General features: G+C 45.1%; 1 protein-coding gene and 2 pseudogenes across 8 annotated transcripts; 1 reads left to right on the forward strand and 2 right to left on the reverse strand.

Annotated features, from left to right (window-relative positions):
- Positions 1-4,369: 4,369 nt before the first annotated feature.
- LOC127300790 (uncharacterized) lies at positions 4,370-25,059 on the reverse strand. 8 transcript variants are annotated; one of them, XM_071820192.1, is made up of 14 exons: positions 24,684-25,059; positions 24,453-24,594; positions 24,062-24,108; positions 23,662-23,934; positions 23,512-23,580; positions 23,312-23,405; positions 22,749-22,838; positions 22,578-22,654; positions 22,173-22,293; positions 21,703-21,859; positions 21,461-21,583; positions 20,594-20,946; positions 5,743-5,822; positions 4,370-4,716 (listed from the first exon to the last, which is right to left on the reverse strand). In XM_071820192.1, the coding sequence occupies exons 7-10, from the start codon at positions 22,805-22,807 to the stop codon at positions 21,814-21,816; spliced, it is 303 nt and encodes a 100-aa protein (XP_071676293.1). In that variant the 5' UTR covers positions 22,808-22,838; positions 23,312-23,405; positions 23,512-23,580; positions 23,662-23,934; positions 24,062-24,108; positions 24,453-24,594; positions 24,684-25,059; the 3' UTR covers positions 4,370-4,716; positions 5,743-5,822; positions 20,594-20,946; positions 21,461-21,583; positions 21,703-21,813. The 8 variants fall into 8 exon arrangements, 6 of the variants coding, with proteins under 6 accessions (XP_071676293.1, XP_071676291.1, XP_071676294.1 ...); XR_007851547.2 differs by lacking the exon at positions 24,062-24,108 and having other exon boundaries at positions 22,173-22,289; positions 24,684-25,021; XM_071820190.1 differs by lacking the exon at positions 24,062-24,108 and having other exon boundaries at positions 23,316-23,405; positions 24,684-25,034.
- Positions 25,060-26,906: 1,847 nt separating this feature from the next.
- On the forward strand, positions 26,907-29,270 carry LOC127298035 (subtilisin-like protease SBT1.7; annotated as a pseudogene).
- Positions 29,271-61,973: 32,703 nt separating this feature from the next.
- Positions 61,974-67,687, reverse strand: LOC127303801 (uncharacterized; annotated as a pseudogene).
- Between the last annotated feature and the right edge of the window lie 4,402 nt (positions 67,688-72,089).

The following is a 72,089-nucleotide window of genomic DNA, read 5'->3' on the forward strand; positions in this document are numbered from 1 at the left end:
GCCGCCGGGCAAAGCCCGCGCGGTGCCGGCGGCGGCGGCCATGCCCTTACCCGCGCACGTGGTGGGGAGGCGTGGGGGCTCCCTCGTCCAGCGGCGGTGCGCTTTGGTGGTCAAGGTTCCGGCTGCGGCGCTCCTCAGGTGGCTCAGCTCCGGGTGGGTCGACGGCGGCGACGCGGCCACTTGGCAGCGGGGCGGCGCCTCCTGGCCCAGATCTGGGCCCTTTGGGCTCCATCTAGGCTTGGACGGGCCAGATCTGGTGCGTCTGCTCCCGGCGGCCGATGGAGATGCTCCGACTGAGGACGGTTAGGACGGCGACGCGTAGACTGCAGCGCGGCCACGGGAGCTTCACGAGCCCGCCGGGCTCGGCCGGGCCTGAGGGGCCTGGTATGCTCTTGTAGCTGCGTCCGGTCTGTCGCCGCAACTGGCGGTGGAGGTTGTGCTCTCCCGCGTGGCTGCTGTCCAGACCCTCCTAGGCTCGGGATGTCTCCTCCCGGTTTCGTCGGTCGTCGTCTTTGGGCCACGGTGAGACGGCAATGGTGATTGCAAGATCGTGGTGGCGCGAGTTGGTGGGCGGCAAGATTGGCGGAGCGCGATGGAGTGTCCGGGTCGTGGTTCTTTGGGGGATGGGAGAAATCCTTGTCGGATGGACGACACCATCGCGGTGATGCTTGCGGGCGCCGCCTTCCTTCTTGAGGGGTGTCGGGGCTCCCCCTACCCACAACCCTCCCGCATATCGGGGGAAACCCTAGGATTTGTCCGGGCAACAGCGTCGTCATCGTCACATCCCTTCTTGAAGGTGCTGCTTTGGTATGCGGCGCTTCGGAGGGCCAAGATCGTGGTGGAATTCTCCGGAGGGCGCAGCGGTTGCGGATCATCACTGTTTTCGTCGATCCAGCTTTATCGACATTGTTTTCCTTTTTTCTTCTTCTTTTATTTTCTTTTGGGCTTTGATGTGCTGTTTGCCCAGCGGTGGTCTCTATCTTGTATCGGTGTTTGCTATATTAATATAGCGGGGTGAAAGCCTATTTCGAGGATAGAACAGTTAACCGCCAACTTCAGTATACATAAAAGAGAAAGTCAATTTTCCCGACAACCTTTGAACTCCAAGTTTTATTAGTCCTTCTTGAGAGTATATAAAATTTCCACAAGCTGAGACAATCCAACTTTTGATAGGAGGTCCTGGAACTATAATTAACAAATGAATGTGTCAAGAGTTCGTTCCTTGCTCATTATATTTCAAGTTTAGGCACTCAAATATATAAATAGTGTTTTGAGACAAACGAAGTGCATTCAGGAGGTACTCTTGTGGCCTGCCATGTGTCGTGGCAGGCGACAAGGTGCCTTAGAGCGCTTCCAACGCTTGTATCTAATTTCTTGTATCTAATGTTTCCACGTCATCTAGATACACTCTTTCGTAAAAGGCCCTCAGTGCATCGTATCTACTAGCAGGCTCAACAATTCAATGACGAAAGGATTTTCTGTGACTCGCATGTCATGCCAGAGGCTTATCTCTTTCAGGAAACACGAACTCGGGAAAGGGTCAAGGAGGTTTAGGGCGCGTATCTAATTTCTTGTATCTAATGTTTCCACGTCATCTAGATACACTCTTTCGTAAAAGGCCCTCAGTAAATGTTAGGGCCTTTTTTCCGGAGGAGACTGCTGAACTTATCTTACATACTCATATAAGTCGCCATGCTTCAGAGGATTTTGTGTACTGGCCTCACAATCGTTATGGCATGTACACTGTCCGGTCAGCATACAATCTAGCTCGATCTTCAGAATTCTTCACAATGCACAGTATGGCTGGCCATGGCCTGCCATCAAATTTGGAAAGTGAGGTCAAACATTGGAAGGCAATCTGGGCAATCAAGGCCCCGAACAAGATGAATATAGTGCTCTGGAGGTTTGCTCATGATTGCCTCCCATCTGGTCTTCAATTAAGCCGACGGAAAATTCCCGCAAATCCGGCATGTGTGCATTGTGGTAGAGAGGAGAGTGTTGAGCATTGTCTATTGTTCTGTCAGTTCGCTTCCGAGGTATGGAGCCAGGTCAAAAAGCGGTTCGACATACACCTGCGTCGTAGAAACTTTCGCTCCCCGAAGCAATGGTTATTTGATTTCATTGATGGAGCATCACCACAACAGTCCACTGTCTTGGCAATCACGCTTTGGCATATTTGGGAAGCTAGGAATGCAGTCAGAAATGGTGAAGGTAATATCCATCTACACTGTATTGCCTCAAAGATTTATGCTTACGTTGATTTGGTTCTGCTGCATCTTTTTAAGACTGTTGCATTGGTTAGATGGTCTCCGCCGCCGCTCGGTACAGTCCTAGTTAATGTTGACGCAGCTATATTTTCAAATTTACACAAAGTGGGAGTTGGCATCCTGATTCGGAACCACAATGGGGATTGCTTGGTTGCTTGCAGCGAGCCACTCAACGGGGTTGTATCGCCAGAGCTTGCTGAAAGCTGGGCGCTCCGTTGTGCTGTATGTCTCGCCCGCAATGAAGGATTTGCCTATGTGATTTTCGCTTCAGACTGTCTCTCGCTGGTTCAGCGAATCAATTCATCTACCAATGACAGGTCTGAAATGGGTGTAGTGGTGTCTGATATCAAGATGTTGGCGGCTAGCTTTTCGTCAGTTTCTTTTTGTCATGTCAGGCGTTCGTTGAATGTTGATGCACACATACTAGCTAGGTCGTGTGAGTTTGCTGTTTCTCGTGTGATTTCCTACTCTGCTCCAGAATGTATTAAGCAAACTCTGTGTATGGATGCTTTGGAATGAATAAAGGGCAACATTCTCTCAAAAAAAAAACAATTCAATGACGAAAGGATTTTCTGTGGCTCGCATGTCATGCTAGAGGCTTATCTCTTCCAGGAAACACGAACTCGGGAAAGGGTCAAGGAGGTTTAGAGACGAAGGAACGGGAACAGGTTGAAAAACTGTAGTTACTCGTTTCGGTTTCTGCGCCAAGAGCCGTATCCTATTTAGGATACTACTACGTATAAGACTACTTATAGTGGGAGTAACTTCACTAGTAACTAAGTGTCCAACTCAGCAAATTTGCTTATGTGACAGTGAGTTAATGAGGAGAGAGGAGGATGGAGTAACATAGTTGTAACATCACACTTTTCAAGATACAATGAGTCTATAAGCTAATTAATGAAGACATATATGATACTACTTTGATGTTACTAACCACTATGAAGGTAGTAACATAGAGTAGTAACATGTGCATGTTACTACTCTATGTTACTTCCCACTATAACTAGTCTAACCTTCTCTGGCTTCTTTAATGCTTCTTCCACGTCATATTTTGTCCTAGTTGGCAAAATTAGATACGGTCCAGCTAGGAGCGTTGTGACCGCCCTTAGAGATGAAGGAACGGAAACAGGTTGAAAAACTGTAGTTACTCGTTTCGGTTTCTGCACCAAGAACCGTATCCTATTTAGAGCAAGTACAATAAGGCTGACTCAGCAGGCTATAAGAATTAAAATAGTGTTGTTTTGCTTAGGTGGATGAGAGTGAAGTGGAGAGAAGAGAGATGGGCTCTAATGCAAGAGCCAGCTCTTGCACGTGCTCCTAGGCACTTTGTGAGTATGTGTGGTGGGCCTTTTACATATAAAGTTATCAATCCTTAAAGCTAACTATTATACAAGTTAGCTATAAGCTGACTATAGCTGGCCTTATAGCCAGCATCCGACTGCACTATTGGAATTGCTCTTAGGATACTATAACCTTCTATGTCTTCTTTAATGCTTCTTCCACGTCATATTTTGTTCTAGTTGGCAAAATTAGATACGGTCCAGCTAGGACATTGTGACCGCTCTTAGAGCAAGTTTAATAGTATAGCCAGCTGCTGGCTATAAGCCCGGTGCCATGTCATCTATAGCCAATTTAGAGCCAACATATACAATAATGGGCTATAAAAATATAGTACTTTATCATTGTATGACCCACCTTTCACTCTCACAAAGTACCTAGGAGCACGTGCTAGAGCTGGCTCTTGCATAAGAGCCCACTCATCTTCTCTCTCCTCCTCTTTCTCCTCCAACTAAGCAATAATATACTACTTTAATTCTTATAGCCAGCTGACTAAGACTTATTGTACTTGCTCTTATGCAGTAGTGATGGCCTAGAACTGCGTAAACCAATTTTTAACAGCAGACACACTCGAGGTTACTCAGCATGGCGTTCATACACAACTGTGTAAATTGTAAACTAGATTTAGATGTGCGCCTTGGCGCACGACCCCGTGGAGATCACACCAATCTAAACGTAAATGGAGATACATTTTATTGGATTTGAAAAGCAAAGCCAATAGGACCAAAGCTATACTTCAACACATGTAACCAGAACGGGGAAAATAACAGAATGTGGCAGAATAACTAATACTCCCTCTGATCCATAATAAGTATCGGGGAATTATTGCACATAGCACTGATAATAAGAGTGAAACAAACCAGTAGTAAATCAGAAATATATACACAAATCTTTTTTTCCGAAGAAGCACACCACATGACGAAAGAAACTACAGAACTAAGCAGCTGATAGTAGCTTGAAGCAAAAGCACTCGAATACAACCATTGCACCACATGCTTGATAGTATATGTCCAATACCACAACAAAAGGGCACAATCCTCAGATCCCACAGTAGGTAGATAAGAGGAAGCAAACAACTATCAGTGGTTTGTGTCACCTGGAAGCAGCGCTCCTGAAAAGCAAATCCGGCAGCAATCAGCGCTCAGTCGCAACTTACAGCAATCATATGGTACACAATACAGACTCTACAACATTTTCACACATAGGACACAAAGGTAGACCGAGATGCAACATATCCATCAATAGAAGGGCACTGTTCTACCGGGGAGGCCAAATAAATCATAGTCAACACCATTTTTTCATCTGTTAATATCATGGGTCATATTTAAATGGTATTTTGATTATTTAGGTTGCCTAGCTAAGTCACAGGTGCAGGAGTTTTCTGTATTTTTTGTATGACATTTTTCAACATGCTCGTATGGTCGTTTGTATTTAAAGAACAGTCCATGGCGCGGTATTATAAATAGAATTGTTCATCTTAATCTATAGTTATTGGTACCACAATATTTACGATTAAGACATTTTTGGATGTTGAGGATGTCCTCAACTGAAATGATCACTATGTAGGAAAACACTATTTGGATAGCAAATGGCTTTAATTGTTAAGATGCACAAGAAAGCTCAACAATCTTCTTTCCAGATGTACATAAGCAAACACTATTTTGCTGGTATTTGATCGTTGTCGTTAAGGACTAGAAAGGAACATCCGACTGAATTTACATATCATACAAATAACGTAGTAGAAATGTACTACTGTACTGAGTCTTGTCCCCCACTTTCAGATGCTATCAAAGAAATTCATAACATGAGAATGGTTGAGAAAGAAGTATAGATACCCCCACAACTTTCTGAAAAGGAACAGAAAACCCCCTCAAGTTAAAACTGGGGTACATAACCCCCACAACTTTGTAAAACCGGACAGAGAACCCCTTATGTACCCCAGTTTTAACTTTAGGGGGTTATCTGCCCCTTTTCTGAAAGTTACGGGGGTTACGTATACTTCTTTCGAATGGTTGATGGTTATGACTGTTGATATGTTTGTGTACAGAGTTCTTGCAAAATATAACAGACATTATATGATCGATGTGAGAAGCACCATTTAATACGAACTCGAGATTAAAAAAATATAAGAACTTACAAAGTAGAAAATTTGAATGGCACCACGATCAATCCTCCCGAGAGGATCCTTGGTAGGGGATAGCGGGTTTGCGAGAGCACCTGAATAAGACCACAAATTTCCTGGAAATCTTAATTTTCATAGGATAACAATTATGAGAAAAGCTAGGCGCGATGGAAAATGGGCACGCAACAAGGAACCATAATAATTGAATTTGGAAGAATCTATATAGATCAAATATTTGATGGAAACTTCCTTGTAAAATTAATTTGTTCCCAATATATATTTTAGTACCGAGAACAATATTTATATCATCACGTTTGGTGAAGCTAGGAATTCGATTGTTCGGATCCCTGTACCAACAACTGGATGCATAGAAATAGCTTGTCGTATTTAGCATACAGTTTAGCAGCACGAATTGCTAGCTCTTTACCTTTTAACCGAGCCCAACCCCACCGTTCTAAGTTACCGTAGCCAATCTAACCACTAAGTAGAGAAAGTAAACCAAAGTGCATAATCGTAACCTTCTAGAGTCCATATAATTTGGAGTGTACTGTTAAAACGATGTGTTAAACACACCAATAATGAGTAGTCAAATCAGCAGTAGCATGGCAGATATTTATGATCCAAATCAGATCAATCATCTTTGTTTTCAAGGCTGAATCGGTGGGCTTCTCCTTTTGTGGACAGCTATGTCTTTTCTGGAATTCTTATATGAGTAATAGAGTAAGTATAATTATAATAAAACCTCAATTTATTGATCTCTCAGTACTAACAATACAAACACGAGCAAATATCATGCTTTCACATTTAGGGAAGCCATTTCCCACCAACATCAAGTACCACCCTATGCAGCTTGTGAAAAACACACAAAAATAAGAAAGTATACTTTTTCTGTGGAATGATTTAAGAAATATAGCAAGGAAAATATTTGGAAGAGGCCTCTTAGCTAGCATATAATTAAGTACATGATATGCCATTTTCTGTTGCAGCACATCCCTGCAATCTATTTTCCTTTGCACGCAAAAAATCCCTTTTGGTTGTGTAAACATAGTCTAATTTCAAATGATGGGACACATGACACCAACAAATGGAAGTAAAAAAAAATAGCAAGTGCAAGATGACAAGGTATCAACTTGTCAATGCCTATGGATTGTAGGCTAGGGTTTTAGTTGAAAGTAGAGGGCAAGTAGATCTCGAAGGTTTCAGCCGAAAAGTACTCGACGATTATGAAAACTAGGGTTTGCAGACAATGATTCGATTATCTTTTCGTCCCTCGCCTCCCCCTTTATATAGGAGGTGGAGCCGAGGGATTCGTGCTATACAAGTTACAGAGTCCGGGACGGTTTCTAACTCATCCCGCCAGATTACAAATAACACTTCCTATTACAACTCTTGACTTTCCTTGATATATCTTGGGCTCCCGAATCTTCTTATTCTTCGGGTAGTGGGCCTTCAGTAAACCCCGGGTACTATCTTCGGTAGGCCCATTTGGGATGCCTATGTCAGTAGCCCCCGAGATTTTGCTTGAATCGTAGAATCAGGGAAAATCTCCACTGTTTATTTTTATTCGAAAGCTTTAACTTTTTTATATTTCTTCACATAAGATTCTATATTGTACAGGGATAATGGTAGTTGGGGCTAGTTCATCTGACGGATCAGGTACTAGTTAACTGCTCTAGTGGCAATCCGCAAAAACCTACTTCAAAATCACGTCCCTGGACATGATCTCGGGATACTGGTGTAAACTTCGACAGGTGCCGCTTAAGGTCTTACCATTCTGTCGAGTCCCAGTCAAATTTATCGGGTACCTAACGCGTCCGTTAGGATTTTTCTTCGTATCTGTTGATACGGATAAAGGTAGCAGAGCGCAGTCTTTGGCGATGCCACGCCCAGCAGAACGGATCTGGGGTCTTACCTTCGCAAATTTGCGGCATTCAGAAATTGATCGCAACTTCGGCGTTCTGAGAATATATTGTCGAGTGCTTTTCCGGCTGTTGGAATGGCACATTTTATCGAGTCAAATATGACTTATATTGCTCTCCCGATGGGAGTATATGTAGAGTTAATTATAACTCGAAATATACTCTCTTGCTTTTCTATTTTTCCTTTGTTAATTCCATCGGGCACGCGAACAGCGTTCCCGATGGGAGTAGCCCCCGAGGCTACAACCAAGAACTTGTGCTTGGTTGTAGGCTCAACATTTTAGTCCACCTTGTCGCTATATTGTCATTATTTTCCCAATATGATCTCTTTCTTCTTTTTTTTTTTTTTTTTTATCTCTCGGGTGCGCGAACAGCGCTCCCGATGGGAGTAGCCCCCGAGGCTACAGCCAAGGACTTGTGCTTGGTTGTAGGCTCCCGCAATTTCTATATTGCCATACTCGAAATTTTATTTTTTGTCGAAGTAGCCCCCGAGCATTTGGGCAAAAACTTGTATTTGATCAAAGGCTCCCGAAGTATTTAATAATTCCTCCTGTCGCCAATCTTCTTTTATTTTTCTTGTCGACATGCTTCCCTTAATCAAATTTTCTTCATCCCTGGTGAATAGTCGTGATTTTTCTGCCCTGTGGGTCCATTGCTTCCACCACGTTGACACGTCGTGCAAGTGGGGGACACACGTCCTCCGCTTTTTCTGGCGCACGTACGGTAACGCCTATCTTAGTAAAAATACCTTTTTACCCTTGTATCTAGAAGATCTTTTCTCACCACACGATTTCTTCATCCAACGGCACACTGCTTCACCCGATTCTTATATAAACCTTTCTTCAACCTCCGTTCATCCCCTCGCTTGCGCCGCTCATCTGTTCCTCTTCGCAAAAGCTTCCCCTGCGCCCAACTCTCTCTGATCTTCCGCACTTACGAGCATTGCTCTGCCCATTGCCGTTGATGCCACCGCGCACGCGACTCACTCGCCACAGTACTCCGGAATCCAAGATGGCCGCCGAGGATCTTGAGTGGGAGAGATCTAAAATCTCCAACCAGGACATCAACATGCTGAAGAGGCTTGGCCTCATGAAGAAGGAAGACGCCATCCGCTTTCCCAGCGAAGAAAGCTACCCCAAGCCTCCAATGGAGTACCGGGTTAGTTTTGTTGATCACCTCATCCGCGGCCTTTCGGCCCCAATTCACGATTTCCTCCGCGGCCTTCTTTTCGTTTATGGGATTCAACTGCACCAATTGACCCCCAATTCCATCCTTCACATTTCTATTTTTATTACACTTTGCGAATGCTTCCTCGGAATCCCTCCAATTGGGCTCTGTGGAAACGCATTTTCTGCCTCCGCCGCAATGGCTCCCACAACGTCACTTATAACATAGGTGGCGTTGTTATCTGTGTTCGTACTGATGTCGATTATTTCGACGTCAAATTTCCTGATTCTGTCCAAGGATGGCGTAAAAAGTGGCTCTACATTCACGAAGAAAGCGCCAACTCCATTGAACACAACATAATTCCTTTCGACGGAAGTGCCAGAATCCAGCGCCGCCGCTCCTGGGATGCCGAAGCTTCCGAAGAAGAGAAAAAGGCGACAGAGGCACTCATGTCTCGTATTCATCAGCTGCAAAACACTCGAGGCAAAGAGCTGTCTGGTGTTCAAATCACTGCCTACTTCCTTAGGATTAGGGTGCAGCCTCTTCAGGCTCGCAAAAATCCCCTTTGGACGTATTCTGGTGAAAACGACGCCAACAGAATCTCCAGCGATCTTTCCTCAAAGGACTTGGAGAAGTTGATTCGAAGACTTTCTCGCCTGGGCAAGGACCCTATTCCTTCCTCTTGTCGCGTGGAACCATACAGCTCCGCCAATCCACTCCCCGAGGTATTTTGTCTTCCCGAGTTTTTATCTTGTTCCGCACTTTCTCTGCATCTCATTGTATTGTTATCTCTTTAATTTTCCTTTTGTCACTATTTTTTACAGAACCATCCTACTATGACTTCCCTTCCTCCTCTTCCTGAGGGTGGAGAAGTCGAAGAACAGGCCATCGTTGCCGAAGATACTCAAGGTTCTGCTATTCCCGAAAGTGAAGTCGCGGGTTCTCACAAATCTGCGGCTTCCCGTGAAAAAGAAATTGAGTCTGAAGCCAGTGAGTCGACACAATCCCTTCCTCCTGCTGTTTCCCCAAGGAACAAAAGGAAAAGGAATGATGCCGAGGATTCTGGCACCTCTAAGGCTGAAGAAGTTGTTCCTTCCCATCCGAAGGCAGCTTATGATCCGTATATTGAATCCCTCGTCAGCTCGTAAGTCGTCTTTACTTCTCCCTCTTTTTGTACTCGAAATATTTATCTTGTCTTGTTTTTTATGCTGTCGATTTTTTGATCAACAGTGATGACGAGGAAGAAGTACCAACTGTTGACGTAGCTCCTCGAACGAGCACGTCACGCACTGTACTTGCCTCAGACACACTAGTTGAAGGAGAAGAATCTTCGCCTCCTCAACAAAATGTCGTCACCACTACTCCACCATCAAGCCCCCTTGCTCCTTCACCAAAAAGGTCAAGGGTTGAAAAGATTGTTGAACCTGCCCCTCAGTTGGGCAGTTCGTCGACTCTGCTCTTAGATGATGTAAGTTTGTCGATATCTATATTTTTTATTTTGCTTTTTTCACGCCTTCTCGCTCTTTTTCATGCCGATGTTTCTCTTGCTGTGTTCGTCTTGAACAGCCCATGATCAAAGAGCTTCTCCGCATCGGATCCCAATTTATTGGGTACCGTGAATATGCAAACAGAACCGAAGGTAACGACTTCTATGCTTGCCGTTTTTCCTTGGCTTTTTGCTCTAGTTGTTTGTCGCGATTTTTGATCTTTCTTCTCTCTCTTTTTCATATCTCGACAGAGAAACTTGCAGAGGCCAACGAACGTGCCGACGCACTTGCTCAAAAACTTGAGCAAAGTGAGGCGGCTCGCAAGAAAGCCGAACTCGCTGCTAGCGAAGCCAAGGCCGAAGCTGATGAAGCCAAGGCAAAAGCTGCTGGTGTCGAGGAACTGCAGAAAAAACTTGAGGATGCTACATCTGCCTTAAACGAGCACAAAGCTGCGCAAGCTTCTCGTGAACAAGGAATCCTCAAGCGCCTGAAAACTCAAAGTCGCCGCACTTTCAGTAATTTTGCTGATCCCTTCTATTTTTATGAGAATCGTTGTTTCTTGTCTTTTGACTAATGCTTTGTTTTCTTGACAGCCCAAACAAACCAGGATTTTGATCTGACGAATCCTGTCGATGACCCGCTCCTTGACGCACTTTCCTATCTGGAGCTTCATGGGTCCGAGATTCGTGAAGGTGTGTCGAATGCTAACACAGTATTGTCGGCATTGTTCCCCTACTTCTTCCCGAAGAAAGAGGAGCCTACGACTTTCCTTAACCTTGCCAAGATGTTCAATTCACCGGAAGACCTTGGACTGAAGATGCGCCAAGAAAATATGAAGGTTGCCGTTGAGAACACTATCGCGTTAGTTCTTTGACAGTCCAACAGAGACTATTGACTGGATGAAAGTTGGCGACACCGAGCAGATAGAACAATCAAGGTGGAAGTCGCTGATTAAGGCAGCCAAGCCTAACACAAAGAAGATCTTGGCCTATCTCGGGATTAAACCAGCGTCGACTCCTAGCTCGTCAAGGCCGGAGGTCTAGTTGCATGTCTCTGTTTTTCTTTCTGTTTCTTTTGCTCTTGTCGCCAAAGTAGTCATTTGGCGACACGTACTTCCTTAGCTCCACTGTAATGCCCTTGTAATTATTCCAAGAGATTAATGAAACCTCTATCTTTGCTTGTTGTTTGATGTTGTCTTGTTTAAATTTCAGTTGATATTTGATAACAGTACTCCATCTTCCGCTCCTTCCAATGTTTCGCCTTCTTCTTCTCGCGCGAGGAGAGCTTTTGCTGATCTTTTTGTCGACGATACCTTGTCGCAAGAAGCTGGATGAACTTCGACAACAACTTCGGTATGCGAAGAAGCAAACACTTGTGATGATGGAGCAATCTCGTAAGTCATCTGAAGCCGAAAAAGTTGCTCTTCAGCAAGCTCGCGAGGCCGTGGCTGCTAAGGAAATTGCTGCTTCCGAGGCTGAAAAGGCGACTACTCGAGAAAATTTCATGCTCGAATTGATGAATGAAGCCAGCGCAGATATGTCGGGTATGCTTGTTTCATCCTCCGATATCTTTCATCTTCATGCTATGTCTCTTAAAGGTTTCTACTTCGTTGTTTTGATAGGTTCCTTTGCGATGCTTTGCCGAGGAAGAGAGGGTAAATGCTAGGACGAACCTCCTTGTTAACCTTTCCCTGGACCATGGTTCTTTGTTTTGGGCTACCCCAGAGAGGACCCGCCAAATTGTCAGATTTCAGGATCGCACCTCTCAAACTCGTGATTTCCTTGACTTCTGTACCAAGACCTTGTCCATGGTTTATAACTCCATGTTTCCTCGGAACATTCAACCAAAAACTCTTCCTGAATTGATGGAAAGATTCAAGGATGCTCGCAGTATCCATGATTTTGTCAAAGCTCAATTGGTAGCTGGCGCCAGATTTGCTCTTATCATGCTCCAGATCTGCCACTCAAATCTTGACCTTACCCAAGTTGTCGCGAAGGTTCATCAGAAGGTAAAACGTCGAAGAGTTGGTATTGACCGAATTAACACGAAGGTTTCGCCTATAGCCGAAGAAATGATTGAAGACCTTCTTCGGATGGATGCCGACTTTTTCTTTGATGGTCACTATGCCGATTTTCTTGGCGCTGCTCCCGAAGAAAACAGAGTTACCCTTGATGACATACTGAATCGAGACTAGTTATTTTCCTCCTGTAGATAATTCTTCTTTGTGACCCATGACTGTGATTATATTGTGAAGCAATCATTATATTTGTATGTTTGTCTAGCCCCCGAGTATTTCGGTGACTCTTTACTGTATTTGCATATTGCGAGGTTTTGAACCAAGGCATTTATGTATTTATGTCGGATATGAGCCCCGAGCTTCTTTATTGAGTACTATTTTGTATTTTCTTTTGACTCACGAGGCATTTTAATACCAAGGCAAGGTTTTTCTTTTTTGATGAACTATATTGAAATTTGTCGGAGCGAAGACTTTGAACATGTCGATAAAGAGAAAGGTATATTGACACTATCTTTATTATATTGCAGCACGCGAGCCCGCCTCATTAAAAACCTTCTCCGGCCCCACTCGGTGCCCCGAAAAAGGAAAAGAGTGCGTCTGAAAACTCGCGGGCGTTTCGGTACATTGAAGTTTTATAAGGACTATATTTCGACTCTAGGCGTAGAACCGCTTTGAGTTGCGCCACGTTCCGGGGGTTTGGCTCCTCCACCCTGTCTTCTTGTCCTTTATCTGTATGCTCCTCCTCCGATTACTTCCGTGACAATGTAAGGGCCAAGCCATGGTGACTCGAGTTTTCATGACTTTTTGCGTGAGCCGAAGAACTAGGTCTCCCACCTGAAAAGATCTTGGCCGTAAACGTCGATCGTGGTAATTCTTCAAGTCTTTGTTGATATTTGGTTACCCGAGACAGTACTTCATCTCGAGCTTCATCAAGAGCGTCGACGTCATCTTCTAGCGCTTTTCTCGACGTCTCTTCGTCATATTCCACGACGCGTGGAGAGTTGTGCTCTATCTCGATTGGTATCTTGCTTCTGCTCCATGAACCGGGAAAAACGGAGTTTCTGTGTTCTTGTGTTTGGTGTTGTTCGGATGCTCCACAACACGCATGGGAGTACCTCCGGCCAGGTATGTCGAGCTTTTTCCAGTGGTCCTAACAAGCGTTTCTTGATGCCATTGCAGATGATGCCATTGGCTTTCTCGACTTGCCCATTGGTTTGAGGATGTGCAACTGACGCAAAGTGCAACTTGATACCCACCTCTTCGCAATAATCCTTGAATTCGTGGGCTGTGAAGTTATCGCCGTTGTGCTGTGACGATCTTTGTGGGGCACTCCAAATCTGAAAACGAGGCCTTTTATGAATTTTCTGCGGATGCTCCGTGCTGGTGAATTTATCGGCTTCGCTTCTATCCACTTTGTAAATTTGTCGACAGCTACTAGCATATACTCCTTTCCTCCTGGCCAGGATTTGTGTAACTTGCCCACCATATCAAGTCCCCATTGAGCAAAGGGCCATGACAATGGTATTGGTGCTAGCTCTGCTGCTGGAGAATGAGGTTTTGCGGCGAACCTTTGACACGCGTCGCAAGTTCTTACTATGTCCTTGGCGTCCTCGATTGCTGTCAACCAGTAGAATCCTGCCCGAAAAACCTTGGCTGCAATAGCTCGACTACTTGCGTGGTGGCCACATTCCTTCGTGTACATCCTTCAGAATTATTCTTCCTTCTTCGGGTGTGACACACCTTTGCAAGACGCCTGAAATACTTCGCTTATACAATTCTCCTTTGACCATCGTGAAAGCTTTGGAGCGTCGAATTACTCACCTTGCCTCAACTGGATCGTCGGGTATTTCTTTCCTGAGGATGTATGATATGTACGTCTGCATCCACGGTGTCTGTATCATCATGACCAGGTCCTGATCTTCTTCTTCTTCTTCTTGCTTTTCCTTGGTAGCCCCCGAGGGTTTCTTCTCCTTCTTTTTTTGATTTTGTTGATTTGGTGGACCTCTCTGTTATTTCTTCCCAGAATACACCTGGCGGGACTGCAAGGCATTGCGACCCGATGTTTGCAAGAACGTCGGCTTCGTCGTTGCTCAATCTGCTAATATGATTTACTTCGCATCCATCGAACAACTTCTCGAGCTCGTTGTACACCTCCTTGTATGCCATCATGCTATCATTGACTGCGTCACATTGGTTCATAACTTACTGAGCCACCAACTGTGAGTCGCCAAAGATTTTTAGTCGAGTTGCACCGCAGGCTTTCGCCATCTTCATCCCGTGTATGAGAGCCTCATATTCTGCTTCATTGTTAGATGCGTTAGGAAACGTCATCCGAAGGATGTACTTCAACTTGTCGCCTTCAGGTGATATGAGTACTACTCCTGCGCCAGCTCCTTCTAGTCTTTTGGACCCGTCAAAGTTCATGGTCCAGGTTCTCGACACAAATGCGGAGGTCCTGTATTTTGCAACTCCATCCACTCTGCGATGAAGTCCGGCAGTATTTGCGACTTTATTGCTTTTCTTTTTTCATACGTGATGTCCCGCGGGGAAAGTTCTATTCCCCAAAGGGAGACACGACCCGTAGCTTCTGGGTTGTTCAGTATATTTGACAAGGGAGCTTCATTGACCACTATGATCGGATGTGATGAAAAATAATGGCGCAATTTTCGTGCTGTCGTGAACACTCCATATGCTATCTTTTGGTACTGAGGATACCTTTGTTTTGAGGGCGATAAAACTTCGCTAACGAAGTATACTGGCCTCTGCACGCCGTGGAGTTTTCCTTCTTCTTCCCTTTCGACAACTAGCACCGTGCTCACCACTTGGGGCATGGCTGCGATATACAGCAGGAGAGGTTCCCTTTCTTTTGGCGCCACCAAAATTGGTGGTGTCGAGATTGTGCGCTTCAAATCCTCGAAAGCTCTGTCGGCTTCTTCGTTCCACTGGAATTTATCTCCTTGCTTTATCAAAGCGTAAAATGGTAACGCTTTTTCACCCAGCCTAGCGACGAATCTGCTCAAAGCTGCGACTCGCTTGATTAGCTGTTGTATTTCTTTCAACTTTGTTGGCTTCCTCATTGTTACGATAGCTTGTATTTTATCGGGATTTGCTTCGATCCCTCTTGCTGAAACTAGAAACCCCAGAAGTTCTCCTGCTGGGACGCCGAAAGAACACTTCGTCGGGTTCAGTTTGAGGCAGAACTTATCAAGGTTGTCGAAGGTTTCCTTGAGATCCTCGATCAGCGTTGCCCCCTTTTTTGATGTTATGACGACATCATCGATGTATACTTGCACGTTCTTCCCAATCTGTGTCGCCAAACACTTCTGCATCATCCTCTGATATGTTGCTCCCGCATTTGTTAGACCAAAGGGCATTGTTCTGTAGCAAAACACGCCGTAAGGTGTAATAAACGCGGTCTTTACTTCATCTTCTTCTTTCAATCTGATCTGGTTATAACCAGAATATGCATCCAGGAAGGAAAGATGTTCACATCCAGCCGTGGAGTCGATAATTTGATCGATCCTCGGGAGGGGAAAGTGATCCTTTGGACAATGTTTATTGAGACACGTAAAGTCGACGCACATGCGAAGGACCTTAGTGTTTTTCTTCGGCACCGACAGGATTTGCTACCCATGTGGCTTCTGTGAATATCTCTTTGATAAAACCAGCTTCTTGCAGTCGATTGATTTCTGACAGCATGGCTTTACGGTTTGGTTCCGAAAAACGCCGCAAAGGTTGTTTGATTGGTCTCGCTAATGGATCCAAGTTTAGGTGGTGCTCGGCAAGTTCCCTGGGTACTCCTGGCATGTCAGCTGGACACCATGCGAAGATTTTCCAGTGCTCACGGAGGAACTCGACGAGCGCGCTTTCCTATGCGATATCCATGTCGTTTGCGATAGATGTCGTCTTTTTCGGGTCTGTCGGGTGAATCTGCACCTCTTTTGAATTTTTCTCGGTACTGAAAGTTGATTCTTTGTTTGGCCTTCCGACGTCTGGCAGTACGTCGTAATCAGTCATGCTTTTTGACGCCAAGTACTCAGCTTGCATCCCGAAGGTTTCTGACAACCGGTGAAAATCCTTGTCGCACTTATCGGCTAAGGCAAAGCTTCCTTTGACTGTGATTGGTCCCTTTGGTCCAGGCATCCTCCACAACAGGTATGTATAGTGTGGCACCGCCATAAATCTAGCATATGTTGGTCGTCCCAACAGAGCGTGGTATTGCGACGGAAAATCCACGACTTCAAATTCGAGCTTCTCGATTCTATAATTTTCTCGGGTCCCAAACTGAACGTCGAGATTGATCTTTCCCAATGGATAACTTGGTTTCTCCGGTGTGATGCCGTGGAACCTTGTGTCTGTTGGTTTCAAGTTTGCTAAGGATATGTTCATCTTCCTCAATGTATCTGCATACATAAGGTTTAAGCTGCTACCGCCGTCTATGAACACTCGAGAGACATCAAATCCCACGATAACTGTGTGAGAATAAGTGCTTGACTGCCACAGTCGAGGAACTTGCTGCGGATGATCTGCTATTGTGAAGCCGATATCTTGTCTGACCAATTAAGGTACTCAACTGTTGGTGGAGGCATTTTCTCTGCCATAAACACATGTCGTGAGATTACTTTACGAGCTCTATTTGACGGCCTTCCCTTCGAATCATCGACCTTTGCTCCATTGGAGTTAGGATCAACGTAAGGTGGTGGTGCGAGTGCTGCCGCTATTCGAGCCGATGCCGATTGTCGTCTGTAATCGCGGGAGGAGGCGGCAAGTGAATCTCGCTTCTGGGTTCTCGAGGATTTCTCTGTGCTGCCCGCGCATTAGCGTTCTCTGCATACCGCAACATTGCTTGAAAATTTCGACAGTCTTTCTGCAAGTGCCCTGACTGTCTTTTACCGTTGCTGTCGAGGAAAAAGTGCATCTGGCACGGTCCATTCATCATCTCTTCAGGGGACACGAAAGGCCTTGGGAACCTAGGCCCGCTATTTTACTGTTGCGTGAATCATCCCTGTTATCACCTCGCTGTTCATTGCTTCTCACGGTAATCATCTCTATTGCTTCCTCCTGTATTTGTCCGAAATCCTACCGAAATTTGTCCTGGAGCGTCGTAGTTACGGTATTGCCGAGGAAATCTTCGCCTCGGTTGATAGTTTCGACCACGGTCCTCCTCTGCGCGACTGTGCCGTTTGTTGTGGACAGCGTCTTCTCCATCTGCCCATTTATTTGCTATCTCCATTAACACGGATCTTGTCTTTGGATTGGTCCTTCCCAAGTCCTCGACAAAATCTCCACGCGACTCTGCGACAAACGCATCTATGGCTCACTCGTCAGATATATATTCTGCTGAGTTTTGGATGATATTCCACCTTTGGATGTACTTTCTCATTGGCTCATCTGGCTTTTGTCGACATGCTCTCAACTCCTCTAACGACGCGGGTTTTTTGCACGTGGATCTGAAGTTCTTGACAAACACATCCTCGAAACTTTCCTAGCTGTCGATGGATCCTGGAGCGAGTTTCTTTATCCAAGATCGTGCGGCTCCACTTAAATGTACCTGGATGCTTTGCATAGCTATTGCCCTGGTTCCTCCTGTCAGCTTCACCGTCTCCAGATAGTCAACTAGCCAATCCTCTGGATCTTGGAGGCCGTCGAACTTTTTGAAATTATCGGGTAACTTGAATCCTGAGGGGACTCGAGTTTTTCGGACTCTCCTCGTGAAGCATGGTAAGCCGCACATATCCTCGTCATTAAGTTCTGGAGATTGCCGATGATCCCTTACGCTTTGCCGCGCTACGTCGACCCTTGCTTGTGCTCTTGTGTCTCTTGCTCCACTTGGTCCTTCGAGTGCCGCCGTTGTCGCCGCAGGTCGTGGACTATTTTGCCTTGCCGCTCCTTCGGGAGGCGTTGATACAAACGCTGTCCCCATAGCTCCAACTCCTGCTACCGCCATATTGTACAGTGTTTCCCTTGGATCACCTGGAGGTGGTTTAGATGCAAGGATAAAAGCATGTGTTGCCATATACCCAGCCTCTGGTGTGTTAGGGATGATGTTTCCTCTTGTATCTATCGACATAAAGGACATGTCGAGGTTTTGGACCAAGTGCTCTCTTTCTGCTTCGGGTATGTGTTGCAGCCTTGATCTTGCTCTGTTCCGCGCCTCCCGGTGGCTATCACCCGTAGTTCTAGATTGTCGACTTAGATCTGCCCTTCTCCTGCTGGATGCAGAAGCTGCCTCCTTTCTCCTGTTCAACTCAGCTGTCTGTTTTTCCAATTCCCTGGCAGCTCGTGCGAGCCTATATTGATATGCTTGTAATTCCTCTGGTGTGGCCGTGGTAGCCATTGGTTCTGTACCGTTCATAGCTCTCGCGGCTCTGTCCCACGCTGCTTGCGGAAGTTGAACTCTATCTCGCGGCTCTGGCCCGACGTATTTGTTGCCCAGGCCTTGGCGCAGATTGGAGGGATCGACGTATGGATTTCCCAAACTGTCGAAAGCCTCAGATGTTTCCTCTTGATCTTCAATGGCATAAATCTGATGATACTTTGTATTCAGATCTATGTTGGGTTTGGTGACATCATCGTTGAGATTGATGAAGACCTTGCCCACTGTGAGAGATTTGTCGATGAAGTCGTAACTGTCGACATCGCTTGAGCCATCGCTTATATATGAGTCCGCAGATGACTCAAACGACATATCGTTGAAGATCTTGGCGAGTTTCTCTCTTGCTCTGGTGCTGACGTAGCGTGTCGCCGAAGTTTCTTCTTCTCCTGACTCGGTTGACGATGCATAGCTTGAAAAATCAGAATCGACCGCCGACGATCCCGACGAAACCGGAATCTCGACACGATACGATCCTTCCTTCTCGACGCGAAAGTGAAACCTTCCGAACGTCATCTCCATGGGCTCCGCCAGATACGCATATGCATCCAAACGGGAGGGTGGGTGAGGAACAAAATCGACAAGACCAGCAGCGATCTGTTTACCTCGATCCATTGTGTTGCATGCGGTTGACGATGTCGAAGATCTTGAGCGTGCCATCGAGATCAGATCCTTACGCCTCTAGTCCCCACAGACGGCGCCAATTGACAAGGTATCAACTTGTCAATGCCTATGGATTGTAGGCTAGGGTTTTAGTTGAAAGTAGAGGGCAAGTAGATCTCGAAGGTTTCAGCCGAAAAGTACTCGACGATTATGAAAACTAGGGTTTGCAGACAATGATTCGATTATCTTTTCGTCCCTCGCCTCCCCCTTTATATAGGAGGTGGAGCCGAGGGATTCGTGCTATACAAGTTACAGAGTCCGGGACGGTTTCTAACTCATCCCGCTTGGATTACAAATAACACTTCCTATTACAACTCTTGACTTTCCTTGATATATCTTGGGCTCCCGAATCTTCTTATTCTTCGGGTAGTGGGCCTTCAGTAAACCCCGGGTACTATCTTCGGCAGGCCCATTTGGGATGCCTATGTCACAAGAACAGCGGCAATACAAATATCAACAGCCTGAACTTCAAATGGTATGTATCCAAACTTCAGCAATCTACACCATCACTGTCTAAGCTCCAATAAACTCATCCATGTTATGTGCTATGGTGGCACACTTTATTCTTGTATTATTACCATTCTGTAATCTACTTAGTGTAAATCAAGTTGCTCTTATCCATGTAAGATGATGATTAAGCAAACTTTACCTATTTCAAGAATTAAATAATCAATATAGCAAATCTAATAGTAGCAGCTCATGCTGCTTTTGATGAAAGCAAAACCAAGCTGCAGAAAATATAATGAACATGCCTATTAAGAAAAGAAGAAGGAAAGACCATCGTTTGCAGACTCTATTAGAGATCACTAAAGAATAAATAGCCGAACAATTCAGAATCTATGCCTCCTCTAGCCAGGTGAATATAACCCTGTGGTGAAAGTATTGCACGTAAAATTTGTATATTAATTAACAGATTTTAAATAATAAATTATAATTGTAGTACTTTGTACTTCAAATTTGTCTGATGGGAACACTTCAGTCCACAAACTTATAAAATGCAATCAGTTAAATTGTCAAGCCTATCATGTTCTAAAATCCCCAATTCAATATCGACACGAGGCGACAGAGAAGACAGCCTACAACCGTGGCATAGTGGAGCATGTTAGCCGCTGCTCAACAAAGTCCATTGTTCACTCCGAATTAGCCTAGTAGAATTAGAGTATATGATGGCACTAACCGTCTGCCATAACTCACTCCCCGATGGTTAAACACAACATGAATAATACATAATCGTCGTTACCTTTCGAATTGGTGAAGCCCTTGGAAACTGTAATCAGCAATAAATATTTGACCTGCAATCAAGACATAACCAAATATGAGTATGAAAAACTCACTAATCTTATTTGGATACAGACTAAGAATCAGGAAACATATTATATAATAAATTTTCTCGAGGACATCATCCATAAAAGGAAGCAATCTATGGAGATTTCGTTGACAGAAAGCACTATCAGGCTCAGAGTAAAGTCTGTAGACTTAAAGCACATCATGATATTTTTTTTTTTGAGCAAGTCCATTTTCTTCTTCCCTTCCCATGTCCATCACCAGCAACAATAACGATATCAGAAATCGCGAAGATCCAGCCGATCACATCTGCATATCAAGGAAATTAAGTCAGTGTTCTCAACTGGAGGAGAATGATCCAGTAGCATAGAGCGAAGGAAAATGAAAGGATTGTGGAGACATGCATCAACTGCATATCAAGGAAATGAATTCAACGTTCTTAGATCCTGCATATACCACACCAAAACAAAAGTAAAATTTCACAAAATTCGGAAGGATAAGAAGCCCCGGGAATAATATTTTTCTATTACATATGAACTTAGTCCTTCTCAACTAAAGAACCAAACCTCAGGAATAGGTATGAGAGAAATGTGCTATAGCTTATTTACGTCATTCCAGAGAAAACGTACCCCCTCCGATCCATAATAAGTGTTGTGATTTTAGTTAAAATGTCCCCAACTTTGAACTAAACTTCCAACTCTTATTATGGATTGGAGCAAGTGTTACAATAGCAATGAAACAATTAATCTGAGCTTATGTTTGTAAAAATCCTGCCATAGCAATCAAAGCAGACCAGAGAAATCCTGGCCTTATAAATTCATACGTTTGCTCAATCTCAAAATACTTCATGTGAACCTCATCTACATCCCTGTTGTGTATCATCGCTCCACTGTTTTCACCGGCTCAGCATTGTAAACTTGGATGGTGAAAAATGTTTGCATCAAATCTACAATATAGATATATGTTTAAGTTCCTATATTTTCATTTAAAATCATTTTACTGCAGAAGCTCACACTGAGAGTGAAACATAGTACAGAAACAATTTTAAGCAGACTAACTACTAACCTCTTCAATGTCTCTGATAACTGTTGGGGAATTAGATAAGCAATTCTGATGATTCTTTGGTTGGATTTACGCCTACTGATGCCTGATACTCACAAGTAAAGACACCCAAAACTATCGTTCATTCCATATATCATGCGCCAAGTGATTGTTCCGGAACCTGTTAGAAGAGCAACAAACATGATTGAGTAAATCACATATTTGGATTCCGAAGCGAATTGAAATCTGAGACCCAATGTATAAGAAATGCATTGCTTAATTTTTATAATCACAAATATATAATTCAAATGGCACCAACAAGTGGAATTTTTGATATTCCGACGACATGCACGGAAGTAAATGATAACAAACAGCAAGTTTCCAACTTTACATCAGTTTAATCAAACCAGTATGACGTAAACTTCCCAAATAAACCCGTTACCTAGATTAAGAACCAGCTCCAAAATGAACACTGCTCACGAGTACCTATGTACCTCAGAGTTGACGGGTGAGGTGTGGCTGAGGGTATTTGGACTGGAGGAGCTTGACAGAGCCATTTGCGAAGGTCAGCGAGGACAGGTTCGGCTTCATCTACCACTCCTAAATCTGGCCTATCTTTTCAGTTAGATGAATGGAACATGTAGTTAGAGGTGACCTAAAATAATTCTTGAGCCAAAAGAAGTGTGTCAATATCTTTTTTGAAATCCATGTAGTTTAACATGTAGCTAACATAAGTCTTATTTTACTAATAGTTCATCAGCCAAAAGGTTTTATTTGAATGTATAGCAACTCTGAATGAGCTGCACACAAGCAAAGGTAAAGGGTAAAGGTTCTGAAGGTCAACAGCTTTGAAACATATTATCAAAGAAAATACCAAATAATGCTAAGAGATACAGTACCTGAGCTAATGCTCCGGGAATTGCTCTCTGTCACATGTGAACTGACCAAAGCACTCAACATAGGCCAAGGGTTGTGCCTTCAAACAAAAGAAACAAAAGAAGTTACTCATTAACATCAGGTGATTTCAAAGATGCAGCATATCTAACATAATTCAACTACCAGTATGGTACCTGTTTGTGCCGGCACCATAATAGTGATGAGAACTGGACCCCATTGATCCACTTCCCATTTGATGCTGACATATTTAGTGGTCTAAGAACCTGCTCACAAAAAAATAGAGATGTCACACACATATACTACTGCCTATAAACATGGTAAAGATATGTAAGATACTAATAAAAAATTAGAGAACATATTATTCCTTAGTTCAAATAGAGTATCTGAAAGAAAGATGCCATGCTTTGTACAAACATGGTCTAGACGTACATCATTAGAGAAAATCACATTGTTTATGCAAAGCCCATATGTATTTTAGAAACCTCTTGATATTCTTCAGTATCTCAATACCTGAACTAAATATAAATATTTTGAACAGCTAGACAGACTACTCAATTTGTCTTCGTTTACTTGAGATAAATAAAAAAAAAATGAGTGCACAGCTGAGTAAAAATATTACATATATGGAACAATCTTATCCTGCATAGTTAAATTCGTATTGAACAACTTGTAGCCATATAAAAAAGAATTTGCACACACAAACACGATATGTTGTAGAGATTTAAAAAATGGTGACCTACGAGAGGCCCCTTGGCCCTTGCGGCGAGGTCGGATGGAGTCCAGGTGAGAGGTCAACTACAGTGGCGTCCTACACTTCTCCTGTTGAGCGCCTAGGAGGAATGCAACACGAAGTAAATAGCTATTGGATACAATTTCCCAGCAACATAATCCATGTAACCCAGAAGTGGAAATTAGGACAATGTGTCGACCCAGTACTTATTCCAGAGTAACTCAAGGAGGAGAGTCCAAGGATGACTTGAAATAAGTTATATCCAGAGAATAGTACTGCATAGACAAAAATACAGTTAGAACAGGACTAAAACAGACATCTCAGCAAAATAAAAGATTGACAATTAGTCTAGTTACCAGTTTGCAGTGAACACCAAAATCTTCTATCTTGTTGAGTGGTATCGTCTGATACTTGGACACTGCCTCATCCGGTGGCTTGTAATCTTTTGGGTATGCCCTAAAAGCTCCAATTTCCACTTCACATCAGAAATAATCCTTGTAGGGTTTATCGCAACAGCTAAGAATGGCTCGGTATACTGCTGATTAAGCATCTGAGTTGAAACATCAATGTCTGACAGCCAACATCCATAACCAGGGTGCGAGTGATACCAACCAACCACATTCTCCAACCTTCGAGAATATGCACAGATTAGTTTTACTTCTGGGAAAATCCTTTACATTAATGAATCTTTACCTTGCTTTAAATCATTTAAGAATTAGGCCACAAACAAAGATTTTGGAGAGAAACAGAGAAAACCTATAGAATCGCTAGATTAGACATACACCTTTGACTCGTGCAGCAACCTGGGGAAAAATCTTGTCAACTACCCTTAAACGAAATTGGCAAGGAATCAATCCAGTTGAACCACAAATTACCAGCTAAATAATAAACAAACCTTTAGATCATTCAGTAATTTTTTCCATTCAAAAATCCATCGAAGAAAACCTATATAACTTTCTGCCCACAACAGAGGTGACATGAAAAGAAAGAATTTAGCAGACATGAAGCAAAAGAACACTCAGTATGCATGATCAGACCAACTTCCTAAAGCATTTCAATTTATAGGAACTAAAATATTACTTTTCAATGGGATGTCACACAGTATACCAGAACACTTGCAATGGTGAAAAGAATCAAGATTTCATACATGATTATTCCCGATTGAATGTATTTTACTTCTGTTGGAGCAGATCTGTGTTCATCCATTGTCTCCTCTTCCACCTCCCTCACCCCTTCTTCTTGCTCTTCCCATCTTCCTCACTAGCAGAAGCGAATCACCCAAATAACAACTGGTTGCACAAGATAAAATAGCCTCAAAATCCAGGGAAAAAAGTGCCAAGAAAATTCAGTGGGGGAAGAAAAAACTCATGGCGTCGACCTCTCCCGCGGTGCAGCGTCGGCCCGTCCTCTGGTGCAGCTTGGCGGTTGCGGCTCGAGATCCTCTCCGTTGAGGAAGACGGCGCCGCATCATCCACCTCGGCGGCCTGAGGATCGGACTGCCCACGCTCCACTTCACTGAGGAACTGCCCCTGGAGACTGTCTCCTGCTGAGCGCGCGGCACGTCGTGCTCCTCCGGCTGAGCCTAGGGAGGAAGCATGCCAGAGGAGAGAAAAGCGACGGCGGCTGGGAGGAGGAGAGGCGCGCAGCGGCGGGGAGGAGGAGAGGCGCGCGGCGGCTGGGATGGGGGACGCGAGGGGAGAGAAGGACGGATGGATAGGGTTTGGTTGGGAGCTGGTTTTGTCTCACGTTAGAGTCATGGGCCCCTCTTTCCCTCAGCTTAGCCAACCAAATGGCAAAACGTGGCCCAATCCTGGAAACCGAAACGAGGCCACTGCCCAACCCGCGCGCGCGAGGTGCCCATCGTGGATAGCCTGGGAGTGCCCCATGGGGGTGCAGCAATCATACCTTTAGAAGACATGAAGCAAAAGAACACTCAGTATGCATGATCAGACCAACTTCCTAAAGCATTTCAATTTATAGGAACTAAAATATTACTTTTCAATGGGATGTCACACAGTATACCAGAACACTTGCAATGGTGAAAAGAATCAAGATTTCATACATGATTATTCCCGATTGAATGTATTTTACTTCTGTTGGAGCAGATCTGTGTTCATCCATTGTCTCCTCTTCCACCTCCCTCACCCCTTCTTCTTGCTCTTCCCATCTTCCTCACTAGCAGAAGCGAATCACCCAAATAACAACTGGTTGCACAAGATAAAATAGCCTCAAAATCCAGGGAAAAAAGTGCCAAGAAAATTCAGTGGGGGAAGAAAAAACTCATGGCGTCGACCTCTCCCGCGGTGCAGCGTCGGCCCGTCCTCTGGTGCAGCTTGGCGGTTGCGGCTCGAGATCCTCTCCGTTGAGGAAGACGGCGCCGCATCATCCACCTCGGCGGCCTGAGGATCGGACTGCCCACGCTCCACTTCGCTGAGGAACTGCCCCTGGAGACTGTCTCCTGCTGAGCGCGCGGCACGTCGTGCTCCTCTGGCTGAGCCTAGGGAGGAAGCATGCCAGAGGAGAGAAAAGCGACGGCGGCTGGGAGGAGGAGAGGCGCGCAGCGGCGGGGAGGAGGAGAGGCGCGCGGCGGCTGGGATGGGGGACGCGAGGGGAGAGAAGGACGGATGGATAGGGTTTGGTTGGGAGCTGGTTTTGTCTCACGTTAGAGTCATGGGCCCCTCTTTCCCTCAGCTTAGCCAACCAAATGGCAAAACGTGGCCCAATCCTAGAAACCGAAACGAGGCCACTGCCCAACCCGCGCGCGCGAGGTGCCCATCGTGGATAGCCTGGGAGTGCCCCATGGGGGTGCAGCAATCATACCTTTAGATGTAGCCTAGTCACGTTGTTCAGATGATGCAAAGCTTATATGTATATACATTACAAAATTTTGAAATCCAACTGAACACCCACTGTGGCTTATTCACATCTTGGCAGGAATTTTTTTTTACATGGGCCTCTGTTTTGGATGACTGTAGTTCATCCTGAATTTCACCAGAACTGTAGTGAAACATTTGGTATCTGTATTTGGGGACTGAAACAGCCTTGTCGGCTCTCATGTGCTATAGTCGAAATGCTCTGATCTGTGAGACTGTGACAGACAGGTTTCCTGTTTACAAAGATAGAATGTTAACTGAAAACTTGTGGCATTTGCATGTGTGGTGTGTTTATTTAGTGGTGCATATAAGAAATTTGGGATTTTAAGATGAGACAAATGGATAGTGGAGGCCGTTTCATTCCCTGTTTGGTTTGGGAGGCCGTTCCATCGCCTTCCAGAATCCAAATTATCCGGGGCAAAATCAAAATTAGCACCAAGTTTGTTTCATGGCTGCATTTAGCTTCCACTAGCCGAGTATCGAGGAGGAAGAAATCCACATGTGGCATCCATTAGCTGAGCCACCATGATAATAGCTTAACATGGTAATGCAGCACATCAATACCTGCAAACTCTCAATCAGCGATGTCTTGACAAGAGCCCTTTTCAGACACAGAATGAAAACTCCTGGTCTGCACTGCAGTGGCGTCACAGAGAGGCCTGCCGAGTTCAAGCTTTATAAAACCCATCACCACGTACATGCATTTCTCCATCACAAGCTCACTAACACACATCAACAATGGCTTCCACGCTCCCCATCCTCTGTCTGCTAGTTCTCGTCCTTGTCCAGTTCCAGTCCACACATTCAGTCATCATTCCAGAGCACAAGAACTCCATTGTCGAGCACAAGCCTCATCCTTCTCCTTCCACATCGAACTCGCATGGCACCTACATCGTCCAAACCAACCACCTGGCCAAGCCATCAGAGTTCGCCACCCTCGATCACTGGTACACGTCCATGGTGGACAGAAGCTCCAGCCGCATCCTCTACACCTACGGCACTGTGATGCACGGTTTCGCCGTCCGCCTCACCGAGGGCGAGGCCCGGCGCATGTCGGCCGTCCCCGGCGTGACCCGTGTGTACAAGGACAGGATGTACCAAATCCAGACCACGAGGTCGCCCTGGTTCATGGGCCTCCACGACGACTTCGGCGCGTGGCCAGACTCGGAGTTCGGCGACGGCATCATCATCGGCATCATCGACACCGGCATCTGGCCGGAGCGCGCCAGCTTCAGCGACACCGGCCTCGGCCCTGTCCGTCCCACCTGGAGGGGCAAGTGCGAGGACGCCGAGGGGTTCAATGCCACCTTACTCTGCAACAACAAGCTGGTCGGCGCCAAGTGCTTCACCGGCAACCTACCGGTCCCGGAGTACAACGACCCGAGCCCGAGGGACTTCATGGGGCATGGATCGCACGTGGCCTCGACGGCTGCCGGCGCCGAGGTTCCCTGGGCCGACCTGTACGGCTTCTCGGGCGGGAGGGCGAGCGGCGTGGCGCGCAATGCGAGGATCGCCATGTACAAGGCGTGTGTCCCACTCCCAGGGGGGTGCCCTGGCTCGGCGACCATCAAGGCGATCGACGCCGCTGTGAGCGACGGCGTGGACCTCATATCCATCTCCATCGGGGTCGAGCCGGGCACGCCCTTCTACGATGACCCCATCGCCGTCGCTACCTTCGGCGCCGAGCGCAGGGGCGTGTTGGTCGTCGTCGCCGGTGGCAACGACGGCCCCGAGGCGTCTTCCGTGTCCAACGCCGCGCCGTGGGTGACCACCGTCGGTGCCGCCACCACGGACCGGGTGTTCCCGGCCAAGCTCATGCTCGGCAACGGCGTGGCGCTGACGGGCCAGTCCCTGTACACCGAGAAGTCCAAGGGCACGAGCATGGTCGGGCTCGTGTACAGGCGTACAGCTCCTGCAGCGAGGATGACCTGACGCCCGACAAGGTGACGGGCAAGGTGGTGGTGTGCGCGTGGATGGCAGGAGACGAGACCGGCTTCTACGTGCAGAGAGCCGGCGGAGCCGGGATGGTGTCCGCGATGGGCATGGAACGGCTCCATGACGCCGTCAATGCTCCGGCGTTCACGCTCCCCGGCGTCATGATCAGCGACACCGCGGCCAATAAGCTGGACGCCTACATGTCATCGTCGCCGTACCCGGTGGTGTCGTTCGCCTTCGCCTGCGAGACCGTGACCGGCGAGAACCGGGCGCCGATGGTGGCGGGGTTCTCGTCGCGAGGCCCCAGCGTGGTGGCCCCGGAGATCCTGAAGCCGGACGTGGTCGCGCCGGGCGTGAACATCCTGGCCGCATGGTCGGGGGCCGTGCCGCCGTCGGGCTCCAAGAAGATTATTGACCCGCGGCGCGTCGAGTACAACATCCTCTCCGGGACGTCCATGGCCACTCCGCACGTCGCCGGCGCCGCGGCGCTGATCAAGAAAGTGCACGGCGACTGGACGCCGGCCATGGTGCGGTCGGCGCTGGTGACGACCGCCGGCCCGCTGGACGAGAACGGCAGGGAGATGTTCGACAGCGGCACCGTGATGGACGCGACGCCGCTGGCTGCCGGGGCAGGGCTCGTCCTCCCGCGGCTCGCCATGGAGGCATGGACCCGGGCCTGGTGTACGACGCCGGCACGCAGGACTACGTGGACTTCCTCTGCACCATCGGCTACACGGCGGAGCAGATGCGGCAATTCGTGCCGCAGATGAGTTCCGGGTGCGGCGCGAGGACGATACCCGGCGGCGTGGCCAACCTCAACTACCCGTCGTTCGTGGTGGGGTTCGACAGGAGCAACGGCGGCGGCGTCCGCAGGCTGACGAGGACGGTGACCAAGGTGTCGGCGCAGCCGGAGACGTACAACGTGACGTTCGCGGCGCCGGAGGACGTGAAGGTGACCGTGACGCCGGAGACGCTGGAGTTCAAGAGGGAGAACGAGAAGCGAAGCTACACGGTGGAGTCAGCCTCCAGTCGCAAGGAAAGGTGAGGCCGGCCGGAACATGGGACTTCGGCCACATTTCGTGGGAGAACAGGAAGCACCGGGTCAGGAGCCCCGTTGCCTTCAACTGGAAGATCTGAATACTGGTACCATGCAGTAGCTAGCTGAATATGTGAAGGGAGATCTGAACTCTGAAACTGATGTGTTGCATCTGAACTGCGACTTGACCTGGGGAAATAGCCATGAAGTATCATGATTGATTGCTTGTTGTGAACTTGTGATATCGAGAGAAGAATAATTATCATATGTTTTTTTCTTGTCCAGCTGCTAAAGATTTGAGGGTTTTAATAACATACTATGAATCATATGTTCTCTTAACCGTTTCCTCATCAACAGAATTTTTTCTGGTAATCGTCTCACATGGAGATTCCCTCGCTACAAAATATATGACAAGTCAGTTTATTGCTTCCCTCACCAAAACGAAAAACTAAAACTGTGGCAATACCATCTATTTAACAAGATAAATAGGACTGAATATTGCGTGACACACTCTCGTTCTAAAATCTCAAGCATTATTCATAATAGGATCCTAAGCGGGAGCCAGAACACTATCTCCATATAGGACTGAATATAAAACTTTTTGAAGCACAATGGAAAACCACAATTCTGCCAATCTATTTTTTTCCTAACTGAAAACTGATTTTGATGAACAACTTCATCTCAAGTTCCCAACTATGATAGGATGACTTTTGACAGGAAGCACAAATCAAAATTTCGAACCACCGCTTATTTGAACCACCGCTCATAGTTCCCAACTTGATAGGATGACTTTTGACAGGAAGCCAGATAACTGCCAGTTATGTAACTTAGCAGACAGCTTTAGATAAAAGGTGAGCTATCATTTAAACAGCTGCTGCAGAACTACTGCAGACCTAAAAGTTTATCAGATTACTTTTTGCTCTGTAATCAAGGATGCTTAGAATTTTCTCGTTGTTCTGTGGAACTGTAATCTGGTATATGATTTCTGTGAGAGTAGGCCGGAGATGTGCAGTTATCTCCTTAATTGATGTAAACAAAAACAGCTGGATTTACTTGGGAAACGAACAAAAGGATTCACCACAGATTTCTAGGCTCATGCAAATTCATGCATTGGAACTCAAGTTGAGAGGTACAAAAATTAGATAGTCCTAGTGAACAGATGAAGTTATAGTTGGGAGCAAACTTGAGCATAGCAGAAACAGAACTAATTTAATTTGATTCCGCTTACAAGCTTCCCAAGGAATTATAACTTAGATTAAAAAAACATAACAAAGCTAGACAAGATGGTACCCTGCTGCAATGCATATACAGATAGCAGACTTGAAAAAATAGTTCACCAATAGTCCTTTTATCCTCATCCAACTCAGTAATAATGAAGAGCATGAGAATTAACTTGCTATTTCTTATTTGTTTGTAGAATTTTGTTATGTACAGATCATTTATCAAAAAAATTGACTATATGAACAATTATACATACATCTTTGTTCTTGACCGATTTGTGGTCATTGGGCTTCTCAATCTATCCTTGAGTTGACACGAGTCAAAAGGGTATTAAGGAAGAAAAGGAGTCCTCAGGGACCAGTGTCCGGTGACTTCCGGTCCACGGAGGGGTTGCTTCCGAATCCCAGCAAGAAGCGGAGCAGCGGCGGCGGCGCGCCACCGGCTCGTCATGGGCAGTGTCGTCATCGGGATCCAGAGGGACCCGTTTGTAATTTTATCTTTTCTCTGGATCTTTCTGTAAGAATGGTGTTCTAATATCAGTACCCCATCTCCCGCAGAAAAAAGAGCACGGATCAACTTCTCGCATGAGAAGTCTGGCCTGGGAACGGATCCTCAAACTAAAAGGTAGTCAACAAAGTGACTCAAGTAAGCCACTCTTCTCACTAAAGTGCAGATGCTTGGACTCTAGGCAACACACTAATAAACTCTGGTTACTTACTGTACTTGCTAATCTGCTGCGATGTCTTGATGAAGAGAAGTTCATGTAGGCCAAAAGGGACAAGTTCTCGTAAACACTCCATGAATAAAATGTATTCACAAGAAGTTGGAAGCGCGTCAGGCATTCTGATGCCTATCCTTTACAGAACCAACAACAACAACGTCAAAGCATTTTTCCAAGCAAGTTGGGATAGGCTAGATATGAAACCTAAGAGAAAAGAGAACCAAAACAAGAAGAAAGAAAGAAAAAGAAAATAAAAAAAATAAAAAATAAAAAATAAAGAAGTAAAAAAAAGGGAAAAAGGAAAGAGAAAAGAAGCGAGTGACTATTTTTCCGGCACATGGATCGCTGATCTCCATGCAGTCCTATCAAGAGCCAAGACTTTAGGTATATTCCAATCCCTCGGGTCTCTTTTTATCGCCTCCGCCCACGCCAACTTTGGCCGTCATCTACCCCTTCTAGTCTCCTCCATACTCTTTAGAGTTTTAATGTTAACGGGGTCTTCTAGAGACCTCCGCTGGATATGCCCAAACCACCTTAGTCGGTGTTGGACTAGCTTCTCATCGATCGGTGTCACCCCTAGCCTATCATCAATTACCTCGTTCCTAATCCGGTCCTTTCTTGTATGGCCGCACATCCAACGCAGTATGCGCATCTCTGCGACACTCATTTGTTGGATATGTTGTCTTTTATTGGGCCAACATTCTGCCACATAAAGCATCGCCGTTCTGACAGCCGTCCTATAGAACTTACATTTTAGCTTTTGTGGTACCTTCTTGTCACTACTAGGAAAACCCTTACTGCCGGCGCACCATATTTGCCTACTGTCGGCGCACCAGAGCCCGCTGGTGGGAACGGGCCGGTGGTAACTGGCTATTGCCGGCGCACCAGCCAGTGCGTCAGCGGTAGCTCAGTTACTGCCGGCACACTGTGCTGGCTTCGCCGGCAGTAGCTTTGTACGGCTGGCGCACAAGCTGCTGCGCCGACAGTAGGGGTTGTGAGCAGTGGCGCTTGTGCTGTGCGCCGGCAGTAGGGGATGGAGGTGCGCCAGCGGTATAATTCAAATATCTTATTTTACAGCATTTTCCAGCGTATTATGAAAAGCGCATAGAGCCAAGTCTCATTTCGGTATCAATACACAAATAGTCAACTCTCATTTCGAAATCTTGATTTATACAACACACATGCAACACCGAACGACGAAGTTTCACAAAGTTAGAAGTCTCTGTACATAGTCACAAGTGTCGTCATACACCTCACAATGTAACTACTAACCTAAACTACAATCACATAAAACATGACCATGGTCACAATGAGCATCATCACGAAGGCCATGGTCTTCATCCGGTTCCTCCTCATGTCTCTCATCTCTCCCGCTAGATAACGCGCGTATCTTCCTTCCGCCTCCACCCTAGTGGGGTATCCTTTGTAGTTGTTGCCACTAAAACGGTGCACCTGTCTCCGATAGTCCTCCCAGTCGTCGTAGACTCCAGGAACCCTTTGTACACGACATATGTCGTCGGCATCTCCATGCACAAGACAAATAAAACGTCAGTACCAAATCATAGATGATATATCTATTTGCAACATATAAGTATATATGAGAAGTAAAGCACGAGTGTACTGACCAACATTCTAATCATCGGCCAATGCAATTAAGAAGTGTCAACTCAAACAAGAGACAAGTAGTATGAACTAAATAGCATGCCTCATACTTTGTTGGTAGAAACAAATATTAACATTCAGGGATGGAGTCAGTGAGGCCAGGTAGGATGCAGAAGAGATTCATATTTGTGGCCATCACACCAGGCTCACTGGCTCCACCCCCGAGTGTACGAGTGACCAAACATTCTAATCATCGGCGTACTCCAATAAGAGCCAAGTAGTATGAAGTAGATAGCATATGCCTCATACTTTGTTGGTCGAAACAAATATTAACATTCAGGGGTGGGGTAAGTGAAGCAAGTAGGATGCACAACAGATTGATATTTGTGCCATCACACTAGGTTCGCTCACCCCACCCCAGAGTGTAGTGACCAAACATTCTAATCATCGGCCAATGCAATTAAGAAGTCCCAACTCAAATAAGAGACAAGTAGTATGAACTAAATAGCATGCCTCATACTTTGTTGGTCGAAAAAATATTAACATTCAGGGATGGAGTCAGTGAGGCCAGGTAGGATGCACAAAAGATTGATATTTATGGTCATCACACCAGGCTCACTGGCTTCACTCCCGAGTGTACGAGTGACCAAACATTCTAATCATCGGCGAACTCCAAATACAAGCCAAGTAAGGGTCGTGTTAATGAAAATGATTAAGGTAAATACGCCATAATGTAGAAATATATACCAAAGTAAATGGAAATGATTAAGATAACATGGTGTGTCTGATTCCATAGACTAACAAATTACTAGACGCAAGCTAACGAGTTCACATGCACATCCATACAAACTAAATAAAAGTGACAAGTCGATCGGACCGGAATATATAGCAATTACAGTATGCAAGTTCATCAATGTATCGTTCAAGCTAAGCAAAAGAGTTCCCGTCGTAGGATCAGGTTGTAGGCCTAGAGGGGAATGGACGGCAGCCCTCCAGCGAGTTGAATGGCCTTTCCTCATGCGACATCTCCAAGCGGAGTTCTAGTTCGTCATTAGGTGGTAGACCGTAGCCGTAGAAGAACGTGCCAGACCTACTGCTGACATCCTGCTGGATTATCGTGCAAATTATCTGCTGGATGCGACCCCAATTTAGTCTCAGCTCTCTATCGTTGACATCCACCATGTTTTTGAACCTGTTTCTAAGAGTTTCTGGCAACAACATGTCTTCTGCGTTCTTTACGTACTCCATCGTCTGAAGGATGGCGTACCATGCACCCATCCCATTCTCTTCCGACGACTGCCTGAGGCAGGGAAGGTTGGTTGTGTGGGTTAACGCCAAGCCTCCTCCTACTTTCCTCTATACTCTGAGGGGGTCTGTCTTGGAGGCGAAGCCGGTGAGAGCATCATTGAGAACGCTCTTGATGTCGGTGTAGTCTTTCTTCTTGTCCCTACCTGAGTCGAGATATATTGCATGCGAGTGTTGCGGGGGCATGACGATGAGGGTGCAGAACTTGTCTCTACGCAAAACACATGGATTAATCTTCGCAAATGCAAATGGAGATATATGATAGAATGTAATGGGGACTAGCGAATCATTACTTACTCAAGGAAGTAAGGGATGAGAATGACGCTCTTCTTAATGTTCAGCAGGAAGAAATCCTCGATCTGCTTGGTGGCAATCATCTGATCCCCACGGTTGCAGATGATGCTCTCCCACATATAGAAGGGGTCCATTAACGCGATGCCCGGCGTCCCCTCCTTAACGATCTGGGAAGAGAGGCTAAGAGCAACTAGTCGGACCACGGTATGGTGGAGCATTTTCATGCGAAAGATGTTGAAGATGTCATCGAACCGGATGAAGCACAAGTCCGCGGGGGACTTTTCGGCAAGGCCCATGCCAGTTGGCACCTTCCACATGTAGAGAGGGTATTCAGGAGATTTTGAAATGAGAAGTTGCTTCTCCAGATACATGACAGAGTTATGCAAGCTCCTCATATCCGCGGTGAGTTTCTTGACGACATGCTCCGGCAGCATCGTTTTACCCAAGTGATGCTCCGGTCGCCAATTGTCTGGCAACTTTTCAAGGTGTCGGACCGGCTCCTTGGCTTTGGCCTCTGCCTTTTCTTTGGCGTCCTTCTTCGCTGGCCTCTTCCGCTTCTTGGGTTATAGGCACTTCGGAAGGCCTATAGCATCCATCGCCTTATTGGTCATATCACAGAGTGTGTTTGGGCCCAGCATCTTTTTGGCGGCGGCGGCCACCTCAGGTGTTTCCTCTTCCTCCTCAGGCGTTTCTTGAGAATCAAACAACTTCTTGGAGCACAGATCTTTCGAAGTCGTCACGTTCGGAGCCACCGGGGCATTGTCATGGAGAACTTGTGAAGACGTAGGAATATCCCATTGGAAGTCGTCACGTTCGGAGCCACCGGGGCATTGTCACATTCGACCTCTGACGCCGCTAGCTGTTGTGGTGGGGCGCTGACCTCTGGCGCCGCTGGCTGTTGTGGTGGGGCGCTGACCACCGGCGCCGATGGCTGTTGTGGTGGGGCGCTAACCACCGGCACCGCTGTCTGTTGTGGAGGGGCGCTGACCTCTGGCGCCGCAAGTTGCTTTCCTTTGCTTGTCGTCGACCCCGAGGAGGTGTTGATCCTAATTAGGGTCTTCGGCCATATCACTACCCAACTCTTTAGTGAGCTCAGCTTCATCGGGCTATCGGCACCATCCGGTTGATTAGGAAGATACAAATCCTCATAGCCCGGTAACGCCCGATCCACTTCAACCCGGTAAACGTCATCGGACATATCTCGTGTGTGCCACTTCTTATCTAGAGGCCGAATGATGGACCCCTCGCAACGTCTTTGAGTTTGTCGTTCACTTTCATCAGAAAGGTGCATGGCGTTGAGAGCGCATGCGAGAACATTGGGTCTCCGAACTATCCTTCGAAGTCTTCCTCGTTGGCGACTCCATCCATTCTGACGATGGTCCTCTTGCCTCTCCTCACGACAACACGGCTAGGTCTGGATGGGTCGATTATGAAGAAGCATTGGTCCACACGTTTAGCCAACACACATGGCTCATTTTGCGCGGTGGCGTTCGTGGACTTTGATTTGTTGGCTTCGGGTAGAAACATGGTGGTGAAATACCTGTCTTCTTTTGTGGCGCTCTTAGCCCATCTGATGCGGAACATCGGCACTTTCTCGCCAGTGTAGCTAAGCTCCCAGATTTCCTCGATCCTTCCGTAGTATCTAGTCTTTATGTCACCCGTATAGGATTCCATCGTTACCCCTGAGTTCTGGTAAACGTTGTTTTTGTCTTTTTCTTCCGTGTAGAATGTGTACCCGTTGATATCGTACGCTTGGTAAGTCATGATGTTGGGCGCGGGGCCATGTGACAAGGCCAATACTAGTTTATCGTCGTCATAATCCATTGGTGGGGGATTAGCATCAATGTGGTCTTTGAACCAGCGCGCGAAAGAGGAGTTGTGCTCTCAGAATATTTCTGCTTCCGTCATCGGCTTGCCACTGTTCTCTATCATGGTTTTGTGCTCTGTCAACCAAGGATCAATCAAGTCAATGTGGTGTAGCGCTAGTAAGTTGGCCCTGTCAAAGTCAGAAGTCCGACCAGACATGTGCACGTGCAGTTTCCTCCTTCCATTTTTGTGGCCTACTCCCTCGAACATGCGGAGGTGCTTGTTTCGAGGCAAACCAATAGGGTCCTCGATGTCTAGATAATTCATGCAAATAGAGATGCACTCTTTGGTGAGCCAGCCCTGGACGATGCTTCCATCTGGATGCGACCTGTTATGAACGTATCCTTTAATGACCCCATTCATTCTTTTAAACGACATCATGTTGTGTAGGAATGCTGGCCCTAGATTGTTGATATCATCCATGATATGGACCAACAGATGGACCATCACGTCAAAGCTCACATAGGATCACCACGATCTCTTCCTGGAGCCTTGCAAGTTTCTTCACGCTTATCGACTTCCGAGTTATGACGTCGAAGAAGTTACAGAGCCCAGTCAACGTTGCACGGACATGGCCATCCATTATACCTCGGATTGCAACCAGAAGAATCTGCGTCATCATCACGAGACAGTCATGAGACTTCATGCCGCTGAAAAGTTTTGTTTCTTGGAGTCCATGTATCTGCTTATTAGCCCTAAGTAACGGAAGGGCACTCTGACTCCTACAAGGCAATTGAAAAATTGATCGACCTCAGCCAGACTAAAAGTGAAGCAGGAGGGGGCAGTAATAGTCTTGCTTCTTAATCCTTTTGCGCTTCTGACCGCCGTCCGTCTCCTCCTACGACTGTCCGTCTTGGGTCGGCGAGATCTGAAGCTCTTCCGTGATGTCCAAAACTTTCAGGTCGTGTCTTGCTTTTGGCCCATCTTTGGTCCGGTCCGGCATGTTGAGAAGAGTGCCAACCGGAATATAGTTCTGATATTTACTGTTCAACAACGATTTTTATCTGATTTATTTGAGTTATATGTACCGGCAATGAGATACGACCAACTAAAGAAAAAATGCTCATTACCAGCATGAAGTGATTTGTTGAATACATTATTGAATAGATTCTTTATCTAGCTAATCTTGTAGGCATGCACCGGCAATGATGGCGAAGCGAATGTCTCCTTAACTTTGGTCCACCTTGTTAATAAGACTCGCACCGTTGGTCAGCCACACATACAAGATCTCCCGTCGACCTAATCTAAAAAGCTCCAGATAATAGGCATACCCTTCCAGAATATAAACTTTTAAATTATTCTAGCTGGCCCTTTAGTACAGAACCTTGCATTGCAGGACCCTGGAACGAAAAGGAACTCATAAATCGTCTAACCACAGCCAACATTTTCAATCCAAGAGAAAAGACAGTACACAAGAAACTCGGCAACCAAAGAAATTCAAAACACAATGCACAGTTCACAAATTATAGAGCTATCTCTATGCACAAAAGTGTTTCGACAAAAAAGTAGCGAAACTTTCCCCTAAGGTATATTGGGGTTTTGCTAGATGCGTACATGAGAGTACAAATATGCGGGCGTGTCATCTTGCTTAATGAAACAAAAAATAATATAAAATAGACAAATAAAGATAAAACATCGTATGAGGAACACTGCATTTTATTCATATCATTGCATTGTACAAATACATATTGCATGTTCCAATAGGACTATATCCTTTTTGCCTTCTACGTCGCGCTCATGGAGTATCTGACTTAGGAGATTGCGTAGTTCATTGATTCCCGGTGCGTTTGCAAGCATCCGGTTAATTACATCCGCAGGGTCAAGCCCCGCAGAATACCTCCGATTAAGCTGCACTGATGGTCGTCGTCATGTTTGGATTGCTCATCCATATGCATGTGATATTCATGGAAAATATGTGTGCGGGTGGCTTTGTTTCGCCGAAATCCAGTCACTTATACTATCGCGATGTTGGTATGACCAACAAGATATGTCGATGAAGGGGATGACTTTCGCCTCGTCGGTGCCCAGTCATGTAACGCCCTGACTTCATCGGACACGGACATGTGCATGTGTTGCTATCGCCTCGTCGGTGCCAAGCAACAATGTGTCTGATCCCGTAGGTTTGGGACATGTCGATAATAATGGTGACCTAGCCTCGTCGGCACTTGGCCATGATTTTATCTAGCCTCGTCAGCTTAGACATGATGGTAATGATATGTAGCCATTGTCTCGTCGACACTTGGCCAAGGTGTCGATGTAAAATAATATCACATATGCATGTTGGATGATGCTTCTCAAATATGTTAATCTCGCGTTCGTGTAGGAGCAAGATCGATGATGGATATATTGTATGGACGCCTCCCTGTAAGGGTCGATGTAGATGAATGATTGAGCATGCCTCCCGGTAAGGAGCAAGATCAATTTGATATTTCGACTCTATCATATTTGGCGTTTGGCCGCATACTTCCGTCATAGATTATACAGAACTGCAGTCGACCATCCTTGTTGAGGCAATCCACAATCGTAGGGATAAACCAACATCGTGGGGATAGTCGTCCAGCGCTCATGTATTCGATCGCCGATTTCATCACATCGGAAGGCCATGATTTATAGCCTCGCTTCGATGGCGGAGTATATAATTACTTTGATCTTGATGTTTCCTCTTGAATCAGTGACAGATGCATATACGTCGTAGCATAAACACTTTGAGGAAGAAGTATCAAGATGCTAAAATTTATTGCTTACCGTCAAAGACGCGCTTCCTTCCTGGCCCCATAGTCGTAGCCATAGATGCCGCTGCGTCGCAACAATCGTCTCGAAATTTGGTGGGTGAAAGTGTGGCGTTCGTCGTTCGCAAGATTTCGATGCAAATCGATAAACTGATTGAGTGAATAGGAATACACGTTATTCGTTGTTTGCAAAATTCCGATGCAAATCAACAAATACGCGTACGTGAGTCACGAGAGCCAGGCCGTGCTGGCTTTAGCGCGTGCGTTCTCTCCTCCTCCCGTATGGTCTTCCCTTCTGGTCGAGCGACCTCCTAGCTTTATATAGGCGCTGGCCAGGTTTCTGGATCACGTCATATCGCTCAAAACGCGTGAAGATTTAAACAAACTCTATCTGCTGGCCAGAAACGTGCCGCGTGGGTTTCTCTTATTTTGTACCGCAACTTAATTAACCAAGCGCTGGGTGTCGCCCAATGCCAAATGGGCCATGTGTACGTAGAAGTATTTGGTGTACACCAAGTTTTCCATCAGGGCATCGTATTGGCAATGGTCTTGCTCAGCTGCAAAACAACAACACTTGAAAACGATTGATATTTGATTACCTTGATGCTCGTCTCCCACGTGTAGAAATAATCATGGGTTGGCCAAAGTTAACTCTTTAGTAAAAATCATCATTGGCCCACACGTCACGCTGTCATGCATGGGTCATAGCAAATTTGCATGTACCATCATAATTGACACGTGCATGTAATATACACTATATGTTTTATTACGAATTTTTGGTACAAAAATCCGTCAAACAAATGCCCCTCACCGAGTGTAGTTTATGCGCGAAGCAGCAGGGGACTAGACTCGGTGAAAAATAATATGTCACCATTTGTAACAAATCATCAATGGCACAAAGAAATGTTCCGGAAATATACGGCAAACAGTCACGTCTTTTTTTTTCCGAACATTTGTCTCCTTATTGTATATATAGATCACATTTGGTGTGATAAAATGTTTGGGAAACTTGTAATTCCTCCTTATTCACTTTCATTTGCCTTCGTCGTGCAATCTGGAACGAAAGCAACCATCGGTTAAATAAAGTGCGCGGTTGATACATGCTTGTTCAGTGGCTACGCCTTGTGAGATGGCCGAAATACATAATAGGACGTAGCACATGGGGCTACAATTTTAAATGTACAAGTGCGACAAAAGATGTATTGTCACAATTTTTACTAGGATAGGCGAGATGGAAAGTCTCACACCTTTTATTCTTTAAAAGGGGGTATTCCCCTGCCGTTCTTCACTGCGACTAAGTTGGTGGTGCCAGCCAGTGAATATTCGAAACTCCATTGCGACCAACTTGGTGGTGCCAGCCAATGGATATTGAAAACTCCATTGCAACCAACTTGGTGGTGCCAGCCAATGGATATTGGGCTCCACTACGACCAGTCGATGGTGCCAGCCAATGGATTATACCCATGTGCGATTCTAAGCATTGAACCGCAATAACAATTTTATCAAGTTCGATGCGACCGTGAAGCAACTACGGTGCCAACCATCAAATTTGATGGGTTTCACAGGTTGACACTGATCGCACTGGCGTGTCTTGCTGCTCCCATATTTGAAACGTCGGAATGTCATCGACGATGTAGATGAACTAGGAGGCGATGATGCCCCCAGTGTTGGTGGTATGACTACCAAAGGGCCGATGCCCCTAGTGTCACCAATATGGCCATACTATGGATGGTGCCTTCAATAGCGATGAATTAGTGGTGCAGAATTCCAGTCGCTGGAAAAATATCGGTGACGTTATGCACGATGAGCAGTGTCACGCGTATGCAGTAGTGGCATATAAGGATGCACAAAGATCGAGGAAATATATATTTCTCTCTAAGAACCAGCGAGGAAACAAGCTGCATGGGGGCACAAAATTAACCAAGCAGGAAGAAAAACGGAAAAAATGTTTTCATTTTATTTTATTTTGGGATATTGGCTTTTCCTAGTAACACCGGCTATGAACGTGACCTTACAAATGGTAACCCAAGGGATAATCATCAGAAGAACCATGACAGTTGCAACTTGATAATTTAGTTTATGTGAGTGTATGTGAAAGACCGCATGCTTCCATGATGCTTTCAGAAGGATGGGAATTCTTACCCTAGACTTCATGCGACTGAGTAGCCCCACAACTTCATCATGCCCCTTGCACATGTATCAAGAACACAGAGACGTAGGAGAGGGTGACTTGTGTAAATGGTTATGGGATAAATGACTTGGCTATTTTTCATGGCCTAGTTGAGGGGTGGTTCACGACTACTCCCCTCCTTCTTTCCAATGAGTCCCCTACGGATCATGACTTGCTTGATGGAGACTTGCTTCTTTGATTGGCTTATTTTCCTTCTCGCATCTTCTTTTTTTGTTTTTTTTTCTGATTGGAGGATTGCTTGGACTTCGTGAACTTTTGTTGGACTTTCCTCATTTGGTCGAGAGGATTTGATTGGATTTCTTGAAGGACCTTCTTTGGAAGTTGCTAGGGGACTCATCTTCAGAATTTGAACAGCAGACGCGCACCTCTGTGGACTACATAGACCCTCATAGGCATTCTGGATGTGGTGGAAGAAACACCCCGGGGGTGTCAAGACGCTCACACTGGACTCAACTTGTGTTGGCCAGGTATGCCTTTCTTGCTCTTTTTCCTAAGGGTTACCCCAGGGCATCGTGCCTCTGGGAGCCTGAAACATGGAAAGAAACATGAAGGGAATGGGACCTCAGTGCACAGAAGTAGCCCAAGTAATTTTCACCACTCCTGCTAAAAGCATATACTTTGGCGTGTTTCGTGTGTAGTGGGTATAGGTGCCGCTCCACTTTAACGCATGACACATGTGCCACCTTCAGACTAGCCCAAGGGTGACCAAGACTTCAATCACTAGCATGGTATGTTTAAGGGAAAGCCGTTTATTGTAGGACATTGATGTCCATGTTAAAATGAAGATTCAAAGAAAGATAAACAAAAAAAGGAGAAAAAAGGCGACTTGCGTGCAGCAGATCACGCAAAGTACTTCTTCAGGTACCTCCCATTGATGGGTGGTATAGGGCAATCCACTTCTTGGTCAATTAATTGATAGGCACCACCATCATATACTTGTTCAATGACAAAAGGCCCTTCCCATTTGGGTTCGAGCTTGCCTTTGACTTTACCCTTAACCACGATGGGGCGCCGAAGTACTAGAACCAAACCTCCCTTTCGAAAGACTCGAGGTTTTACTAGTTTTTCATATGTTCGAACCATATTTTGGCGATAGAGTTCAAAATTTTGAAGCGCATTAAGGCGATCTTCTTCCAAGGAATCCTACTCTTGGTATCGTAGTCGGATTTGCTCATCTTGGGTAATTTCATCATGGATAGCCACTCTTAGAGATGGTAGCTCTACTTCAAGGGGAAGAACCGTCTCTGTCCCAAACACCAGTGAGTATGGCGTTGCTTGGGTAGGCGTTCGGACAGTGACACGGAATGCCCATAAGGCCTCGTAGAGGTGGTCGTGCCAATCACGACGATGCTTGTGGACCGTATTATTCAATATGTGTCCAAGGGTCTTATTGAAAGCTTCAATCAACCCATTGCATTGAGGATAGTATCCAGTGGAGTAATTCCACTGAATTACTTGGCAATGAATTTCAGCATTTTATATATGTGATTTGAAGGCCTTGGCATTATCAAAGGTGATTCGACGAGGGACTCCAAAGCGATATATGATATTACGCTCCAAGTAATTGATCACATTGTCACTTTTTACTTCTCTTAGGGGCACAGCCTCCGCCCATCTGGAGAAATAATCAGTCGCTGCTAGGATAAAGACATGACCTCCAGAAGATGGAGGGTCAAATGGGCCAACAACATCTATACCCCATCCATCGGAAGGCCATGAGGGAACAGTGGGATGTAAGGGAACATGAGGTTGGTGTTTGAGAACACCATGAATCTGACAATTGTGACACGACCTTGCTACCTTTAGGCAGTCTCTCATGATTTCAGGCCAATAATAGCCATCAATCCTTATGCTATGGTACAGTTTGGGTCCACCTTGGTGGCCTCCACAAACGCCATGATGGACCTCTTGTGGTATTTTATCAGCTTCATTTCTAGACACGCATCGCAATAGGAGCTCTTGACCGAATGAGCATCGATACAAGGTCCTTGCCATATAAATATATGAAGGGAGGCGCCTTTGCAACCTACGCCTTTCTACGGGATCATCAGGGAGAGTCCCATGACAAAAATAATTGAGGAATGGTTTGCGCCAATCATCCTCCTGTATGACGGTGGTGACAACATGATGTACCTCACACTCATCGGGTATTAGTTCCAGGACGGCCGGTAGGAGCCATCTTTCTTCAATTTCTATATGAGCGGGCTCCCCTTCGGGAAGCACTAACGCTGCTGCAAGTTTGGCCAAGGAATCCGCCAAAGCATTTTTACTTCACGGGACATGGGAGATTTCAATACGCTCGAATTTTCTCGTAAGGCTTTGAGCCACTTTGTAATATAGCATTAGCTCGGGCTTTCGTACCTCATATATGTCATTAACTTGACCAGCAATGAGTTGTGAGTCCCCATAAACCCGGAGGTCTCGTATATCCATAGAGAGTGCTAGTAGGAGGCCAAATAGGAGAGCCTCGTACTCTGCTTTGTTGTTCGAACATTCCTCCTTCAGGAGGGAGAAAGAGTGGTATATAGTCCCTCCTTGCGGAGTCCTGAATACTATTTCTGCCCCAGCTCTCCTTGTTGATGCGCCATCTGGGTCCGTCTCTATGCGAGAGGCCCCATCAAAATATAGCTCCCATGGGGGCTCGACCTCGACGAAAAATACTTCCTCATCGGGCAGCTCTACCACGAGCGGGGAGTCATCTGGCACGGGGTGTGCTGCGAGAAAGTCGGCCAATGCTTGCCCCTTAATTGCTTTTTGTGGAACATAAGTAATATCAAATTCCATCAAGGACATTGCCCATTTTCCGAGGCGACCCATTAGAGCAGGTTATTTAATTAATACATATTTTACTGGGTCGGCTCTTGCAATGAGTTCGATTTGATGTTCCAACACATAGTGGCACATCTTCTTTAATGCAAATACGAGGGCTAAACACAACTTCTCTATAGGTGAGTAGTTTTGCTCGGCGCCAACCATGGTTCGGCTTAAGTAATAACATGCCGCCTCCTTTCCTTCATCATTATGTTGCGCAAGGAGTGCACCCACATAGGAGGGTTGCGCAACAATGTAGAGAATAAGCGGACGCCCTTTAATAGGCAGCGGCTAGAACTGGGGGATTTAGGAGATATTTTTTAGTGCTATCAAAAGCGTTTTGGCATTGCTCGTTCCATTCGAACGGGCACACCTTTCTTCATCAACCTTGTAAAAGGTTGTGTAGGCCCCGAGAGGTTAGAAATGAAGCGTCGTATATATGCTAAGTGTCCTTGCAAGGATTTTAACTCTTTTAGGTTCGTGGGAGGCGGCATATCTTGAATAGCCTTTATGTTTTTTGGAGAGATCTCAATGCCACGATGATGGACAATGAAACCAAGGAATAAACCAGACCGTACGCCAAAGGCACATTTGAGAGGATTCATCTTTAATTGATGCTCCCGTAAACGATTGAACACAACACACATATCTGCTTGATGATTCACGCGGTCCTTAGTTTTCACTACCATGTCATCAACATAACACTCAACTGAATTATGAATGAGGTCATCAAGGATAGTGGTCATAGCTCTTTGATATGTTGCACCGGCGTTCTTCAACTCAAAGGGCATTACAGTATAGTAAAAGTTCCCTTTCGGCGTTCGAAATGCGATGTCTATTGCATCATTTTCATCCATCTTGATTTGGTTATAACCTGATGATCCGTCCATGAAGGATAAAACACCATAACCTCTTTAATGAAACAGGCGGCAATGAGTTTGTCCACCTCGGCGATAATGCTATCTTGCAGTTTTGGGCGAAAGCGGCGTGGTTTCTGCTTCACTGGCCTGAACTTGGGATCAATTGATAGCTTGTTTGTAGCGACCCGTGGATCGAGTCCAGGCATTTCCTTATACTACCATGCAAAGCAATCTCGGAACTCCATTAGGAATTCTCGATAACTTTCTTTTTCCAAGGGAGTGAGGGCACTACTAACAAAGGTAGGGCGCGGCTCCTCCTCTGTGCCTAGGTTGACTTCGACAAGCTCATCAGTAGTGAGTTGTCCTCCATCTTCAAGTTTTTGAGGTGCGGGGGAAGCCTCATATACTTCACCTTGGAGGGTGGTCATAGATCTATGAACCATCCTCGCAGTTGGAGGTTGACTCCTCTCTCTCACTTGGATCATGTACAAATGCCATGTGGCATGTGACCCTTTGTGGATTATCATTTCCTTCATCCTCACTTTCAGAAGACTCTGAGCGGATGTAACCTAGACCATATCTTGGCTGGACCTTCTTTTTATTTTTCTTGATGATCTTTTCTGCTTGACCCCACCACACTTCGCATATGGCGGGTGGTGATGGCAACCTGCAATTTCTTTGGAGTTCAATCCTCGACTTTCTTAAGAGGGAAACCAATCTTGGTTCCGCCTTCATAGTAGTCACTGCTACATCATTATCAAATATAGAGATGGGAAGTTTAATTAAAAGGTCACATGGTTGTACCTGCGGGACCTTATAGAAGAGAGTAGGCAGAAACCCATAATGTTTTTTCTGGGATCACCAAGACTTGCAACAGCATTGCTATGGAGATGTACATCGATGGGGGCTGCTTAGGTGCATCACCCTGTAGTTCCTCTATCTCAGCCACCCTTCTTCGTACCGTTCCTTGTGGATGTTCTATGCTTCTAGTCGTTGGACCAGCGTGCGTCTCCAGTATGATAGGGGCTGCTGAGCCACCTGTGTTGAGGCTTTTAAAAGCTCCTCAGTACGAGTGGAGCTGGAGAAGAAGTAGCTTCAGCACTCAGCAATATCGATGGTGATTTCATAGTAGGAGTAGCACATTCCCTCCTTTGGGGGGCTGTGTTACTATGCTTGTGGGTGGGAGGAGGAAATCTTCTTCCATGCCTCCGACCCCTGTCCTCTTGACTTTGGCTCCGCCTAGAAGAGTGTCGACTTGATTGAGGCTCAATTTTAGGTGACCTAGTTGAGCCCGGAGTGATGAGAATATCAGCCGGTAGTGCTACACGGCCTGGCCGGATTTGTGGCTCTCCACTTGAGAAGTAGTATTTTGCATTAGCATTATATGCCATTATGCCTCTCGAGTGGTGTATGGGTAAGTGTTGCTCGGAAAAATAGAAGAATCAACATCCTTGGATATGGCCCCACTTTTGTAGCTTCAGGGGACGGCCCCCATGCACGAAGCATGAAGTGCGCCAAGGTAGTAGATGGTCTCTTGGGGTACCCAAGAACTCCAATGTAATGAAGAGTGTTGCTGCCTCAACAGCTATACGTGTTGGAAGGGATGGAGACCTCTCTAGGGGAGCCCATGCACTTTGATCATGTTGAGGGAGATGACAAGGAGCATAACGACTAGCCCCACACTATGAGGATGAATAAAGTGCTCCAGCATAACGACTAGGAGCATGGTATTTTGACCTGCCCCTAACTCGCATTATCGGAGGGTCAGTAGTATGTGTGTATTGTCTAAACTCTTGAACACTCGTGAGCCATAGTTGACGGTGATCAGAGATCATGTTCATCGATTTTGTTGCCCCGTTATCGTTAGCTTGATTAGCAACTGGTGAATATTGATGTTTCTAGTGCCAGTGCAGTGCAGTTCAGACAAATAGCCTTGGCATCACTGTTAATATCATATACCTCAGTGTTGGCACTAACAGAGACTCGAATATGCCCCCAGCAATCAGGCATAATCATGAAATTTTGCAAATTGTTTGGCTACATCGAAGTTCCTGAGAACTCCAAGTGAGCAGGTAATATTGGTGGAGTATTTGTTGTATATTAGACAAAAAGAAAAATTGGAATGTGTATAGTCGCCCATGCATGGTTCTTAGGCCTGATAATAGCACGTATGCATGCCAGCCTGTATATCATTATCATGCTTCACTGTGGTCTCCGACGAGACTCATCAAAAGAACGTCACACACTGCTTTCATTTGGCCCAACTTATGTAGAAGTGGGACTTGAAATGCCTGTGTTGGTCGACAAAATAGAAGTAGAAAGTCTAATATACAGCATCATCCCCTTCACAGTTCCAGCCTGAACCATTCATACATGGCATTGGCTACGTGGGCAATCGTCCATGTATTGTACATGTTTCTGTAACCAGCTGGAACGCTTTAAACATGTTAGCATAAGGTGGATGTATCTAGCTCTTGTCAATATGTCGCTGACGGAAACAATGGAAACTGGCATCAGGTGCATGTACCCGACTATTGTCAATATGATGCTCTCAATCGAGCAGCCATTTTGGGCAGCGACCTGAGCTGGTAAAGCTTAGCGGCCATAGTGCCGGAGCATGTTTCTAGCCTGGCGGGGGAAATCTCAGGATGCTGGATCACCACCATTGTTATATAAAAATCGGGCTTTATGATCAAGCCACAGATTACAACTCAAGCCATTCATCAAGAGTGCCATGGATTTCTTTAGCGGCCGGGTATTAACCATATGCTTTGTGCAGGACGTTGCATTTTTTTTTGCGACGTCTCGATGCAACTTCTTTCCGTGAGCAATTTAGAACTAAGATTTTTGACGACTTTCGGAGCGCAGCAGAGATGGGAGGAGAATCATGTCCCACCAGGCGTGCCAATTTTGTTTCGACAAAAAAGTAGCGAAACTTTCCCCTAGGGTATGTAGGGGTTTTGCTAGATGCGTACATGAGAGTACAAATATGCGGGCGTGCCATCTTGCTTAATGAAACAAAAATAATATAAAATAGACAAATAAAGATAAAACATCATATGAGGAACACTGCATTTTATTCATATCATTGCATTGTACAAATACATATTGCATGTTCCAATAGGACTATATCCTTTTTGCCTTCCGCGTCGCGCTCATGGAGTATCTGACTTAGGAGATTGCGTAGTTCATTGATTCCCGGTGCGTTTGCAAGCATCCGGTTAATTACATCCGCAGGGTCAAGCCCTGCAGAATACCTCTGATTAAGCCGCGCTGATGGTCGTCGTCATGTTTGGATTGCTCATCCATATGCATGTGATATTCATGGAAAATATGTGTGCGGGTGGCTTTGTTTCGCCGAAACCCAGTCACTTATACTATCGCCATGTTGGTATGACCAACAAGATATGTCGATGAAGGGGATGACTTTCGCCTCGTCGGTGCCCAGTCATGTAACGCCCTGACTTCATCGGACACGGACATGTGTATGTGTTGCTATCGCCTCGTCGGTGCCAAGCAACAATATGTCCGATCCCGTAGGTTTGGGACATGTCGATAATAATGGTGACCTAGCCTCGTCGGCACTTGGCCATGATTTTGTCTAGCCTCGTCAGCTTAGACATGATGGTAATGATATGTAGCCATTGTCTCGTCGACACTTGGCCAAGGTGTCAATGTAAAATAATATCACATATGCATGTTGGATGATGCTTCTCAAATATGTTAATCTCGCGTTCGTGTAGGAGCAAGATCGATGATGGATATATTGTATGGACGCCTCCCTGTAAGAGTCGATGTAGATGAATGATTGAGCATGCCTCCCGGTAAGGAGCAAGATCAATTTGATATTTCGACTCTATCATATTTGGCGTTTGGCCGCATACTTCCGTCATAGATTATACAGAGCTGCAGTCGACCACCCTTGTTGAGGTAATCCACAATCGTAGGGATAAACCAACATCGTGGGGATAGTCGTCCCGCGCTCATGTATTCGATCGCCGATTCCATCACATCGGGAGGCCATGATTTATAGCCTCGCTTCGATGGCGGAGTATATAATTACTTTGATCTTGATGTTTCCTCTTGAATCAGTGACAGATGCATATACATCGTAGCATAAACACTTTGAGGAAGAAGTATCAAGATGCTAAAATTTATTGCTTACCGTCAAAGACGCGCTTCCTTCCTGGCCCCATAGTCGTAGCCATAGACGCCGCTGCGTCGCAACAATCGTCTCAAAATTTGGTGGATGAAAGTGTGACGTTCGTCGTTCGCAAGATTTCGATGCAAATCGCGTGCGTTCTCTCCTCCTCCCGTATGGTCTTCCCTTCTGGTCGAGCGACCTCCTAGCTTTATATAGGCGCTGGCCAGGTTTCTGGATCACGTCATATCGCTCAAAACGCGTGAAGATTTAAACAAACTCTATCTGCTGGCCAGAAACGTGCCGCGTGGGTTTCTCTTATTTTGTACCGCAACTTAATTAACCAAGCGTTGGGTGTCGCCCAATGCCAAATGGGCCTTGTGTACGTAGAAGTATTTGGTGTACACCAAGTTTTCCATGGGGCATCGTATTGGCAATGGTCTTGCTCAGCTGCAAAACAACAACACTTGAAAACGATTGATATTTGATTACCTTGATGCTCGTCTCCCACGTGTAGAAATAATCATGGGTTGGCCAAAGTTAACTCTTTAGTAAAAATCATCATTGGCCCACACGTCACGCTGTCATGCATGGGTCATAGCAAATTTGCATGTACCATCATAATTGACACGTGCATGTAATATACACTATATGTTTTATTACGAATTTTTGGTACAAAAATCCGTCAAACAAAAAGTTAGGAGTACTGAGAGTCATATTTTTGCTGAAACAGGTGTCTCTATTGACACTACAAGATAAACTACATGATGACTCAGATATTTAGTACTAGACAGAGCATCATAAGTTACAAACATATGTGAATGTTTGATCAATAGTTATATCTTGTATAGGCATCTATCAATATTTCAGTGACTATTTATACAGAAACTTGTGTATCACCATTAGCTGCAGCATTTCCAACTCATGGTTATCAGGCTTTCAAACCACAACTACTAACTTTATATTAATAGAAAATAGAAAATACCACTGTCTTCCTGATTATCAAAGCAGACAGACATGGAACTGGAGTTCAGATTGGATTCCATTTTGTGACTTGCAAGACCAGCTTCAAACGAAAGTTCACCAGATGGCCACTCACCTTTCCGTTTTCACTGAATGAACATGAACATGGATCAGCTTTCATTCGAATTTCGGATAAATCTGTGTAACTGGAATAAGATTTATCTTCAGAGCTCTTTCTGAACAATGCTGTCAGCAATCAAAAAGCCATATCTAGTTCTGCATGTTTCACTCATTTACTATTGGTAGCTTCAGACCTGCAACTTGCAAGGCACCCCAACTTCAGAAACTCACGGTCCTTTCTAGACAAGTCCTTTCTGGAGTTCTTCTTTCATGGACAGGAAGTAATTAGAGCACAAACATGTTCACGGTCCTTTAATTTTGATCACCGCCACAGCAAAATCATGAGAAGCATGCAGGTATCACAGATCTACTTGCTTCAACAAACGTTTGAGCATCCATCTTACAGCATCCTGACGAAGCCAGGCAAGAAAGGCATGCCTTCAACTTCATCACAACACGGAACCAAACATCCTAATAAACAGCAATGGACCCCGATGCCTCTACATTAGCTTCAACCCCGCACCTCCAACAGTCAACAGTGACCATAACTGAAACATAATTCTCAGAACAGTTTGGTATTTTGACCTGTGACCTGTCCCAGTAGTGGTTTCTCCATTCACTCCAAGTGCTAACAGCAAGAACTTATCTAGAAGACCATTAGCAAGGATAATTGAGAGATTTATGAATTGATTTCTTGTTCCTTGGTAGGTCCAACGGGATTAGCCTTGTTTGGTTGGCAGTATAATCTTCAAACGTGGAAACTTGAGAGAGAACAGAGTCTACAAAATAAAATAAAAGCCCAAAACATGTTGGGAGGTTAACTTATTTTATTATCTATCAATGCCCTCCACACACATGGGTTCTGCGTTTTCTTGAGAGAGTAAAAAATACATGCTACAAGTTCATTAGAAAACAAAACAATGCAAACGTAGGTTTATCTTCTTAGTTGTTACCCAGATAGAACTTTCTTATTTGATGAGCACACAGATAAAGCTTGCCTTAGTAAGCGACCAATTAAGTATGAAAAGTCAGTTTATTGCTCCCCTCATCAAAACAAAAACTAAAACTGTGTCAATTCTTCCTATAAATGTTCCTAGACTACCCAGCCAACCAGACCATCTGAAAGGGGCAAATCCATCGTGTCCCTCCGTTTCACCAGCACAGTAACTTCTCAATCCCGCTTTTCACCTCAGCCGTTGGATATGGTAATTATTTTATCACCTTTTGCTTGTCCAAACGAGCCAATGACTTATGGGACCAGTTGTGTGTGCGGGCCACCGGTCGGAGGCAGACACGCCCGCTCGTCCGAGTCACCTTCTTTCTCCTGCGCGCGTGGGGCAGTGAAAACCCTAGATCGTGCCTCCTGTCCCTCCGCGAATCCCCGCCTCCTCTGCTCCTTCCCCAATCCGCTGCCCATCTTCTCCGCCCAATCCGCCGCCTCCTACCACCAGCACAGCACTTGCTTGTTAGTTGGGACGACCGGAGGACTGGAGAAGGAAGGGCCGAGCAGCGGATCCGTCGGCCAGGAGAAGAGGAGGCGGCCAGTGGGAGACTGGCGGCGGCCGCGCATCGACGAGATCAAGAGCCCCACCGGTGGCGGCCGGAATGGAACGGGGTGGCCGTGGCCAGGGCAGGAACTGGGCGGCGGCGCCTCGTCTCTTTTTTCTCTCGAGATCTTGCACGGGAGACCTAGTATGTGTCAGCCTTCCTCCTCTCGACCGGTGCCAACCACCAGCAGTCAGGCAGTGTGAGGCAACGAACCCTCGTCGTTTGCGTCGACCTCATCGTCTTCCGGAACGGTAAAACCTAGATCTCATCGTGGGCAAAATATCATGCGATGCCTTTTCTCTCACCAGCCCCGTGTGCTTCCCTCCACCCTCACCATGGCCTCCCTGACTTAGCGGCGGCGCGCCTGGCGGAACCGGTCGGAGCCGTACCAGCCGTCCCTGACCGGCGAGGAGCAGGGGCAGCCGTGCCAGATAGGAGGTCGGGGAGTTCACCCGTGCGGTCGCCTCCTCCTCATGCCTCCACAACTCTGCGGGGGAGAATCAGGCAGGACCGGTCTTAGCCGGAGCAGCCGGCCCTGGCCGGCGAGGAGCAAGGACAGTTCTGCCACATAGAAGGTTGGGGAGGACTAGGAGACGACGCGTGAGGCCAGTCTGGTTCGTCGAGGCCGGCCGTAGGACGGGCATGAGGTGACTGCTTCCTGGAATCCGTGAGGAAGCTGGAGCTTCCGGTTCACTTTTGCTACAGACCTCAGTATGTGTTCCGTGTGGCTACAGTTGATTTTTCGTGTATAGCAAAACTTTTGCTCCACTTCTTAGTTGATTGAGGAATATTGGATGCATAACAATGTTTATTCGTTTCTCTTAAATTGTTTAAACAGTTTGACTTCTACTCTGTTTTTTGGACTTCTACTCTGTTTTTTGGACTAGATCTCACTGGAATTAGAAGTTCTGTTAATCCTACTATTTCTCTATGCTATTCGTTACAAACAGAGGACAATGAAATCAAATTATATATTACGCGGATTGCTACGCTAGGAAGGAGATGAGGCTAACCTTCTCGGGAAGACTGGCTCTAACTAGAGCAACGTTGGCATGTGCCGGCACCTCCACTGTAGTTCGACAAACGTCTCTGGGCCTGGTCGCCTCCCAATCTTTTCCTCGGGTCAGCATGATTCCTTGCCCTCGCCAAATAACCGTATGGTTTTGTTCATTTGTTTTATAGGTAAATGAATATATTGTGCTACTATTGCATTGTTTGTTATGAGAAAATGTCATTAAACCATGTAGATAACATGCCACAGATTGTCGCGAGTTCGCCTGAAGGATTATCTGGTCATGTCTATGGGAGGCCCAAGAGGCGAGGGTGATGACAAGGCCATATTTATGTTGTGAACAGGTAAGCTAAAATGTCTCATTGCGGGGTCTTTGCATATGTTACTATAATGTATATATGGTCCCTAAGCATCCTACTTTCACCTTTTGTGCTAATTTTGTTTGTCTTTTAATGTTTTTTTTATCTCTCTGAATCATCTAGCATAAACGTGAATCATGAATTTGTAACTTGTAACGAAAAGATCTGTGACAAGGTGAGTAATGTATATGCAGGGGTCACAACCATTGCCAGGGGAAAGTCAATGAGAAGTGGAGACATGGATGATCCAACTGATGATGCAAGAATGTTTACTAAAGCTGAAATCTGCTATAGCAGTAGTAGCTGCTCTCTCCTGGTCATTGACAGAGAAAACCAAGCAATGCTGGAGATTCAGCTCCAGCCTGATGGACTGATATCAGGATGAAGCTGGTTTTCCTCAAGGTACATTCCACCTAACCCTGCAATAGTACTTTCCACAAAAGAATACTGTTCTTATTTGAAGCCAAACACTGATAAATTCGTTGTTCATGAGGAGAAGTACCAATGAAACTGCCAATACTAATTTATTCAGTTTGAACTCTTACAGGCGTTGCCTTGCTTTTTTGCTACTGTTTTCTTTGGCTACATGCTTTGCGTTGCTTCAAGCCAGGTTTTAGCAATGGTGTTAACCTCCATTGAGCCGTTGCCGACCTCCACCGAACAGTCGCTGCTTCTCCTAGGGCCCCTGTCTCGGTCCTCTCCAACAAGGGTCTATATCAAGAAGGTTGTTCGTGAAAGGGGCGAGTTCTGTAGACGAGTGCACCATGGGATGTAGGTGAGAACCAGGGGCCTTTTGGCAATGGCATATGTATATCTCAGTTGGCTGGTAGTATCTAAATCTTAAATTCGGCAAACATTCTAATTGCTCTTAAATGAACGTTGTGCAATTGCAATGTGTGATAAGTGCATACATGTAATATATAAATTGCTCTTAAATGGTGCGCAATTTATTCATTTTTCCATTTTTCACATCCGTATATTCTGTGATAAGTGCATACATGTTTTCTGCACTGGTAAATTGTCTTCAGGTGAAAAGAAAAGTCTAAGAAAGTAAATTACATTATGTGAAATAGAATACCGATTATCTTCTAGCAATTTTTTTGTCAAGTTTCAGGTATTGTGATTATACTATCTTTATGGGACCAGTATAGTGATTATTCTTAGGTATACAAAGGCACTACTTAGAACCTCAAAAAACACAAAACCTTTAATGCTGAGTTTTCTGCTCTTGAAGGGTTCTAGATGCCAATAAGGCTGCTACTGTGTTCTCACCAGTGCAGTTGATTGGCTACGTTGGTGATGCTGAGTGCACAATGCAATTCATCTCCCTCTCCCCTAGACAGTGTATGTCTCTCCGTCCCGGATCTCCTTATTTATTTGATTTGAATAGTTTGATATATTATGAGATGTGAACGACCAGAAGTGGTTGGTAGAGCGAGCTTTTGTTCCATTGGTATTTATTCTTGGCTAAAGTGTTGCTTTTGTCTAATTAGCAATTAACTTGGAACAGGGTAGAAAAAGCTGCATGTTGTTTGCATTTCTTTGTCGTTTCCCATTTCCTCTCTTTCGTGCTTGCTTCTTATTGACAGACACGCTATTGCGGTTTTCATACTGCTATCTTTGCTAATGCTTACTGCTGTTTGTTGGGTCACTCTCCTTACCAAAAAATCTTTTTGCTAAACCAACTTTGTTTGGTTATTGTTGGGCTGTGACTTCTTGTTCTCTTTTGGATGGTTGTTTCTTGCTTTCCTTTCTTTTCACAGTGACAGTTATTTCTATACTGTTTTTCTTTTTTCCACTTTATTATATTTACCTGGTAGCTGCTTTTGAAAATATAAAGTTTGTGCGGTCTTTTTTTCCCTCTTCCTTCTTATTTAAAGAAATGCTCCTGATAAAGCATAGTTTGTTGGGCTGGTCTTTCCTTGCTTGTAATTCTTAGTTGTTTTCTTGTGTTGGTCTTTCCTTGCCTGTTTTTTTTGGGGTGGTTTGGTATTTTTGTGTGAACTTAATGATGTTATATTTGAATGTATGACCCTGTGCTATGTGGTGCTGCTCTATCGCTTGCGAGTGCCTGGCACTAGAGTACATTAGATTCATATTTGCATTGCTTGTGACCTTGCTGGTTGGTAAGGATGTTGAGGTGCCTGGTGCTAATCACTGGAAACCTGGGCCTGCTGATGCCGTTTCAAAGCCTGATGGTTCAGTTATTCTTTGTTACTTTTAGATCTGCTGTTTTCTATTTCTAAAATGTGTTCCCTGTTTTTCTTCATTCCCGTTTCATGTCGCATGCATGTTAGTTACTTTTTATTATTTTTGGATGTGATTATTTCCTTCCCTTCTCTTTCTCTTTATTTCTAGAAGATTTTAGATGGATTCGTCTTGATCTGAGATGTTACCTTTCTTCCCTTTTTATCCTAGGACGTGATTCCTTTTGATAAGATGAGTTGGCAGTACTTTCATGACCCGATGGGTGATTTACGATGTTAGGTTGCCTCATATGATTCAAATTTGCTAATGATTTTTCTCTACTGTATGTCTTTGACTGATTTACACATGTTCAGGGTTTACTTTGAAGGTTTGGTTTGGGTGGCGGGAGATTCCTACACTGGTGGTGACAACGGCCAACATTGGTGCAGGAGGATTCAGTGGGTGTCTCTGCTGTAGGTGAATCTTCCTTTGTTTTATTATTTTGTCATGATGCTAATATAATAACCATCCTTTGATTTTTCATCTTGAATGTGAATATGCATTTCCTAATAGCTTTTATATTTGTGCATCTACTGTCCTAATCTCTTTTGAACATTTAATGCTGATGCAGTTTGTACAAGTATTATATTCCCATGCATACTCTCTATTGCTGATGTCAATTAATGTTAGTCAGATTTAGGTTGTGAGGTGCCTTTTCTGGCCAATATGTGTGCGCTTTTAATACATGTCCTGCATTTTACAGTTTCTCCATTTTCTTAGAATGTAGTGTCCAGGCCAGGTACGCCTGCTCTGTGACGTGCCCAAGCCATATGAGCAGCTCCTTTTGATTAGTGTTCGTATTTTCAATCAAAAGATTTTTTTTTTCAATCAAGTCATTTAGGTTGAAATGGCGGCATGGAATATATGACCCAATAGCACCATCAACCTCGATAATACCACATTTGAGGTTGCTAATGTACCTGATTCAAATATCAGAAACTAGTCATTTGGGTAGCTGAGAGATGGCAGAATGGAAATTTGGCTTGCATTCCAGGTTCCAAATTGCATTTCTTTCCTTCATTTTCCTTTTGGAAAAATAGGAATGACTCGCTTTGATTCACTTTGATTTCCTTTGCTTTTGGGTAGGATTTGGTTGAGTTAGCAATTGCCTACAAGTTAAGTTAGCTTTGATTTATTTATTCTGGGTTCTATGCTCTGTAGGTAAATATACAGATGCTTAGAAATATAATAATGTTGTATAAATTATTAGATTTGGCTCGAGTTAGCAATTTCCTAAAATTTAAATTAGCTTAGTGTTATGTATTCTGGATTCTATGCTCTGATGCTTAGTACTATAATCATGTCATATAAATTATTAGCCTATATAATTTTGTACTTCAACATTTGATGGATAACCATTGTTTGAACCTAAACTGATGAAGTATCCTCACTTGGATACTTCTTTTCACCAATAAGCATTTACTAGCCAAACTTCATTGTAATAAGTGCTTTATGCCAGGCTGTTTGTTTCATTTTAATACAATGATTTCGTAGCATAGTATTTCTGCCCGTAAACTTTTCACTATGCATAGTATTTCTGCCCGTACAGACAGGAAGTGAGATTTCTAGGGTTAGGCCAAGAGGAAACTAACACATTTAAGAATTATTTGGTGCCTCAAGTCAGTTTCTCTAGAATTTGATGTAGTACAGGAAAAGGAATGGATAACCCATGCTTCAACAGCCTAGGTGATTAACTCTTGCAATCACATCCTACACGCAACACACTATGGGAGTCAAATAACTTATGGCCGGTGGCAGCGGCGGCCTATCCTCCAGTTGCAGTAGCGACTCAGGGGCAGCAGTAGCTTCGATTAAGAGGGTAACAGATATGGCTGAGGTCGGAGGAGATCGAAACACGGAGGCGCAATCATGAAACGCTAATAAGAGGCGGCGATGAAAAAAGTTGTTTCAGGCTGATGGTTCCCTTTTGATTTTTAGCTACTCTCTTTTCCATTGGATGTCGGTTGAAGTGATGAAGTATAACAGTTGGATTCCCTTTGTTTGTTGCATCGTGCCTATAATTTGTCACAGTTACCCATATCTATTTTCTTGGGTACACAATGACAGAATGTGCGCGTTAATATCATTTGTACAATTAATATCTATTTTCCACTACTTTGCATGTGAAAACCATTATATGTATGACCTGGATAACTGTAGACTACTTATAAGAGTTTACTGATTTTGTGTTTTACATCATCACCTATAAGGATGCCCCTGGATTATGTTCCTATCCATACAATACTTTCATTCTCTGCGCTTCAGCTAGCTAACATAGTTTTTTTCCCTTTTTATTTATTAGCCTCAAGGTCAGTAAAGCTTCAGTTTTTTCTTGCTTCCATTTGTTCTCATGTCTCACAAATTTAAATTGGTCATTTGATTGATAAGGTTTGTGGTGCCTGCTGATTGTTAGATTTAACAATCGTTCTATACAAAAAATAATTGTTGCAAATTACGTGACTTATGTGGATAAATCATCCTTTTCCTAATAATTAACCACCATGGTAAAACATCATGATGTTTCTAAAATGCTTCATGTAAATAGTTTGTGTTCTCGGCCAACTTTTATCTGTAAATTAGGCACCTTATCAAATTATATTGGTTGTGTCCCTCTTAAATACTATTTTCTGTCAGGTTATCTCCATTGTTACTTTCTAGCTGTCCTCGCTGCACATGTTGTATATTTTTCATTTATAAATTTCCCTAATTATTGATAGAAAGAGCACCCGTTAATATATGTTCTTCTTTAAGTCTAGCAATACTTTCTATTCTCCTTCTCTCTAAAAGAATGTGCTTCTATGCAGGCCATCATTTGATAGTGTTCATCTCTACATGTTGATGTAGTTCATAGTCTAAAATTTTACCACTGGGTGGATTTTCTATGTCGATGTAGTTCATAGTCGTTTTCTATTTGACATTTCCAGTTATTTCATTTGTCTTAAAAACAGGTTGCGGAGTTGACTCCCTCAGTCGTCGACAACGGTTGTAAAAATTAGGATTTATCCGTGTGCAGAGAGGTCTATAAAGTCGTCTCCTCAGGTTGAATCGGAAGAGGTGATACCCTGCATGCTAGGCACATTAGCTTGTGTCATTTGTCTTAGGTTGGTCATCTCTTATGGTCTTGGTTCATCACATTTGCTTGTGTTATTTGTGCTAGGTTGGTCATCTCTTATGGTCTTGGTTCATCTGTAGCTGATAATCCGAACAAGCCAGCTGAACCATCTAATGCAGACCTTATGTATGGTAAAACAATGTGTTTTGCTTTAAACTTTAGCTGTCACTATGTGTATAAATGTTATAAGTATATACTTAAATGCTGACTACTTACCGTTCAGCTTTTGTAGCTTATGTATTTGGCTATTGTAGTTACTTTGTGGTTCTCAACCGAGAAATATAGTTCTAAATCATCATGTCCATTGGCACACAACATGTCGGGAGTAGTAATAATGTATATTCAGCATTGGCTTGATGAGATTCTCGGTTATTGTCGGTAGTGTTTCTTGGCTGTGTTTAGCGATGTTTAGATCGCAGGTACATGTACAAAACACAAAACAATAGATGTGGCTTAACATGTTCTGCTTACATTAACAAAACAAGTACTCCCTCTGATCTTTTTAAATTGACTTGGATTTAGTACAAAGTTATATTAAATCCGAGTCAATTAAAATGTATTGGTGAGAGGTGAGAGTAGTACTTAGGTTGCCATTTGGCTTGATTTTTTGGAGAGTTTTCTACATCAAGTGATGAGTTGTATGTCCAGCTAGGTTAGTTTTTCCCCATCTTTGTCGGGGCCCGGGAGGGTTTACGCATGGGAGTACCAGAGAGAGAAGAAAGAATTCCTAACGTGACACTTGTGTTTCAGGGTGTTTTTGGTAGGGGCTCTAATTTGACATTGTATGTAATGAAACTGCGTTTAAATGGTTACAGAGTGGGCAAGTGATTGTTCTTCTTTTCTTTTGTGTACTGGTAGATCTAAGTTATGAATTTGTTTTTTTGTGTATATTGGTAAGCCTGAGCTATGAATTCTTCTCGAACCTGTACATAAGTGATCCTCTATTCATCTAAGAATACTTCCGCCATTCAGTCACAATAATTATTAGTTCGAAATAAAATGAAATATATTGCTTCGTATAGGTTTATATATCAAGACATCATCTTTACAATCTACATGTTAATACGTCGTAATTTCTAATGCAAGGTTTATGATTCCGATATATCTGGCTTCAGTATTTGCGTCGGGGCGCAACGGGTTAGCTCCTTAAACCCGCGCCCGCATCTTCAGCACCAGTTCCTCCATTCCCCTCGGCTGCTCCCGACACAGCCAGATCCTCCATGGTCCTCACGACCTCCTCCTCACCCCAGGCTACTCACAATAAGTAGAAACATCATTAGTAGTTGTCCTTTTATGCTTCTTTTATAATGCTACCTCTTTCGGTACAACAATCATAATTTGGCAGAGAAGCTTTTAGAAAAGCATAAAAGCTAAAAATAGTGTAAAATCGTACTAAATTGTCGTATCTTACAGTAACACCTTGATGGAATGGTATGTCTACAAGATACTAAAGCAGTTAATTTTCAGACTAATTCTTAATACTAAAATCAGCTAAAAACATCGACTATAACAAGATAAATAGGACTGAATATTACGTGGCACACTCTCCTTCCAAAATCTCAAGCATTATTCATAATAGGATCATATGCACCTGGGAGCCAGAACAATACGGTACTGTCAATACCTCCGTATGGGACTGAATATAAAAACTTTGAGGCGCAATGGAAAACCACAATTTTTCCAATCTATTTTTTCTCTTAACTGAAAACTGATTTCGATGAACGACTTCATCTCAAGTTCCCAACTATGGTAGGATGACTTTTGACAGGAAGCACAAATCAAAATTTCGAAAGCCAGATGACTGCCAGTTATGTAACATAGCAGACAGCTTCAGATAAAAGGCGAGCTATCATTTAAACAGCTGCTGCAGGACTACTGCAGACCTAAAAGTTTATCAGATTACTTTTTGCTCTGTAGTCAAGGATGATTAGAATTTTCTCGTTGTTCTGTGGAACTGTAATCTGGAATATGATTTCTGTGAGAGTAGGGCGGAGATGTGCAGTTACCTCCATAATGGATGTAATTAAAAACAACTGGGCTTGTGAAACGAACAAAAGGATTCACCACACAGATTTCTAGGCTCATTCAAATTCATGCATTGGAACTCAAGTTGAGGGATTCCAAAATTAGATAGTCCTAGTGAACAGATGAAGTTATAGTTGGGAACAAACTTGAGCATAGCAGAAACAGAACTAATTGAATTTGATTCCGCTTGCATGCTTCCCATGGAATTATAACTTATATAAAAATACATAACAAAGCTAGACAAGATGGTACCCTGCTGCAATGCATATACAGATAACAATCTTGAAAAATAGTTCATCAATAGTCCTTTTATCCTCATCCAACTCAGTAGTAATGAAGAGCATGAGAATTAACTTGCTATTTTTTATTTGTTTGTAGAAATAGCGATCATTTATGAAAAAAATGACTATATGAACAATTATACATACAGCTTTGTTCTTGACCAATTTGTGGTCACTGGGCTTCTCAATCTATCCTTGAGTTGACAAATGTCAAAGGGGTATTAACTATTAAGGAAGAAAAGAAGGAGCACTGATCAACTTCTCGCATGAGAAGTATGGCCTGGGAACGGACCCTCAAACCAAAAGGTAGTCAACAAAGTGACTCAAGTAAGCCACTCTTCTCACTAAAGTGCAGATGCTTGGACTTTAGGCAACACACTAATAAACTCTGGTTACTTACTGTACTTGCTAATCTGCTGCGATGTGTTGATGAAGAGAAGTTCATGTAGGCAAAAAGAGACAAGTTCTGGTGTGTAAAAGGAAGTAATTTTGCCTACCATAGTAATCCTACAGCTAGTCTAGTTAATCAAGAGAAGTTCAGGTTGGTAAAAAAATCGAACTTTTTTCCTATCACGGTAATCTTAGTGCTAGTCTGCTAGCAAGTTACCTGAGAAGTTCGCGTAAGCAAAAAAGATCGATCTTTTCCTGCAGCAGCAGCCCTAAACGCAAAGAATCTAGCATATCATGAAGCGATTCGTAGCAAGTTTCGAAGACAGCCGTAACAGAGCCCTAATCCTTTTTTTTCGACAAAGAGCATATTTTAATATCGGAGATACCAATTACACCCAGCCTCTGCAACAACGCATTGCCCTAGCGACCTTACGGATGCACACAGCCAAAAAAAGAAAGAAGAATTACAGAAAAAAAAAGAAAAGAGCCCTAATCCTGAATCTGCTAATACTGTCTGTAAATCCAATTAAGCAGGATATGCAAGGGGTGTAAATCAACAACAGAAATAAAATGCACAGATTTGAAACTAATTACAGTAGTAGTTTTATCTTCTATCATGCGATAGATTATTGTTCAGCAAGTACCTGACACAAGGCCATGATGGACAGAGGAGATACATAAGCAGTGATAATGATACCTAAAAATCTGTCTAGATTCACTGAAACTGCGACAAGTAATTTGGATCGGAGGGTGTAACTACCCCTTGCCCTGGTGAGGATCAGGACGTGAGCTAACCCTAGAACAGCCTTGGATCAAGATGGGAACACAGAGAAGAAAGGCGAGAAGATAGCGCAAGCAACACGGCTTGTTTTCAGTCATTCATTCCATGCCTTTTTCCGGTTACAACCTCCAGCTCATATAGGCTGGGCACACACCCACGCCAACGCCCGCAGGCCCCACCTGACAGGGACTCACGCCCACCCACTTGCGCCTTCGCCCACACGACATCGAAGGCGCACTTTGTCTTTACGTCTTGCTTGACTCTGCATCAGGCGTGACAGTCGCCCCCTCTTGAGACGGTGCTTGTCCCCAAGCACTGAAATCTGGAAAGCGATCCTTCAGCACAGTGAGGTCCTCCCAAGTAGCAGCTGCAGCATCAATGTTGCGCCACTTGATTAAGCCTTGCGGAATGGCTGTTCCACCTTTCTTCACGAGCCTCCTCTCCAGAATAACTTCAGGAAAAGTGTCAATGCTATCCAGCTTTGCGAATTTATCAATGTCATGGAACACAGGTGTGTGATCAGGAATAAATTCTTTGAGCTGAGAGACATGGAACACCCGATGAACCTCGCTCTTCGGTGGTAATTTCAGACGATAGGCTCTTGTCCCAACTTTCTCCAAAATTTCATAGGGTCCGAAATATTTGAAAGCCAATTTCTGACAAGGCCTGTTCACCACTGAGGACTGAGCATGAGGTTGGAGTCGCAAATACACATTGTCTCCCACCGAGTACTCCTTATCTGTCCTGTTGCGATCCGCCTGCATTTTCATACGGTTCTGTGCATTTGCCAAGTGAAGCTTCAGAATATCCATTTGTTCCTTGCGATCTCGCAGCATCAGGGCTGCCTGAGACATGTTGTCTTCTTCCATGACCGGCATCAGACCAAGATTTGGTTCACACCCGTACAGAGCCTTGAATGGAGAGGAGCCTATAGCTGAGTGATAGGTTGAATTATACCAAAACTCGGCAAGAGGTAGCCATTTACGCCAGAGAGTGGGTGTGTCATGGACGTAGCATCGTAAGAACATCTCAATGCACTGATTTACCCGCTCACTCTGACCATCTGTCTGTGGGTGGTATGCTGTTGTGAATTTCAACTTAGTACCCATTGTTGAGAACAGCTCCTTCCACAATTTACTAAGGAACACCGGATCTCTGTCAGAGACTATGGACAAGGGCACTCCGTGAAGTTTCACCACTGAATCCAGAAATGCCTGCGCTACCCCATCAGCCTTGTATGGATGCTTGAGAGGTACCAGGTGGGCATATTTGGTTAGGCGATCCACCACAACCATGATCACATTTTTACCTGCAGACAAGGGAAGCCCCTCTACAAAGTCCATGGTCAGCTCACGCCATATGCCTGCAGGAATGGGCAGGGGCTGTAAAAGACCGGCTGGTTTACTGAGGCTGTGCTTGGCCTATTGACAAACTGAACATTGTTTCACATAGTCCTCCACCCCTGTTTTCATGCCATGCCAGGAAAACAGCCGCTTAAGTCTGGTGTAGGTAGGTAGAACCCCAGAATGTCCTCCCACTGCAGTGTTGTGAAAAGCATGAATAAGTTTTGTCTGCAATGCTGAGTTAGCGCCTACCCATATCTTGCCATGCACTTTGATTAGCCCTTGTTGCAGTTCATATCCCTGCTCATCTGGACTGTGAAGTGCCAGCTTCTGCAGCTTCTCCTGTGCTACTGGATCAGTAACATAGGAGTTAATCACCTCCTGGAACCAGATTGGTCTCACCTCAGAGATGGCCTGTAGTTGGAACACTTGGCCCACTCTAGACAGAGCATCAGCTGCAGAGTTTTCAGCTCCCTTTTTGTAACTGATTTTGAATTGCAGTCCCATCATGCGCGCCATTGCTTTGTGCTGCATCGGAGACTGGAGGGTCTGTTCATCCAGATATGTGAGGCTGTGGTGGTCAGTTTTGATAACGAATTCACCTCGTTGTAAGTATGGCCTCCACCGTTCTACTGCCATAATCAGGGCTAGGAACTCCTTCTCATATATGGATAGGGACTTATGCTGTACACTTAATGGTTTGCTCAAGAATGAAATTGGGTGACCCTCCTGCATAAGTACTGCTCCGACTCCTGAATCGCAAGCATCTGTTTCTACCACGAATTGCTTCTGGAAATCTGGCAGTGCCAGCACCGGGGTTGTTATCATCGCCTCTTTCAGGTGCCGAAATGCAGTGTCCACCTCCGGAGTCCAATCAAACTTGGCTTTATGCTTGAGTAAATTAGTGAGAGGGCGAGCCAGAATGCCATATCCCTTCACAAAATTCCTGTAATATCCGGTAAGCCCCAAGAAACCTCTAAGTTCAGTCACATTAGTAGGTCGCGGCGAATCTTACATAGCCTGAGTTTTTTTGGGATCTGTGGCTACGCCTTGTGCTGACACAATGTGACCCAGGTACTCAAGCTCACTTTGTGCAAAAGAACATTTCGAGGGTTTGACATAGAACTCATTGTCTTGCAGAATTTGGAATACCGTTGCTAGATGCTTTGCATGGTCAACTAAAGTTGGGCTGTAAATGAGGATGTCATCCATAAATACCAACACAAATTTCCTGAGACAAGGGTTGAGGATAGAATTCATGACACACTGAAATGTTGCAGGAGCATTCGACAATCCAAAAGGCATTACTCTGAATTGATAATGACCTTGATGTGTTTTGAAGGCAGTCTTTGCTTCGTCCTCTGGTTTCATGCGAATTTGGTGGTAGCCGGAACGAAGGTCCAACTTGGAGAAGTATTTGGCACCAACCAATTCGTCGAGCAGCTCATCAATGACTGGCATGGGAAATGTGTTTTTGATGGTGAGCTCATTCAGCCTCCGATAGTCAATGCAGAACCTCCACTCTCCATCTTTTTTGAGGACCAACAGCACCGGAGAAGCAAATGGGCTCATGCTGGGCACAATTATGCCAGATTTCAGCATGTTTCTGATTTGTCTTTCAGTTTCATCCTTGTGGAGAGGGGAATATCTGTAAGGTCGCGCATTAACCGGCACTGCATTTGGTTGCAGAGCAATGGCATGGTCGTACTCCCTATGTGGGGGTAACTCTGAAGATTCTGCAAACACTGGCTTATATCACTCGAGCACAGCTTGTATCTCAGCAGGGACTCCTTCGGTAGCTGCAAACACCATGTCATGTGTCAACACTGCTACAGCCCACACATCATTGCCTGTAGACCATTTCCACAACTGTTCGACTGGTACCTCATTTAATGGACCTTGTTCTTTTATTGGAATGCCCCGGAGTGTGATCTCTTTGCCTTTGTGATCGAACTTCAGGGTTTTGGTGACCCAACTGCACCTCATTTCTCCACATTGTTTCAGCCAATCGACTCCCAAAATGGCATCGTATGCACCCAGCGGAAGAACTCGCATGTCGGTTTCAAAAGTGTGTCCCTGAGCCCACCAAGATAACTGAGGAACCATGCGATCACATTGAAGTACATCCCCACTGGCCACCTTCACAGAGACAGCAGGAATCAGCACCGTTTCACAGTTTATTCGCTGGACAAATTTATCACTGATGAAGGTGTTACTGCTGCCTGAATCCACCAGTAAGAGCATGACCTGATTGTCCACTAACGCCCTTATCCTGATAGTGCCATCTCCGTGAGAACCTAAGATTGCGTTCAGAGACAGTGAGAGCTCCTGAGCATTAGCAATGTCCTGCAGTTCCAGCAACTCCAGTACTTCTTCAGCAATGTGGGCAGAGGTGTCCGTTTCAGTGGTCAGCGCATGCAATTCAGCTCTCTGGGCACACTTGTGAGTTGGACTATATTTTTCACCACAATGATAACATTCGCCATTTGCGCGTCTCCATTCACGAAGCTGTCTGTCTTTCCAAAGAGAGCCACCACCCAGTTTGACTGCTGCCTTAGCACTTTCCTGGCGCTGTGCCGGCTGCTCTGCTTTAGAGTGAGACAGAGATTTGTGTGCCCATGGTTTGCTCTTGGCTTGGAGATCTTGCTGCAAATGTGCCAGCAGAATAGCTCTGTCCAACGACTCCGGATTTGTGAAGCCACCGGTAGTCTGATCTCATTTTTCAGTCCCTTCAAGTATTGAGAGACGAAGAGAGTCTCATCATAATGTGGGTTGTGCCCGGAGATTTTGTACACTAATTCCTGGAATTTCAAACTGTACTCATCCACTGTCCCAGTTTGTTTCAGTGCCAACAGTTCATCCATAAACATCCGGTGATCATGAATACCGAACTTAGCCTCAACCGCAGAAATGAAATCCGGCCAACCCTGAACTGTATGCTTCAATTTATAAGCCTGGTACCAATGAGCGGCATTCCCCTCCAAATGCATGGTTGCCGCCGTAAGCCACATAGTTGGGTGCACATTGCAAACTCTGAAGTAATCAAGGCATTTGTCTCGCCAGATGCGGGGAAACTCACCACTGAATGAGGGAAAATGGATTTTCAGCGGTACCTTGCCCTGGTGCTCACCGGAGCGTCCCGTCTCACCGCCGCCTGTCGGACCGCCCGAATCTGGAGGCCGAGTTGCCGAAGTGGAGGGTCGCGAACTTGCACCGGTAGGCGCTCCCCGACTGCCTCCCGTCACCACCGCCTTGCCATGCGGGTGCACCACATGGACCTCCTCATCGTCCCCCTCGCTGTACAGGGGTCTATTGTTGCCGAGCCGCGCCACCGCCTCCGCCATGGCCGCCATGTGTTGGGCCAACGAATCCTGACGCTGCTCCATAGAATCCATCATGCGCGTGTGCTCCGACACGGCGCGCGAGTGGAGATCCATCTGCGACGCCACCTGCTGGTACGCGGTGTCCAGCAGCCCCATCCGCGCGTCTAGAGAGCCCATCTGAACATGGACGAGGTCCAAGCTCTCTCGAATCGCCGCCAGCGCCGCCTCCGTGCGCTCTCCTGCTTCTCCCATTGCCGCCAACACGAACTGGGTCTGCGGGGACGGTTTAGCGGGCGCCGTGGTGCTGGCCTTCGTAGATCAAGCGAACCAGTATCGGGAATTATAGGATCTCACTCGTAAATCGACCGAGATCGAAGAACAAGCAAAATCCACCCCTCCACCAGGCAATTTGACCGCTCAATTGCCGAAATCGCGGCTGCACTCAACCAGCGAATTCCCGGAACCGATCTGGAATCTGATACCACTGTAACTACCCCTTGCCCTGGTGAGGATCAGGACGTGAGCTAACCCTAGAACAGCCTTGGATCAAGATGGGAACACAGAGAAGAAAGGAGAGAAGATAGCGCAAGCAACATGGCTTGTTTTCAGTCATTCATTCCATGCCTTTTTCCGGTTACAACCTCTAGCTCATATAGGCTGGGCACACACCCACGCCAACGCCCGCAGGCCCCACCTGACAGGGACTCACGCCCACCCACTTGCGCCTTCGCCCACACGACATCGAAGGCGCACTTTGTCTTTACGTCTTGCTTGACTCTGCATCAGGCGTGACAGAGGGAGTAATTGATTTCAGTTGGGCTTCTTAGTTCGTCCTGCCTGCTTGACGACCCCTCGCCGGAACCTTCTCCGGCCAGGATGAGAAGCCCGAGCCGCCGCCGCTTGTTCCGCGTCTTCTTCTTCTTCGTCGTCGACGTCAATCAGATACTCAGCGTAGCCCTTGCTGTAGTACTGCTCTAGGATATCCTGATGCTCCTTGCGGAGTCCTTCCTGCAGAGCAGTCCTCTTGGCTTTCCTCGTTTGCCTGTCGGCGTCTATCCTGGCGAGGGCGTCCAGGAGGTGCTGCGGCAGCTTGTCCAGGAAATCCTTAGTGAAGGATTCCGTGAGCACGGGCCTGGTGTTCTCGCACGGTAGCGTCGGCTCCCCGTTGGCGATGCAGGCGTCGATCTGCTGCTGCGTGAACCTCACCATCTTCTTCTTCGGTGCAGTGGTCTTCGCCTTCTCCCCCTCGGCCGGCGCCTTCCCCTCTTGCCATCCCTCGGACGAGGTCGCCATTGTTTAGCCCTACCTTGCTATCTCGAGATACCTCTTTTCTCTGGAAGACGATTCCTGGAAGCCTGCCTTGTTGGGTCGGACCGAAAGGGGTTGGCTGCTTGCATCCTTAATTGCCTCGCTCGACTCGGAGATGTGTCGCGCCGGACGGGAGTGGTACGGAGTACGTGCGCCAGTATTGGTTCCTGATACGTCTCAAACGTATCTATAATTTCTTATGTTCCATGCTACTTTTATGATGATACTCACATGTTTTATACACATTATATGTCATTATTATGCATTTTCCGGCACTAACCTATTGACGAGATGCCGAAGAGCCAGTTGTTGTTTTCTGCTGTTTTTGGTTTCAGAAATCCTAGTAAGGAAATATTCTCGGAATTGGACGAAATCAACGCCCAGGGGCTTATTTTTCCACGAAGCTTCCAGAAGACCGAGGGAGATACGAAGTGGGGCCGCGAGGCGACGCCACACTAGGGCGGCGCGGCCCAGGTCCTGGCCGCGCGGCCCTGTTGTGTGGGTCCCTCGTGGCGCCCCCTGACCTACCTCTTCGCCTACTTAAAGCCTTCGTCGCGAAACCCCCTAGTACCGAGAGCCACGATACGGAAAACCTTCCAGAGACGCCGCCGCCGCCAATCCCATCTCGGGGGATTCAGGAGATCGCCTCCGGCACCCTGCCGGAGAGGGGAATCATCTCCCGGAGGGCTCTTCATCGCCATGATCGCCTCCGGATCGATGTGTGAGTAGTTCACCCCTGGACTATGGGTCCATAGCAGTAGCTAGATGGTCGTCTTCTCCTCATTGTGCTATCATGTTAGATCTTGTGAGCTGCCTATCATGATCAAGATCATCTATTTGTAATGCTACATGTTGTGTTTGTTGGGATCCGATCAATATTGAATACTATGTCAAGTTGATTATCAATCTATCATATATGTTGTTTATGTTCTTGCATGCTCTCCGTTGCTAGTAGAGGCTCTGGCCAAGTTGATACTTGTAACTCCAAGAGGGAGTATTTATGCTCGATAGTGGGTTCATGCCTCCATTGAATCTGGGACAGTGACAGAAAGTTCTAAGGTTGTGGATGTGTTGTTGCCACTAGGGATAAAACATCGATGCTTTGCCTAAGGATATTTGTGTTGATTACATTACGTACCATACTTAATGCAATTGTCTGTTGCTTGCAACTTAATACCGGAAGGGGTTCGGATGATAACCTGAAAGTGGACTATTTAGGCATAAATGCATGCTGGATAGCGGTCTATATACTTTGTCGTAATGCCCTGATTAAATCTCATAGTACTCATCATGATATATGTATGTGCATTGTTATGCCTTCTTTATTTGTCAATTGCCCAACTGTAATTCGTTCACCCAACATGCTATTTATCTTATGGGAGAGACACCACTAGTGAACTGTGGACCCCGGTCCATTCTTTACATCTGAAATACAATCTACTGCAATTGTTCTTTACTGTTCTTCGCAAACAACCATCATCTTCCACACAATACGTTTAATCCTTTGTTACAGCAAGCCGGTGAGATTGACAACCTCACTGTTACGTTGGGGCAAAGTACTTTGATTGTGTTGTGCAGGTTCCACGTTGGCGCCGGAATCCCTGGTGTTGCGCCGCACTACATTTCGCCGCCATCAACCTTCAACGTGCTTCTTAGCTCCTACTGGTTCGATAAACCTTGGTTTCTTACTGAGGGAAACTTGCTTCTATACGCATCATACCTTCCACTTGGGGTTCCCAACGGACGTGTGCTTTACGCGTATCAAGCTAAATTTCTGGCGCTGTTGCCGGGGAGATCAAGACACGCTGCAAGGGGAGTCTCCACTTCCAATCTCTTTACTTTGTTTTTGTCTTGCTTTACTTTATTTTATTTACTACTTTGTTTGCTGCACTAAATCAAAAACACAAAAAAATTAGTTGCTAGCTTTACTTTATTTACTGTCTTGTTCTCTACATTAAAAAACACACAAAAAATTAGTTACTTGCATTTACTTTATTTACCTTTTGTTTATTTCATCATGTTTCCTCCTAAGTACACTCTAAAAGACATACCGGTAGGCCGAGGGTCTATAATTGGAAGAGATAATATAGAAGATTTTTTCACTCATGTTAGTATAGCTGAAGATTTTGAAGATAGACACTTGGTAGAACTTGCTCCTACTTATGAAATTGCTGCTGCCTCTTTAGTACACATGTTGGAGACTAAATTTGTTAATCTCAATCCTATAATTCAGCATATGTTTCTTACACTCTCTGATATGGAGGAAGGGGAAAAGAAAGATTTTGTCTTAGAAACCCTTCTTAAAGAATTTGGTGGTGTAGCAAGAGAGGCTAGAAAAGTCTTTATTAAATATAAGATGCTTGGTTCTTACACTAACTTTGCTAGTACCCTTGAAAAGATGGACATTGATAGAATAAAGTACACCAATAATGTTAATGATGGAGGGGAAATTAAAGTACCAATACCTAGCAAGCTCCTAGGAATGCATGAAGCTCTAGAAAATAACTATGGTTGGCTTGTTCCTGAAAATTTGTTTGATGAGAATAGCAAGCCTAAGAGTAATGAAAAAGGAGCCTCTGAAACTTACATAGATAAGATAACATGTATAGTTGAGAAAACTCCAAACTCCTCTGTCGATGCTTCATCTCTTGATAATACTTGATTCACACTTTCTGCGCCTAGCTGAAAGGCGTTAAAGAAAAGCGCTTATGGGAGACAACCCATCATTTTACTACAGTACCTTTGTTTTATATTTGAGTCTTGAAAGTTGTTAATATTGTAGCAACCTCTCCTTATCTTTATTTTATTGCATTGTTGTGCCAAGTAAAGTCTTTGATAGTAAAGTCAATACTAGATTTGGATTACTGCGCAGAAACAGATTTCTTGTTGTCACGAATTTGGGCAGGGTTCTCTGTAGGTAACTCAGAAAAATCTGCCAATTTACGTGCGTGATCCTCAGATATGTACGCAACTTTCATTAAATTTGAGCATTTTCATCTGAGCAAGTTAAGTGCCCCTGTAAAATTCGTCTTTACGGACTGTTCTGTTTTGACAGATTCTGCCTTTTATTTCGCATTGCCTGTTTTGCTATGTTCGATGGATTTCTTTGTTCCATTAACTTTCAGTAGCTTTGTGCAATGTCCAGAAGTGTTAAGAATGATTATGTCACCTCTGAATGTATGAATTTTCAATTATGCACTAACCCTCTAATGAGTTTGTTTCGAGTTTGGTGTGGAGGAAGTTTTCAAGGGTCAAGAGAGGAGGATGATACAATATGATCAAGAAGAGTGAAAAGTCTAAGCTTGGGGATGCCCCCGTGGTTCATCCCTGCATATTTTAAGAAGACTCAAGCATCTAAGCTTGGGGATGCCCAAGGCATCCCCTTCTTCATCGACAACTTATCAGGTCACCTCTAGTGAAACTATATTTTTATTCAGTCACATCTTATGTGCTTTGCTTGGAGCGTCTGTTTGCTTTTATTTTTGTTTTTGTTTGAATAAAATCGTATCCTAGCATTCTTTATGTGGGAGAGAGACACGCTCCGCTGTTTCGTATGAACGCATGTGTTCTTTAGCTTTATTCTTAATGTTCATTGCGAAGGTTGAACTACTTCGTTCATTGATATATGGTTGGAAACGGAAAATACCGCATGTGGTAAATCGTATAATGTCTTGAATAATTTGATACTTGGCAATTGTTGTGCTCATATAGATCATGTTTAAGCTCTTGCATCATGTACTTTGCACCTATTAATGAAGAACTACATAGAGCTTGTTAAAATTTGGTTTGCATGATTGGTCTCTCTAAGTCTAGATATTTTCTGGTTGAGGTGTTTGAACAACAAGGAGACGATGTAAAGTCTTATAATGCTTACAATATGTTTATATGTGAGTCTTGCTGCACCATTTTATACTTGAGTTTGCTTCAAACAACCTTGCTAGCCTAGCCTTGTATTGAGAGGGATTCTTCTCGTGCATCCAAATCCTTGAGCCAAAAACTATGCCATTTGTGTCCACCATGTTGGGATTCGTAGCATAGAAAACAAAAAATTTCCTACCGCGAGAACGCAATCCAAGCCAAGATGCAATCTAGAAGACGGTAGCAACAAGGGGATGAACGAGACTAACCCTTGAAGATTTCCAAAGCCTACAAGAGGAGGCTCTCGTTGCTGCGGTAGACGATCACTTGCCGCTTTCAAAAGCGCGTAGAAGATCTTGACGGTGCCACAATCGGGCAGCACCTCCGTACTCGGTCACACGTTCGGTGTTGATGATGACGTCCTTCTCCCCGTTCCAGCGGGCAGCGGAAGTAGTAGATCCTCCTCGGAATCCCGACAGCACGACGGCGTGGTGGCGGTGTCGATGGAGATCTCCGGCGGAGCTTCGCT

This window comes from Lolium perenne, chromosome 5, assembly GCF_019359855.2.
Source record: "Lolium perenne isolate Kyuss_39 chromosome 5, Kyuss_2.0, whole genome shotgun sequence".
NCBI lineage: Eukaryota > Viridiplantae > Streptophyta > Magnoliopsida > Poales > Poaceae > Lolium > Lolium perenne.

Coding starts and splice junctions, on each gene's coding strand:
- LOC127300790 (XM_071820192.1), bottom strand. CDS start 22,807: ATGGGAAGTGGATCAATGGGGTCCAGTTCTCATCACTATTATGGTGCC. Junction 22,294..22,577: donor TTCCCGGAGCATTAGCTCAG/GTACTGTATCTC, acceptor CTAACTGAAAAG/ATAGGCCAGATTTAGGAGTG. Junction 21,860..22,172: donor CCTCACCCGTCAACTCTGAG/GTACATAGGTAC, acceptor CTCTTCTAACAG/GTTCCGGAACAATCACTTGG.